The 72,089-nt window shown below is 34.2% G+C and overlaps 1 non-coding gene across 1 annotated transcript; it reads right to left on the reverse strand.

The window, feature by feature from the left end:
- Positions 1–40,254: 40,254 nt before the first annotated feature.
- On the reverse strand, positions 40,255–40,358 carry LOC111546299. Its single transcript, XR_002732721.1, has one exon. It is a non-coding gene; the product is annotated as a U6 spliceosomal RNA (small nuclear RNA).
- Positions 40,359–72,089: the final 31,731 nt, after the last annotated feature.

Raw genomic sequence — 72,089 nt, forward strand, 5'->3', positions numbered from 1 at the left:
CAACCATTAAGTCTTATTGCTTTTGCAACATCAATATCTATCTAATTCTTCTTTGTACTTTACCACTAACTACATTTATTTACTTATCTTCTTTTGCTTATAATTGAAAAATTGATTTAGTCACCCTACTCTTTCCTCTACCTCATTTGTTACACTATTTTAGTTATAAACTGCATACTTGTAACAAATAAATCTCCCTAAAATATAACTTTGATCATGTTATCTCATGGTTCAGAACATTTATATGTTTTATATATATATTTTTTCTTTTTGCTAAGTCTAAATTTCTAAAATAGCTATGATTTCTGGGGTATCAGCTTGTTCCTTGATTGAATTACATCCTCCCGATACCCCTCAGAGAGTATAGTTATTGCTATTTTAGTGATAAATACACTGAAGCTTGGTAATATTAATTTGTCAAAGGTCACAGCTCACAATTTAAGAAACTCTAATTTATATCTGTTCTGTCAAACTCCAAGGTTTTCCATTGTTTTTGTTATCACCCTCACTCTAACTCTGAAACATTCCCCTTCTAATTCATCCTTATAAGGAGTTCAGTGAATTACTTGTTATGGTTTGCATTCTGCAGGTGAAATATAGGACTCAGAAAATCTTAACCAGGTTATTACAACATAATACAAATATCAGTGATAAAACTTGCATTTAAAGCCAACTCTTTCTTCCTCAAAAAGCTGTGCATCTTTCTGTATACTACATACCCTGATATCTACATGAATTCGATCATTTAAAAATTTACAGCTATGAATACTTTCTCTCCTTAATATAGCCAGGACTTCTACAAAATCAAATATTTTGTTTATATCTAGATACCACCACCCTTTTTCTGCCTGTTTATCAGGTTCTGTCATCATATTCCAGATGCCCACATTCTATCTATTCTTTAAAATCCACTCTACATACCACATAGTTCAAAAAATCATCACTAATTCTGAAATTAAAGAAAAACTTATCTTTTTTTCTAAACATTCATAACATCTCTGTTTTTTAAAGTCCTTAAGTCTCACTTTTGTTTTTCTCCATGTTCTGCCACCTGTAGAGAATTATAAGTTCTGTGAAGACAGGATCTACTTGCCTATGTATCCATATTATTATTCCGGCCTATAGTTGGTACCTAAAACTATTTGATGAGTGGATGTTTACTAGTTTTCAGAAATATGTGGTATAATATCACAAATAGAACTTATTAAAAATTACTGCATATAGTAGAATCGAACATCAAGTTGATTTCTGAGATTTTTACTTCAGTTCCTGGCTCCCACTAGCATTCCCGGACTCACCCATGGCCTGGGGGAACTTGCTACCCTGAAGGGAAGGACAGATCTGGCTAGGTTTGCCACTGGTTGTTTGTAGAGCTCTAGGGCCTTGACCGAACATTGGCAGTAACCAGGTAGTTATAGTGAGCCTTGGGCAAAACTCTGTGCCATTCTTGCTTCAGGGCTGATCCAGCATAATCCCAGTGGTAGTGAACACAGGGGTGCTTGTATCACCCCACTCCCAGCTCCAAGTGGCTAAGCACAGAGAGACACTCCATCTGTTTGGGAGAAAGTAAAGGAAGGGAACAAGAATCTCCACCTGGTAATCCAGAGAATCCTTCTGGATCTTATTCAAGACTACAAAAGTGATACTTCTGTAAGCCTCAGGAGCCACAGTGTTACTGAGCTTGGGGTGCCTCCTAATGCAGACATGGTTTAGATCACAAAACCCAGGTGCTTTTGTATACCTGAAAAGCCTTCCCAAGAAGGGTGGGTACAGGCAAGTCCAGACTTTAAAGAGCTACAATAAATACCTAACTATTCAATGCTCGCACACCAAGGAAAATCCACAAGCATCAAGGCCATCCAGGAAAACATGAAAACATGACCTCATCAAATGAACTAAATAAGATACAAGGGACAATCCTGGAGAAACAGATATGTGACCTTTCAGACAGACAATTCAAAATAGCTGCTTTGTGGAAACAAAAAAATTCAAGATAACACAGAGGAGGAATTCAGAATTCCATCAGATAAATGTAATGAAGAGATTAAAATAAATAAAAAGAATCAAGGAGAAATTTTGGGGTTGAAAAATGCAATTGACATACTGAAGGATGCATCAGAATCATTTAGTAGCAGAATTGACCAAGCAGAAGAAATAATTGGTGACCTTGAAGACAGGCTATTTGAAAATACACAGTCAGAAGAGATAAAAGAAAAATGAATAAAAAGCAGGGAAGCATGCCTACAAGATCTAGAAAATAGACTTGAAAGGGAAAATTCAATGATTATTGGCCTTAAAGATGAGGTAGAGAAAGAGATAGGTGTATAAGGTTTATTCAAAGGCTTGATAACAAAGAATTTCCCAAACCTAGAGAAAGATATCAATATTCAAGTACAAGAAAGTTATAGGACACTAAGCAGATTTAACCCAAAGAAGACTACTGGAAGGCATTAAACAATCAAATTCACAAAGGCCAACGATAAAGAAGGGATTCTAAAAGCAATAAGAAAAAAACAAACAATGTACAGTGGAGCTCCAATACATCTGGCAGTGGACTTTTCAGTGGAAACCTTACAGACTGAGAGAGTAGTATGACATATTTAAAGTGCTGAAGGAAAAAAAAACAAAAAACACCTTTTACTATTGAATAGTATATTCAGTGAAAGTAACCTTCAAACATTAGAGAGAAATAAGGACTTCCTCAGACAAACAAAAGCTAAGCGATTTCAATACCAGACCTGTCCTATAAGAAGTACTAAAGGAAGCACTTCAGTCAGAAAGAAAAGGACATTAATGAGCAATAATAAATTATCTGATGGTATAAAACTCACTGGTAATAGTAAGTACATAGGAAAACATAGAATGTTATAACACTTTAACCATGGTGTGTAAACTGCTCTTATCTTGAGTAGAAAGACTACATGATGAACCAATCAAAAATAATAACTACAACAACATTTCAAGACATAGTACAATATGATGAAAAGTGAAACAATAAGAAGTTAAAATGCAGGGATATGAAGTTAAAGCATAGAGATTTTGTTTGTTTTCTTTTTGCATGTTTGTTTGTGTATGCAATCAGTGTTAAGTTGTCATCTTTTAAAAATAATGAATTATAAGATAGTATTTTCAAGCCTCATAATAATCTCAAATTGAACAACCAACAACAGATACATAAAGAAATAAAAAGCAAAAAATTAAAGTATACGACCAGAGAAAATCCTTTTCACTAAAAGGGAGACAGGAAGGAAGGAAAGAAAAAAAGATAATGTTACAAAACAACCAGAAAACAAATAGCAAAATGGCAGGATTGAGTCCCTACTTATCAATAATAACATTGAATGTCAATGGACTAAAACTCTCGAATCAAGAGACATAGACTGGCTGAATAGATTATAAACAAGATTCAATGATCTGTTGTCTACAAGAAATGCATTACACCTATAAAGAAACACACAAACTGAAAACAAAGGGATGGAAAAAGACTTTCCATGCCAATGGAAACAAAAGAGCAGGAGTAACTATACTTATATTAGACAAAATATATTTCAAGATAAAAACTAAGAGGCAAAGAATGTCAATATATACTGATAAAGGGTTCAATCCAGCAAGAGGATATAACAATTGTAAATATATATGCATCCAACACTGGAGCACCCAGATATAGAAAGCAAATATTATTAGAGCCAAAAAGGGAGATATGCCCCAACACAACAATAGCTATGGACTTCAACACCCCACTTTCAGCATTGAAAAGATCTTTCAGACAGAAAACCAATGAAGAAACTTTGAACTTAACAACTCTAACAACTACAAAATACACATTCTTCTCCTCAGTATATAAATGACTGTCAAGGATAAGCCATATGTTAAGTCAAAGAGCAAGTCTTAAAACATTCCACGAATAAAACTAAAATAATATTAAACATCTTCTCTGACTACAATGAAAGATACTAGAAATCAATTCCAAGAGGAATTTTGGAGACTATATAAAAACATGGAAATTAAACAATATGCTCTGAATGATCAGTGGATCAATCAAGAAATCAAGGAAATTGAAAAATTTATTGAAACAAATGACAATGGAAACACAACATATCAAAATGTATGGGATACAGTGAAATGGCCTTAAGAAGGAAGTTTATAGCTGTTTCTATAAAAAAAAAAAAAAAAAAAGACAAATTTGTAATGAACAACCAAATGGGGAATCTTACAAAAACTAGTAAGTCAAAAGAGCACCATACTTGAAATTAGTGGAAGAAAAATATATAAACATGAAAACAGAAATAAATGAAACTGAAATTTAAAAAACAATACAAAAGATCAATGGAACAAAAAGTTGGTCTTTTGAAAAGATAAGTAAAATTGACAAACCTATAGCCAGACTAAGAAAAAAAAAAGAGAGAGAGAGAGAAAGGACCCAAATAAATAAAATCACAGATAAATTCCTAGACACCACCTGCAATGTACCTAAATTGAACCATGAAGTAATACAAACCCTGAACTAACTAATACAATGGAATTAGATCAAAGTGATAATTAAAAGTCTTCCAGTGAAGAAAAGCCCAGGACTTGATGGCTTCACTGCTGAATTCTACAAACATATAAAGAAAAACTAATACCAGTCATACTCAAACTATTTCAAAAAAATAGAAGAGGAGGGAATATTTCCAATCTCATTCTATAAAGCCAGTATTACCCTGATACCAAAACCAGACAAAGACTCATCTTAAAAAGAAAATTACAGGTCAAATCACTGATTAATAATGACACATAAACCTTCAACAAAATATTAGCAAACTGATATCAAGAACATATTAAAAAGATCATTCACCATGACCAAGTGGATTTTTTCCCAAGGATGCAAGGATGGTTCAACATACACAAATAAATCAATGTGATATATCAAATTAATAGAATCAAGGATCTAAACCATATTATTGTTTCAATTAATGCTGAAAAAAATCTGATAAAATTTAACATTTCTTCAAGATAAACACCCTAAAAAAACAGGGTATCAAAATAACTTTCCTCAACATAATAAAAACCACAAAAGACAAACCCATACCTAGTATTATACTGAATGGGATAAAGCTGAAGAGCTTACCACTAAGATTTGGAATGCAACAAAGATGACCACTTCCACTACTGTTATTGAACATAGTACTAGAAATCTTAGCTGGAGCAAATTGGACAGGAGAAAGAAATAGATGACATCCAAATTAGAAGGGAAAAAAAATTATCCTTGTTTGCAGACAATATGATCTTACATTTGAAAAAAACTGAAGACACCACAAGAAAACTATTAGAACTGATAAACAAATTAAGTAAAATTGCAGGATACAAAATTAACATACAAAAATGCCAGCAGTAAACAATTTGGCATTTCTGCCAAATATTTCCCATTTCTATATGCCAACAGTAAACAATCTGAACAAAAAATTGAGAAAGTAATTCTATTTATAGTACCTACAAATACAATAAAATACCTAGGAATTAACTAAAGTAAAATATCTCTACAATGAGAACTATAAAACATGGATGCAAGAAATTGAAGAGGACACTAATACACAAAAGGATAGATATTTCATGTTTATGGATTTTAAGAACCAAAATTGTTAAAATGTCCATACTACCCAAAGCAATCTACAGATTCAGTGCAATCCCTATCAAAATACCAATGACATATTTCACAGAAACAGAAAAAAACTTCCTTAAATTTACATGGAACCATGAAAGACCCAGAAGAGCCAAAGCTATCCTAAGCAAAAGGAGCAAAACTGGAAGATTCACATTACCAGACTTTAAATTGTACTACAGAGCTATAGCAACCAAAATGGCATTGCATTAACAGAAAATAGACATATGAACCAATGGAACAGAAAGAGAACCCAGAAATAAATTCATATAGCTCTACTGAACTCAGTTTTGAACAGGGTACCAAGAACACATATTGGGAAAAGGGCAGTCTCTTCAGTAAATTGTGCTGAGAAAACTGAGTATCCATATGCAGAAGAATGGAACTAGACCCACATCTCTCACAATATACAAAAATAAAATCAAAATAAATTAAAGAATTAAACCTAAAACTTCAAACTATGAAACTACTACAAGAAAAATTGGGGAAACTCTCCAGGACATTACCTTGGCCAAATATTTCTTGGGTAATACCCCATAAGCACAGGTAATCAAGGCAAAAATGAACAAATGGATCACATTTAGTTAAAAAGCATCTGTACAAAAAAGGAAACAACAAAATGAAGACACAACGTACTCTATGGGAGAAAATATTTGCAAACCAACCATCTGAAAAGGAATTAGTAACCAGAATATACAAGGAAAAGGAGCTCAAACAACTGTACAGAGAGAAATCTAATAATCTGATTTAAAATGGACAAAAGATCTGAAAAGAAATTAAGAAGACAGGCAAAGTGCAAACAGGTATATGAAAAGGTGCACAATATCATTAGCCATCAGATAAATGAAAATCAAAACCATAACAAGATATAATCTCACCCCAGTTAAAATGGCTGTTATCCAAAAGACAGGACATAACAAATGCTGGTGAGGATGAGGAGAAAGGGGAATCCTCCTACATTGTTAGTGGGAATGTAAATTAGTATAATCACTATGGAGAACAGTTTAGAGATTCCTCAGAAAACTAAAAGTAGAGCTACCATGTGATCCACCAATCCCGCTGCTAAGTGTACAGCCCCCAAACAGAAAATCACTATATGAAAGAGATCTGTACACCTTTGTTTATTGCAACACTATTCACAATAGCCAAGATTTGGAAGCAACAGAAGTGTCCATCAACAGATGTAAGGATAAAGAAAATGTGGTACGTATACAATGGAGTACTATTCAACCACCAAAAACAATCAGATTCTATCATTTGCAACAACATGGATGAAACTGCATGTCATTATGTTAAGTGAAATAAGCCAGGCACGGAAAGACAACTGTTACATGTTCTCACTTATTTGTTGATGTAAAAATTAAAGCAATTGAACTCATGGAGATAGACAGCAGAAGGATGGTTACTAGAGGCTGGAAAGGGTAGTAGAGGGAGTAGAAAGGAAATGGGTATGGTTAACATGTACAAAAAGTATTTAGAATGAATAGCATCTAGTATTTGATATCACACAGGGTGACAAGAGTGAATAATAAATTGTATGTTTTAAAATAATTAAAATTTGATTGTTTGTAACACAAGATAAATGCTTGAGGTGATGAGTATTCCATTTACCCTGATGTGACTATTACACATTGTATGCATGTATTGAAACATCTCATGCACCCCATAAATATATACCCACTACTATGTACCCAAACAAATTAAAAAAATAAAACAAATTTTTGGTAACAACAAAAAAGTCAGTTACCGTTCTACATACTGGCAATAAAAACTTAAATTTAGAATTTAAAAATACCATTTATATTGACACCAAAAATGAAATATTTAGGTATAAATAAGACAATATAAGAAAATTTTCTCTACGTGAAATATAATAAACCTCAATGAAAGATTTCAAAAATGTTTTAAATAATTGGAAAAATATTCCATATCATTCATTAGAATACTTAATAGTTTAAGATGTCAATTTGTCACAACTTGATCTATAGATTTAATGAAATTCAACTAAAACCATACAATCTATTTTGAAGATATAAAAATACTGATTTAAAACATTATATGGAAAGGCAAAAGACCTCAAATAACCAACACGATGAAAAAGAAACACATTTAGAGGATTCACACTGACATTTAGCCTTAGTATAAAGCTACAATACTTGAGAAAGTGTGCTTTTTCCAAAAGAATAGGAACACAGGTTAGTAAAACAAAATATAGTGCCCAGAAAGAGATCCATGAAAGAATATAGTCAAATGATCTTAGACAAAGTAGCAATGGCAATTCCAAGTAGAAAGAATAATCTTTTTAGAAGATAATAACAGGAAAATAGACATACACACAAAAAAATGAACATAGACACAGAGCCTTGCAATTTTCAGAAATCTTAGCTCAAAATACATATTACATGTAATGTAAAACACAAAACTAAAAAATTTCTAAAAGAAAAACAGAAGAAAATCTAAGTGACTTTTGCATTATAGTTGAGTTTTTAGTCACAACAGTAACTAAAAGCACTACCCATGAAAGAACAAAATTAATAAATTGGACTTTGTTAAAATTGAAAACCTCTGCTCTTTGAAAGACACTGCTAGGAAGACAAAAACACAAACCAAAATCTTGGAGAAAATATTTGGAAAACACATACATGGTAAACAGCTTGCATCTAAAATATACAAAGACCACTTAACACTTAATCATAAGAAAATAATCGAATTTGAAAACGTGCAAAAGAGGGCCAGGCACGGTGGCTCACACCTGTAATTCCAGCATTTTGGGAGGCCGAGGTGGGCGGATCACCTGAGGTCAGGATTTCGAGACCAGCCTGACCAACATGGGGAAACTCCACCTCTACTAAAAATACAAAAATTAGCCGGGCGTGGTAGCAAGTGCCTGTAATCTCAGGTACTCACGAGGCTGAGGCAGGAGAATGCCTTGAACCCAGGAAGTGGAGGTTGCAGTGAGCTGAGATTGCGCCACTGCACTCCAGCCTGGGTGACAGAGTGAGATTCTATACCCTCCCCCCCTAAAAATGCAAAAGATCTGGACAGACACTTCAACAAATAACATATACAAATGGAAAATAAGCAAAGGAAAAGATGCTCAACATTATTTGTTCTTAAGTTATTGTAAATTAAAACAAGTTGTCACTACATACCTATTAGGATGGCTAAAATTTCAAATATTTAAAATACCAGTTGATGACTGGGATGCAGAACCTCAGGAGCTCTCCATTGTTAGGGAGAATGGAAATGGCATAACCACTTCGGAAGACATTTTTGAAATTTCTTACAAAGCTAAACATAGTCTTAACACACAATCCAGAAATTGTATTCCTGATTTACCCAACAGATTTAAAAACATGTCCACACAAAAACCGATACACAAACTTTTATAATAACTATACATAATCACCAAAAAACCTGAAGTGACCAAGATATCACAGATAGTGGCATATCTATACAATGAAATATTATTTAACAATAAAAAGAAGGAAATTATCAAGCCACAAAAAGATATGGGTAAATCTTAAATATGTTTTCAACTGAAATATTACAACCGAAAATATTATGTATTGTATGGTTCCAATTACATGACCTATTTGAAAAAGCAATGCTTTAGAGGTAATAAAAAAAATCAGTGGCTCCTAGTGGTTTTGGAAATAGGGAAAAAACATTCAAATAGGTAAAGCAAATGGAATTTTTAGGAAAATGAAACTATTGTATATAATACTATAATTTTGCCTATGTTACATTATACATATGTCAAAATCCATTTAACTTTATAGCAAAAATAGTAACACTTAATGTATGACATTTTCAAAAAATTAGAAGGTCTTAGGAATCCCGAGTTGAAATGCAGAATATAACAAAACAATTTCATTGTATTGTAAATATATGAGACAACCTCACTAAAAGGGGTAGAGAAAAATGTGCTGAACTAAGTGACATTGGAAATGTGTGGAATCTATAAAACGAACGGCAAAAGAAACTAGTTTATAAAGCTGTTGCCCAATAGGGAATAGGTTAACAATGCTTGAACTGGTATACGTGTAGATTGGAATTGAACAATTAAGTAAATAGATATAACAAAACCAGATTTCTAAATATTGGAGTGGGTGTTTACAAATAAGTGAGGAAAGACAACTAGAATGATTCATGTGGTGATGTATTAGACCTAGTGACGTAAGTATGAGCTCATGTTTAACTTAATATAGGTACAAATGGTTACGCATAGAAATATTTGTAAGTATGTGTATATACAAACTCTGGTATACACACATGTTTTTCTTTTCTGTGTCAGTGGCAAGGGTCTAGAAGCAATGACATCCTAGTAGCAGAAAGCATACCCAGTACTTTGACGATGGTTTCTAATACTATTCTTCAGTGAAAGAAATCAGAGCTCTTTGGAGAAATGTCTAAATCTAAGATAGGACAGAGAATGTGTAAGACTGGAGTGTCATGAAGTATAAAAAAAAGATAGTTTTTAAAAAATAATAAAAATGTATGAATGGGGTTCTACTTAAGAGAGACACAAAAGATGATGGAAAAATTACCAGTGGTAAAAGCCAGACAATTTGAACAAGACAATACGTTAAGTATTGAGTTATAATCCACAGTATAAAATACGTATTTTTTTATTCTACACTGGTATAAATAAATACTTGATAAATAAACAAATAGAGAACTTTCTTATGCAGAATTTCAAATAATTTATGTAGAAACTTCACTCTCAAAGAGGTTAAACATAACTCTCCACTATTTAAATGTGGACTGCATATAGTGACTTCTTCCCAAATAGTATGGTATGGAATTATGAGGATAAAAGAGAATTTTAGGGTGGGTGTGGTGGCTCATGCCTGTAATCCCAACACTTTGGGAGTCAGAGGCAGGCAGATCACGAGGTCAGCAGATTGAGACCATCCTGGCTAACACGGTGAGACCCTGTCTCTACTAAACAAAATACAAAATATTAGCTGGGAGTGGTGGCAGGTACCTGTAGTCCCAGCTACTCAGGAGGCTGAGGCAGGAGAATGGCATGAACCTGGGAGGCAGAGCTTGCAGTGAGCCAAGATCGCACCACTGCACTCCAGCCTGGGCCAGAGCGAGACTCCGTCTCAAAAGAAAAAAAAAAAAAAAGAAAAAAAAGAAAAACAAAGATAATTTTACTTGGACAAACACTTCCTCAGCTAGGTAATCAAATCAATATCAACAGTCATAAGTCGTGCTGAAAGTATATAAGCTTGCTATAGTGCAATGGAAATGGCACTTTACCTCTGTTCATCCTCCGAAAACCCACAACTCTACTCTAATTATGAGAAAAACACCAGGCAAATTTCAATAAAGGAACATTGTTTAAAATTCCTGAGGAGTAGTCCACAAAACTGTCAAGGTCATCAAAAACAGGGAACATGTGAGAAACTATAACCTTAAGTGAAGCCTAAGGAAATACAATAATTATATGTGATAGTGTCCAGGATGGGATCTTGGAATGCAGAAAGAATCTTAGGTAAAAAATGAGAAAATCAGAAAAAATAATGGAATTTGATATGGGTTGGCTCTGTGTCCCCACCCAAATCTCATCTTGAAAGGTACTCCCATAATTCCCACGTGCCGTGTGAGAGACCCAGTGAGAGATAATTTGAATCATGGTGTCAGTTTCTCCCATGCTGTTCTCATGGTAGTGAGTAAGTCTCACAAGATCTAATGGTTTTGTCAGGTGTTTCCACTCTTGCATCTTCTCTCATTTTCTCTTGCCGCCATGTAAGAAGCACCTTTTGCCTCCCGCCATGATTCTGAAACCTCCCCAGCCATGTGAAACTGTAAATACAATTAAATCTCTTTTTCTTCACAGTCTCAGGTATGTCTTTATCAGCAGCATGAAAACAGACTAATACAGACTTTTAAGTAATAATTTTTTATCAATATTAGTTCATTAATTATAACAAATATACCATATAATAAAATATGTCAACAATAGAGAACACTAGGGTGAGGTATATGAGAATTTTTATTACTATCTGTAATTTTGTAAGTTTTGTAATTTTTCTGTAAATATAAAATGATTCTAAAACTTAATTTAATTTTACTTATATAGTAAATATATAATATGAGAGATACTATATATACATAGAAACTATATACATTATTTAAATTCTATATAGTCTATAAAACTCTGTATGTATATACATATACACAAATATTTGTAGTGTTATTGCATAGTTAATATTTGAAAAATAGTAACTTCTGTAGACAATTGATAAAGGCTGTGTGTTTAGAGACTACACTTGAGTACATGTTTGAGCAAAATAAACTACTTAATAATGAGGATCTCAAAGCCACACATGAGCATCCCAATATAGACTATATCTCATTTACTCATATCTATAGAATATAGTTGAAGCTAAACTTATTACACTGTTCTCATGAATCATGGTTCATGAATCCAAAATAACTGTATCAACTACCACTGTTTTTAACTTTGAGATTTAATACAGTGTACAGTAACCTAATTGCTAAGAGGAAATACTGCCCATAAATCATGTGAACACACATGGAACACTGAAAATTTGTAAAGTATCTGTTGGTAACAGAAAGTCATCGCAGTTAAGTTTCCCTAAATCCGTGTAATTGTTTCCTTTACTCTTTTTAAATTCCAAAATATTGAAGGCTCTACAAGCCAGGTTAATTTCCTAATACAAGAAGTTATTGTACTGATAAAATCCCTTCTATATTCAATTAAACAGAATACTAACCCACTCACCCAAATAGGATATCTTGTATCTTGAAATACTTTTCTGAAAATGTCACTGAGATTTCTAAAATATTTCTGAGATTTTTGTAAGTATTACTACTAAGATACTATTATTTAGGCTTCTGCTTCTTCACAATAGAAAGTGAAAATGTCTTTAAATTATTCTTCTTGAATGGAAGATGACTAAAATATGTCAATTAAAGTTACCAACTATGATTCTACTTCTAAAGACACTTCCCAATACTACAAGTGTTCATTCCACAGAACTCTTACATATGTAAGAATAAGAAAGAGAATTCTAGCAGACCATTTTCACATACTTAGACATTTCTTGATAGGGCTGCTACATATAAATAAGTATTATCCTGGGAAGACATCACTACTATAGCATTACCAATAACCAAATGGGATACTTACTTAAAGCTTTTGAAGTAGATAATTTAAGAAATAAGTTGAATGTTAGTATGTACTTTCACAATTAGTAAAGCATCAAACTATGTCGAGATGCAGAAGAGAGATACACCTACCTATACAAGAAGTTGTAGTTCTTATCAAATGTCATACTTAGTTTAATGTTAATCATAAAGAATGTAAAATATAGGGCTAATTGATGTGATAAAATAAAGATTTTTTTTTGTAAAGAATCTATTTTAAGAGGATGTATAACCTATGTCGGGCGCGGTGGCTCACACCTGTAATCCCAGCACTTTGGGAGGCTGAGGCAGGCGGATCACCTGAGGTCAGGAGTTGAAGACTAACCTGATCAACATGGAGAAACTCTACCTCTACTAAAAGTACAAAATTAGTCAGATGTAGTGGTGGGCACCTGTAATCCCAGCTACTTGTGAGGTTGGGAAAGGAGAATTGCTTGAACCTGGGAGGCAGAAGTTGCAATGAGCCAAGATTGGATTATTGCACCCCAGCCTAAACAAAACAGAAACAAAAACAAAAACAAAAAAAAATCCCATATAAAACCATCAGGTCTCCTAAAACTCATTCACTACAAGAGAACAGTATGGTGGAAACTGCCCCCAGGATTCCATTATCTCCCACTGGGTCCCTCCCACAACTGAGGGAATTGTGGGAGCTACAATTCAAGATGAGATTTGGGTGGGGACACAGCCAAACCATATCGTGCTGGAAGAAATAGCTCAGGAGCTCAGAGCTTTAAAACAGATCTACGCTTCCAGAGCCCAACTATTGTTGTTTTGCAGGAGGCAATTAAAGTATATCTGGTTGGCCTTTTTGAAGATACAAACCTGTGTGCTGTTTATCCATGCCACATGTGTAACAATTGCGCCAAAAGACAATCAGCTAGCACACCACACACGTGGAGAATGTGCTTAAGAACCTGCTATGAAGGGAAACATTCATTCTCAAAAAAAAAAAAAAAAAATTATCTTCTTCCTTTTTTTGGTAGTTATGAATGTTAGATATTTTTTCCCGTGGGGTCAAAAGGTGAGTGGAAAAATAGGGGACAGAAATCACATATTGGCAATTTTTCCATTTTCATTTGTGTGTGAATTTTTAATATAAATGCAGAGGCATAAAACATTAATGCAAGTCAAAACATTTTAGTGAACAAGTCTCAGTGTTTCAACTTTATAATAATTATAAATAAACCTGTTACATTTCTCTGAACAATTCCAGGATTTGAATTTTTTTTTTTAAGTAAATTTTTTATTGGCAGCAACAAAATGGGGTTTGTAGCATTTTTATCATACAATGAATTCCAACCATTCACTATTCTGACTGAGCTGTCCTAAATGCAAGTACGTGTTTTTAATGTTGTCTGTCTTCTGTGCTGTTCTTGTAAGTTTGCTATTAAAATACATCAAACTATAACAAAATGGAATTTTATTATTTTCCAAGAACTTCTTGAAAGAAAAAACAGCTTATGCCAACATTTTAAAAAATTTCAATAGCATTAGGGATACAATTGGCTTTTAGTAACATGGATGAATTGTATAGTGGTGAAGTTTGGGCTTTCAGTGTACCTGTCATGTTTTAACATCATTAATTAGATGCAGAGGGTTTATTTTATTTTTTCAACCATCCATCTTATTTATCTTTTTATTCTTTATTTGAAATTGTAGGAGTGATGGTAATTGTTTATTCTCATCAGATGCAGCAGTGATTTTAAAATTCAGGTTTTCTCAGATAACATCAATTAATTTTTCCAAACAATATGTGTGTATTTTAAATTATCTTTACAATTTCAGTAAAGTTGCGCTTGCAATACACATGAGTGAAATCCTATCAGACCCAACCTCCAGTAGATAACAACAAGAAACTGGACCGAATACAAAAACAAAACAAAACAAAATAGCTAAATGGAGGCACACAGTTTTTTTAGAGGCATCAATATTGTGGCTATCTTTTATAGCTTTTAGTTGAACATTTTTTATGGGTATCTAGCATGACAGCTTTAATGCCAACAGGACACCAGGTGGATTTCAGGCCCAAAGAACAACAGGACAGAGTTCAGGTTGTCAATTTGATTGATTATAATATATTTTACAGCAGAGTGAAATGAAACAGCTGCAATCATATTAGGTGATTCATGACTCTAAAAGACAAGTGAATTCAAAAACAAGTTATAAAGATACATGTAATAATTCTTATAACATTTCTTACTTTTTTTAGCTATGCTAATGTATAGTGGATTGCTAAGATAGAAAAAACAAAACAAAACTAGGGTTACTCTGACTGTGTCTAGTATTTGCAGGGCTTTGGGCCATGTTTTATACTAGATGTATGTGATGTTTGCAAGATCTCAGCAAGAGAGCAAATATTATTTTCAGATGGGAAAAGCCTGAGGAGGTTAATTAATCAGCTAGTAATTAGCAGAGCTAATATTTAAATCTAAGCCTATATGAATCTAAAGTATTTTCTGATCTGTGGTTTTAAGATATTTGCTCCAGAGGAATATTGACTTTTCTGGGTCAGTCTTGACAAGGTCAGACCAAAGATATTTTAGATATATAATTGCCACCTAAACTCTAGGCCTTAGCTCCAGAAACATATCAACATGTGTTTTCTGGGTCATGTCTGTGCCTTCAACATAGAATGTGTGTACTCTAGTTTATGGACAAAGTATTACTAAAAATTCTCTTTTAAATTGTAAGTGTTGTGATTAATATTATGTTAGAAGACCTGTGATAATGTTTGACAACATATCAAACACCTAATTTACAATACATCCAGCTAATTCTGTCAACTATAAAAATTGTTCACCAAAGGAAATAAAAGTTTAGCAAATGTATTTCTATAACATTGAATTTATTAAAATTAAAATTTTTAAAAGTTAATTTACTACCATGAACTAAGTTTTGACTACATACAGTGTACTTATCACCAAGTCCTTCTTAAACCAAATATGTATCCTCTTTTTTGGGTTGAGTATAATAGCATTATTACAGAAATAAAAAAGCCAAAAATCTGTTTCTTTTGTTTTTCAGTAGACTTTATTTTTAGAGGAGTTTTAGGTTAGCAGAAAATTAAGTGGAAGTTACACAGTTTCCTATACATTCCTGGCCTCCACAAATGCATAAACTCTCCATCATCAACATCCTTCACCAGAGCGTTATCTTTACTATTATTGACGAACCTACACTGATGAAGCATGATCACCCAAAATTCATACTTTACATTAGGATTCACTTTTGTTGTTATACATTGTATGGATTTAGACAAATTTATAATGACATGGATTCACCATTATGGTATATGGAGTAAGTTATCTGTCCTAAACATCCTCTGTGTTCTACTTGTTCATTGATTTACTTTTATGTCAGGGTTTAACAAGACTTCGTGCTCAGACAGGTTAATTAAGCTAATCTTCTGTATATGTATCACCTCCGTCTTGAATATGAACTTTACAAACTTCTGAGAAATAAAATTTAAATTTTAGCTAGTTCCATATGTCTTCACCAAAAGCATAATTTGCTGTTTAGATATGTTAAATAGGTACACATATAAGTCAAAAAACTTATTTTTCCCAAGAAAACTGTTAATTGGTTAATGAAATATCTTGGTGTTATGTGAGAAAAGATATATTTACTCAAGTTATCAATGTCAATATTCTCACTCTGGGATTTTTCTAAATTACTTTTCTGATACATCTATGTGCTTAGATTTTCATAAATGTAATAAAACAATTTGAACTCATATAATGAACAACTTTTAATACCAGAAACATATTCTACAGTGAAAGATGTAATTTAGCCTGGTAAATTTACATAGTATGATTTCCAATTAAAAATGGTTCTGTTCCTTATTTTGTGTCATAATGAGGCCCAGTTTGATGGTTAAGAGAAGACTTCAGTTGCATGATCTATTTTATCATTCTCTTTTTAATATTGTAAATAATAACCTTCAGAACAAGTACTTTACCATACTTGTAGAAAATATCTATTCTTGAATTCCAACCCACACCTACTAAACCAGCATGTAAAAAAATGAAACATCAGAAGCTGAATTTTAGAACAGTATCCTTGGGGACACTTACACACACTCAGTTTACTTCAATAAGCAGAACAAATGTCATCTCAGTCTCAAGTTCAGGCTATCATGCCGAAGATGAATAAGTCATGGGGAGATACTAGAATTAAGTGGCATTCTAACTGATGCAGCCAGCATATATGCATATATGTACATATATGTACCATTTCCTATGGGAATACATACACATATTGGGAGGTATGTAGCCCAACTTAAAATAGGGAAGGTCATGAGAATCTTCCTAGAGAAGTGGACACTGAACTGAGTTTTGGAGGATGAGTAGGAATTAGTTTTAAAAAGGTAAAAAAAAAAATAGGTATTTTAATTTAGAAAAACTGGTATAAAATAGCATAATGTATTTTGGAAACTACAACCTATAAAATGTTCAGGCAAAAGTGGCTGAAAATAAGGTGAAATATTGGAAAGTCTATAAACCACAGAATATAAATTTATCTGACAATTTTAATGCAGCATTGAGTATTTCAATAGGAAATCAGATAGACAACCTTAACAACAACATTTAGGGTGGATTTATGCAAATTCAGAGCAATAATGAAGAAAATATAAATTTGAGTCCTTTTAGTTGCAAGTTATACAAACCAAATTTGAATAGAAGCTAGTTCTGTTCCCTTATTTTCTATTATGAAAAACTATTTAAAATTCGAGATAGTTTAAGCAAATGATGGGAATATTTACACCCTTATAATCAAACTTTGAGAAAAGAAGAAATAAGGCAGGGCTGATGTGGGAGGGAGCTTAGACAACCAAATGCATTACTTCTGCTAGTCTCTACATGCAAGCTTCAGGTGGTCTTATTGCAGACCTTTTTTCCAAAGGCTGGAATCAATGTTGACAACAGAGTCTTGTCCAGTGTCTCCCTAACTTTGCCAGTTGGGAATAACTCAAGTCAGGTCAGAAAGTTAAAAAGAAAGAATCTTACGTTGTTCCATGACCACTCTTCAAGCTCCTGTGATGAGTAAGGATTTAGCACACTGTGATAGCTTCAGATTGGGTCCTTTTCTCATTTCTCATCCAATTACTGAGGCCAGGAAGACAAAGTTATGTAGGAAGACAGCAGCTCTCAAATGAACTTCAAAGTGTGAAGATAAGAGGAGAGAGAAAGAGAACATCTCCCAAAAGGGGAGTGGTTGCTGTACCCATAGTACTGATGGGGGAATAAGACTAGATCAAACACCACCACCAACAACAACAAATGCTATGGAAATCCATAAGCCTTCCCTAGCATCTGAGCAATGGCAGTAGTTGAAGTGGGGGAAAAAAAGCTTTAAAAGATAAAATCAATAAGACATGAAAGATAATATGATATGAGAGGTGTTTGGGAAATGCAGTTAAAATAATAACCTGTATTTCTGGCTTTGGGAAACAGGTTAATGTTAATGCCCTGTAGAGTACTGAAATAAGGGTACAAAACCATATCTAGGCAAGAATTGGAGCATTGCAGTTCTCTCTCTCTCTCTCTCTCTCTCTATATATATATATGAGTAATGCTTGCACATATAAAATAGAAGACATATATAAATATGTTTTTATTGTCTTCTATAAAGAGAAAAAAAAATTTTTCTAGGTGGGCCTCTATTATTTTTTTACTACTTTACCACATCAAAGTAGATTTTGTTTTCTGCTTATCTCATTCTAGCTTGAGGATAAAAAAGAATATATATAACATACCTATCATGGACTCTAACATAGAAGCAGTGCTCAAAAAGTGAACTATTGGATCATTAGTTATTTGTATAGTAGAAAACACCACAAAGGAGAAAGTACCATGCTTTGCTTTCTATTTCAGGAGGTTCGTTTATGTATTTGCTTTTCTTGAAGGATGAAAATATTTTAAATACAATGAAAAACTTGAACAAATGTCAGAAATGGTAAATAGCAGTGAAAATATAAGACTTAGGCTGGGAACCTTTTCTGTAAATGATCAAACAGTAAAAAGTTCAGGCTTTGAGCTCCATATCATTTCTATCACCACTATTCCACTCTGCTTTGTAGAGGGACAGCAGCTAGAAATGATACATACATGAAGGAATGTTTACTATGCTCCTGAAAACCTTTATTTGTAAGTATAGGAAGTGGAGAGCAGTATTTCCTCAGTGTGCAGTATTTTCTCCACATCTGATACAAGATAAGGATGGCATGTGATCTTATATTTCATGTAGATTTACAAAGACACTTGCAGTCAAGCAAATGGCCAGAGCTTTAGTACATGGTGTTATTTAAAAAATGTAGACGTCATGTAGCATCCTCATCTGATGTACAGAGAATATGATAAATATTTTTTAAGCCCTACAATATCACTGTTCAAATGTACAGGTGTTTGCATTATAGCATCTAGTTTAAAAATAGGAGAAGATAAGTATTTAAATGTTAATAATGGAAGGTAATATATAAGATCTCTTGTCAAAGATAAAGGCCAACATTCTGTCTACTTTTTCTATATTCATTCCGAAGAGAATGAAAACCATGAGGTGTCAACATTCATAAGCCATTAATCTGATAGTTACTCTAAACTTAGCTTTTTATTACTTAGGTTGTGCCATCTAAGGTTTATTTTAGTAAGAGTATCACACAAGACTCTTTTAACTGATGTATAATCTGAATTCCCATTATGCATCCCAGAATTGTCAAGAATTTTGGGTGGAAATCACCCTCAGTGATTTACTTCAGGGAAATACTAAATCGCATCTATAACACTAACATCATATACTGTGTTAAATGCTTTGCTTCACTGGTAATCTTTAAAGCATATATAGAAAAATTAGTTATTAGAAGTCATATTTATTTAAAGCCTATATGAAATACCTATACTTGCAAAGCTTCAGTAGGTAACCAGAAACAGAGGGAACCTATCCTGCTGAACTAAAATGAAAATTAACACTGCAACAGCAGTTTTCAGTTGTGCTATTGGCCTCAGAATCCTTTCACCAGCTGGAACATTGAATAATGTTCAGCATTTGGAACATTTGATAATATAATTAGCTCATTTTTTCTCTTTATCTCTTTCTTTGTTTCCCTATTTTCTTTCTTCCCTCGTTTCCTTTTTCTTTCCTTCTTTTTATTTCCTTTTCCTTTTCTTTTCTACATGCAGAGGCTGCACAATCCATCGGAGATTGACAGACATACACAGGGCCTTCTGTGCAAGTTTTTGATTTGGATTGCTAATTTGAAGACCTGAGTAAATCCCTTGGCAACATGTACTTCAGTTCCTCATCTCCATATAAGACTAGTAATTTGTGTCCAGTCTTCACTAAAGAATGCTTAGAGGAAACAATAAGAATAATATGAGGAAAATATTGTACACTGTAAAAAAGAAAAGTTTCAAAGACTATTACCATCAGTATTTCCAGGTTCCTTGTGACTTCTTCTGTAAGATAATCTCCTAGTGGAATGCTACTCTCTATTCCCTGCTATCTTTTCACAGTGTTCATTTGCATACAAAATCATTATATTAAAACAGATAAAAGCATAAACTATGAAGCAAGACATCATAACTGACTTCATCAGATGATATCATTAGCAGTGGAACACCAGTATCGCTTTGTTTGCTAGGGAGACTCTGTAACCGAGGAAATGTCTGTCTTCTGCTCTGGGAAGCTGTGTGTCTCTCATAAACCATGTTCTTTGCTTGTATTAAGGAAATTTACATTGTCTGTCTCTGTCTGTTGGTATCATTCCTAAATGTCTCATTACAATAGTTGATACAAATGTGGTGTTATAAATACCTCTCAGAAAGCCCATGCATTACACTATTATCAAGCATTAGCTTTCATACCGATTTTTGGATCATGTGCTTATCGTTCATTTTAGAAAAATAGAATATGGCTTTGTGATAATGGGAGAGTATGCAACCAAATTGTGATAGAAAATGAGAGAGTCATTACATTTAGACTGTAGGAAAATTTCTGGAGGTAACGAAATATGTTTGAGGACAGGTGTGGTGGCTCACACGTGTAATCCCAACACTTTGAGAGGCCAAAGCGGGATTGTTAAGACCAGGAGCTTGAGACCAGCCTAAGCAACATAGTGGTACTCCATCTCCACAAAACATTGAAAACTAGCCAGGCATGGTGGTATGTACTGTAGTTCTAGCTGCTTAGGAGGTTGACAAGAGGATCACTTGAGCTGAGGATGTCCAGGCTGCAGTGAGTCACCATGACCATGCCACTGCACTCTAGCCTGGGCAACAGAGCGAGACCCTAGCTCTCAAAAAAAAAAAAAAAAAAAAAAAAAAAAAGCAAAAACAAAAACAAAACAAAATAAACAAACAAAAAAAACCAAGTATTTCCACACTTACATTTTCACTCCAACAAGTAGAGTTTGAAGTCCCCACTTCCATTCTCACAGAAAGAGAATAAGTTAAATAAACCAAGAAACAAAATTACTTTTGGAATAATCATGAAATTGAAGTCATCGTGCAAACTGCTTCCCAGAAAACTGAAGAAAGAGGCAGAGATGCAGAGAATCATAGCTTACTGAGAGCAGAAGCAAATCCTGAAGCCAGGGTCAGTAGGAATACCAAACTGATGAATTTCCAGCAGTTCAGCCTTAGTTTGAGAGCTAAAATCTACAGGGGAGAGGCAAGTCTTAGTTTCCTCCCCAACCCCATGCTTTCAAGAGTTTTACCTCTAGGAGCCCCACCAGGTCTTTACTGTGAAAGTCTAAGGTAAATTTACTTATATTTCTAACAGTAAGAGGTGAAAAGCAACCCTTTTAAAATAAGCCCAGAGCTCTCTATGCTATGTTCTCCATTCCATTCTTCTGTTCTCTGTAAAGGTCAGCCCAGAAAAGGAACTGTTTAGCAAACCCTTATATGAGATGGGAAAGGGCAAATAGCCAGCTGTAGCCCCTCTACACTTAACACAAGGAGATAAAAACGAAAGGGCCAGGAACGCTTTTGAAGGTCACGGCTCAAAGACCCTGGTCCTCCAAAATAACAAGCAAGCAGGAAAACAAATAGAGCTTTAATCATAAGAGCATTTTCTGTACTTACCTTGCTACCACAAGATGTCTCCAGGATCACAAGCGTGTATTACAACTGAGAGTGCTGTGTAACACAGACTCCATTTAAGAAAAGATTCAGGGAACATCACACACTGGCGCCTATCATGGGGAGGGGGGAGGGGGTAGGGATTGCACTGGGGAGTTATACCTGATATAAATGATGAATTGATGGGTACTGACGAGTCGATGGGTGTAGCACACCAACATGGCACAGGTATACATATGTAACAAACCTGCACGTTATGCACATGTACCCTAGAACTTAAAGTATAATAAAAAAAAAAAAACTAAAATAAAATAAAAATAAATAAATAAAAAAAGAAAAAAAAAAAAAAAAAAAGAAAAGATTCCCAGGGAAACCCAGAGATGACAGTGGTGAAAAATATAAGGAACCAGGGAAACTGAAGTCTCTAACACCTACAGATACAGGAAATATTTAACAGAGCCTAACCCCTAGCTGCCAGTTATGGACTGAATTGTGTCACTCCCAATGTGACTGTGTTGGGTGAAAGGGCCTATGTAGGTTATTAATGTTAAATGAGGACACAAAGCTGGACCCCTATTCCAATATGACTGGTGCCCTTATATGAAGAGGAGGAGACTCCTGGGATGTGCACTCAGGGAGGAAGGACCACATAAGGACTCAGTGAGAAGGTAGCTATGTGCAAGACAAAAAGGGAGGTCTCTGAAGAAACCAAACTTGCCAACACCTTGATCTTGGATGTCTAGCCTCTACTGCTCCAAGAAAAATAGTTGTTTTCTGGTGCTGAAGCTACTCAGTCTACGGCATATTGTTATGGGGTCCCTAGCAGATTAATATACAAGATAAACATAAAAATTGCACACCGAATGCCTATTTATGTCAGTTTGTACTACCTGATACATCATGTTTAGCTTTGGACAAAACATAACTAGTCATGGTTAAAAAAAATAGGAATAAAGACATAATGTGAAGAGACAAAGAAAGCATTTTAAACATACTCAAATATGGTAGATAATTTTGGCATCATCATACAGGGTATTTAAGATAACAATAATTAACATGCTCAGGGCTCTTATGGGGAAAATGTGCATAAACACCAAGAACAGATGGGTAATCCATGAACAGACATTGAAACTAAGATAAAATAAAAAAGAATGGCTAAAAATGAAAAACACTTGTAACAGAAGTGAAGAATGCCTTTGATGGGCTCACTACTGAACTGGACTTAGTCTAGAAAAGGATAAGTGAGCTTAAAACTATGTTAATAAAAACCTTCCAAGACAAAATTCAAAGAGAAAAAAATATAAAAGAGCAAATAGTCAAAACCTGTGGGGTGATTACAAAAGGTGCATCATATACATAATGACAGTATCAGATGAAAAAAGAAAAAAAATGCAGAAAAAATACTGAAGTAATAATGACTGAGTGTTTTCTAAAATTAATGACAGCTAGACCAAGGATACTCAGAAAGAAACAAGCATGATAAATTTCAAAAATCAGCTCCTAGGCATATCATATCCCAACCACAAAAAAAGAAAAAGATAAAATATTACCTATAGAGAAAGAAGGTAAGAATCACATGGGATTTCTGCTTACAAACTGTGCAAATGAAAAGGAAGTGGAATGAAATATTTAAAGTATTAAAAAGAAAAAGTCAACCTAGAAGTCTGTATTCAGAAAATTTATCCTTCAGAATTGAAGAAACAATAAAGACTTTCTCAGACAGAAACTGAAGGAACATATTGTTAGTAGACTTGACTTGTAAGAAATGTTAAAATAAGTTTTTCAGAGAGAAGATGATATAGTTTGGATATTTGCCCCCACCCAAATTTCACATCAAATTAGAATCCTAAATGCTCAAGGTGGGGAATATAATGACTCAAACACCTCCCTAGTGTTTGAAGAGGAGAGATCTTGGTTGGAGGTGTTTGGGTGTTAGTGACAGATCCCTCAGGGTTTGGTGCTGTCTTCATGATAGTGAGTAAGTTTTTGTGAAATCTGGTCATTTACAAGGTGTGGCACCTCCACCTCCGCTCTCTCTCATTTTTGATTCTGTTCTTGCCATTGTGATATGCCTGCTACCCTTTTGCCTTCCACCATGACTGGAAGCTTCCTGAGGCCTCCCCAAAAGCAAATGACATTATGCTTCCTGTACATCCTGCAAAGCTATAAGCCAATTAAACCTATTTTCTTATACATTACCCAGTCTCAGGTATTTTTTATAACAATGCAAGAATAAACTAATATAGGAAGAAAATAATAGAGGTCAGAAACTTGGTTCTACATAAAGAAAGAAACACCATTTGAAAATAAATAAATAAAGGTGAAATAAAACCTTTTATTTTTCTTATTTTGTATTGAGTTAATAGATCACAGTCCAAAATAATAACAGTTGTAGTGTATTTAGTAAAATGAATACCAATATTATTATGAATAAGAGAGAAGAAATGAGGCTACCTTGGTATATGGTTCCTGCACTATTTGTGAAGTTGTATAGTATTTTTTGAAATTAGTTGTAGAAATATACTACAAATTCTAGAGCAAACACTTACAATTTTAAAAAGTGTAATTGATGCAAAAAGAGGAGATACAATGTAATGATATAAAGCCAGAGAAGATAGATAAAGAGGGGAAGATTCTTTTTTAAGAATAAAGGCAATAAAGTGAAAACAATAACAAATATGTTAGGTATCAATACATCTATATCAATAAATACTTTAAATGTCATTATCCATTTAAAGTGATTATTTATGTACACCAGAAAAATGCCAATCTAAATATACCAACAAAATACAGAGACCAACAGGATAATTACTTTTAAAAACACAACCATTGGATGTCTATAAGAAATCCACTGTAAACACAGACACAGATTCAAAATAAATGAATGGAAAAAATATTTGATATGCTATTACATATCAAAAGAAAGCTAGAGAAACTGTATTAATCTCAGACAAAGGTGACTTCAGAGCAAAAACATTTACAAGGGATTAGAAAAGCATTACATAATGATAAGTGGGTTCTCCAAAAATCCATTAAAATTCTTAATGTGTATGCACATAACAACAGAGCATCAAAATATATGAGGCAAAAGTGATCTAACTACTAAGAGAAAGACAGAAATCCATTATTACAGTTGGAGACTTCAACATAACTCTATCAATAATTGACAAGAATCAGTAAGGACATAGTTTAACTGAACAACATTATACATTGACTGGATCTAATTAACATCTACAGAATACTTCTTTGAACAGCAGCAAAATACACATTGTTCTCATATGGAATATTCACTAAGATAGTCCACATTCTGAGCTAACAAATTTAAAAGAAAAGAAATCATGCAAAGTATGTCCTCAGACCGTAATAAAATTAAACTGGAAATGGATAACAGACAGATTGCTGGAAAACTTCAAAATACTTAGTGTTTAAATATCACATTTCTAAATAATATGTGGATCAAGAATGAAGTCTCAAAACAAATTAAAAATATTTTAACTGAATGAACGAACACAAAATGCAACTTATAATAACTTATGAGATGCAGCAAATGCAATGCTAGTTAGAAATTTAAATAACTAACTACATATTTTGGAAAAGAAGAAAGATCTAAAATCAATGGCCTAAATGCTCCTTTTAGGAAACTAAGGAAATAAAATCAATGTAAAATTAGGCAGAATTAAATAAATAAAAATTAGAGCAGACATTAATGAAAATGAAAATAGAAAACTAATAGAGAAAATCAATAAAGCCAAGAGTTTGTTCTTTGAGATGATCAGTAAGATTAGTAAATTTCTAGCAAGGTTAACCAAGATAAAAAGAGAAAGAGAAAAGCTATAAATAACTAATATCAAGAATAGAGAAGGAACTTCATTACTGATCTCATAAACATTAAAAGAATAATAAAGAAACAAAGTACCCTATGTCCACAAATCATTTAACTTATGTAAAAATGACCAATTTTTACAAGAACAATGTCTTAAAATTTAAACAAGGAGAAATAGACTCTGTTAATATTACAATATCTATTTTTTTAAAAATAATCAAATAATAATCTTCCAAAGCAGAAAGCATCAGAGCCAGATGGCTTCACCTGCAAATTCTGACAAACATTTAAGAAAGAAATTACACAAATTCTACACACTCAGTTCCAGAAAATAGAAACAAAGAGAATACTTCCTAACTCATTTTATGACACCAGCATTAAATTAATACACAAATTATAAAAAGTACAAGAAAGAAACACTACAAGTAAATATCTCTTATGAACATACATGCATAAATCTTTGACAAAATTAATATTTTGTCATTAATTCAATTACAAGTATAGTCAAGTGTGATTTGTCCCAGAAATTTTCAAAAAAACCTGGTTCAATGTTTGAAAATCAGTAAATGTAATATATCATGTCAACAGGATGAAGAATCAATCTTACAATATCAATACATGCAGAAAAGAATCATTTGACAAATCCAACATCCATTTATAATCAAAGCTCCCAGCAACTTTGAGAGGCCAAGGCCGGCGGATCACGAGGTCAGGAGATCGAGACCCTCCTGGTCGACATGGTGAAACCCCGTCTCTACTGAAAATGCAAAAATTAGCTGAGTGTGGTGGTGCATGCCTGCAGTCCCAGCTACCCAAAAGGATGAGGCAGGAGAATCGCTTGAATTTGGGAGGTGGAGGCTACAGCAGTGAGCTGAGATCATGCCAGTGCACTCCAGTCAGGGTGACAGAGTGATACACTGTCTCAAAAAAAAAAAAAAAAAAAAAAAGAAAAAAAAGAAAAAAAATAGAACTTGTTTAAATTGATAAAGATCATCTACAAAAAAAATCCTACAACTAGCATTATAACTAATGGTGAGGAAAAAATGATGCTTTCCCTCTAACACTGAGGAAAAGACAAAGGCAATTTCTCTCATGCTCTTATTGAATATTGCACTGGAGGTCCTACTTAAAGCAATAAGGCATAAAAATGAATGAAAATACGCAGATTGGAAAAGAAGAACTAAAACTATTTTTTATTCACAAGTGACATGATTGTTTATACAAAAATTCCCAAATAATTGACCATAAAATTCCTATAACTAGTCAATTGTTATAACAAAGTGCCAGGATACAAGATGAATATACATGGATGCTTATTGCCTTCTTATATACTACCAAATAAACAATTGATATTTGAGGTTAAAAACACGATGCAGTTAATACTAACACACAAAACAATTTGTGTGTTATCACTCAAATTGTTAGTAGATATCAAATTAATAAAGATGTATAAGATCTATATAAGAAAAAATACAAAAGTCTGTTGAAAGAAATCAAAGAGTCTACATAAATGGAGAGATAGTCCATGTTCATGGACAGGAACACTCATTTTTATTTCCTCCAACTTGACCTATAGAGTCAATACTATCCCAGTAAAAATTTAAGCAGGTAATTTTGCGGATATGGAAAAATGTATTCTAAAGCTTATGTTAAAAAAACAAAAGACCCAGAATAGCCAACACAATCCTGAAGAACAAAGCTCAATGTCTAATTGGTCTAGAAATGTCATTTAATGAATTATAATTATTACTCCTAAAAGTCACAGGAGAAGAGCAGCAGGGTATGGAATGGAAAGGACATTACTGAATGCCCTATGCTGCATGATATGCCTCCTCAAATAAATCTCTAGTCCTTTCGTTAAATAAAATAAAATAAATAGTGATGAGTGAATAAATAGACAAAGAAAAATACAAAAATGTAAAATATAATACAAAATCTAAGTGATCATGAAACTGGCAATGAGTTTCAGGCATATAACACCAAAAGCATGATCTGTGAGAGAAAATAATAAGTTGGATTTTATTAGAATTTAAAACATTTGATCTTAAAAGACTCCATTAAGAAAATGAAAAGACAAGGCTCAAGCTGGGGGAAAATATTTGCAAAACGAATATCTAATAGAGGACTCACATCCAAATATGCAAATAATTCATAAGACTTAATAAGAAAACAAACAACCCAATTTTAAAATGGTCGAAAGATCTGAACAGAAATCTCACCAGAGAAGATACAGAGACATAAAATAATCACATGAAAACGTGCTCAATATTAGAGAAATGGAAAATTCAAACAACAATGTGATACCACTAGGCACATTTTGAAATGAAAAACCCCGTTGCAACTCTTAACTTATTCCTGGTGGAAATAAAATTGCTACAGTAACCTTGTGAGGCATTTTGGCTAGTTTTTACAAGGTTAAAATCTAGTTTTGCCAAATGATCCAACAATCTTGTTTTGGGGATTCACCCAAATGAGTTGAAAACTTACATCCACTCAAAACCTTGCACATTAGTATTTATAGAAACTTTATTTATAATGTCCCAAAATTGGAATCTACCAAGATGTCTTTAAATAGTCAAATAGAAAAACAAACTCTGATACATCCATATAATAAAATGTTATTCAGTGCTAAAAAGAAATAAGCTACCAATCCACAAAAAGACATGGACAAAATTTAAGTGTATTTATTAGTGAAGGAAGTCAGTAATGAGTGTACACTCTATTACTCCAACTAGATGATGTTCTGGGAAAAAAAATCTATAGAGAAAATAAAAAGATGAGGAGTTTCCAGGGTTCAAGGGTAGTAAAGAAATGGGTGAACAGGTCAAACTATTCTGTCTGATACCATATGGTAGATAAATGACATTATGCATTGGTCAAAATTCATAGAACTGTACAACACTAAGAGAAAACCTTGATGTATACTATGGACTCTAGCTAATAATAAGTCATCAATATTGGTTCATCAATTGCAACACATATGCTACACTAATGGAAAGTGTTGATAATAGGGGAAACCGTCAGGGAGTGAGGAGACAGTGAAAAGTGGGAAAGTATACACAAATTTTCTGTACTATCTGTCCTGTAAATCTAAAATTGCACTAACTGTAAATCTAAAATTGCACTAACTAAATTTATTAAATTTAAAATAAAGAAAGCATTGAAGGCAGGAGGGCTAAAAGGACCTAGTGCATCCAAAGTTTAGAGTGAAGAAACGGGTTCCCAGAAGAGCAGGACAAAAGATAGGGTAGAGGTAAGTAAGAATTCAGAGATCCTCAAAGACAAGTATACCTTCCTCAAGAAAAGAGTGATTACAAATAAACACAACATCTACATTTCATATATATCGGCTCATTTAATTCTCCCAACAATCCTCTGACAGTATATTTCTGATTTCTTAGTTGATTAATCTAAGGTTAATATCAGTTCACTTAATCAACTGAAAAATAGTAGTGAAGAAAGAACTTATAGCTATGTCCTGGGACCTAGCAACTGTATACAAATGAAGATAATAGTCTAAGTAGATGAAAATGGGTTATTTTCTACTAAGAAGTACATGCATATGTTTATGTATGTGTATGTATATGTGCATGTATATGTACACGTGTATGTGAATCTGCATGTGTGGATATATTGCACATCATTTTTTTTTTTTTCTACAGAAGGACAAGCAATAATCCTGGCTCTTTCTGGAAGCAGATTCCTTGATTGACTCTTATTTATGTATGTATTTATTTATTTATTTACTTTTTTATTTCTGAAGAGAATGATGTCCCTGAGTGGGCCTGGAGGTTTCTAAATAAAAAGAGTTTGGATAAAGTTAAAATAGTTTGTGTGAAAAAGTGTCAGGAATGATGTATTTTAAGCCAGGAATCCTGAGGGTAAATGCAGAGCAGAATTGAGTAAGGCAGGTATGTGTGAATGAAAGATTCTGGATGTGGTCCAGAGTGCAGCAAACTGACAGTGAGTAGAAGATCAGGATCAAGAATTCAGCAGTTTCAGAGATCTTTATCAAGTGTGACTCCTTCCCCTACAACACACACTAGAATGCCAGTAGAATTTAGAGACAGAGTAGGGACACGGAGCAAACTGCAGAACATGGTGTAGAAGCTGAGGATACTTTATTCTGACATTAAAGTAATGGTTATTCACCAAAGATAAAGGAACTAAGAATCATCCATGTGGCATATGCCTGACTTCCAAATTTACTGAAAGTATTTTAGTTTTATCTGCTTTAAGAGATCAACAGAAATATTTCCTTCAGTGATCTCTAAATAAACTCAATGGTTTCATTCACCTTTTACAAACAGCATTTAATAAACATCCCTGAGAAAACTCATGCACAGAGAATGAGTTTAAAGGGTTCAGGAATGTCCATATATAATCATGACAATATGTTTATCTGTCTTTTCTGTACCTTGCATAATACATTGAGAATGTAAACCTAATAGGGAAATCAATTGCTGTTTTGTTCACTCTTTTATTCATAATATCTAAAGAGTATGTGTTACAGAGATGATGTAAAATAAATATCCATTAAATGATGCTATGTTTTATGTTGCTTCTCTACTCTTGAGTACATATTCCAAACAAACACAATCTATTAGCAAGGTTGCTTTTTCCCTCATTGAAGTCCTAATTTCTCATGCAAGGACTAGAAATCCAAACCATATCTTTTTAGCTCTTATAAATTGAAAAAGTCCAAATCAAAATGGAGTTGACATATTTGCTAACAAATCACAAGGCAGGGTGGAATTAATCACAATCCCTCCAAAGCTGTATCATTTTACACTTTAGCACAAATTCAAACATACTTTTGCTGAAAAGAGTCAAAAGAGAAATTACTTAAAAAATCAGAGATCAGGATTTTATAACCTAAAACACAATGAAACACATGTGCTGGCTAAAAGTTTCCATTTTGTCTCCTCACTTTGACTGCTATGATCACATTGAAAATGATAGAGTAAATTAGATACATCAGTATTTTGCTTGATAATTAACTAATGGTGTCTCTAATTTTGATAATATCACTTTGAGAAGAAAATGTTTGCAAACACAAAGTGTCAAGTGTGAAAAGTCATGTTCTTTTGCCTATTTTTGAAATTGTTAAGTCATAATTCAGTTGAAGATTGGCAAGGTAATACCAGATGGTAGAGAAGCCAGAGGAGCTTCATAGTGATAATAGACTTCACCAACAATTATTTCCTAAGTAATAAAAATACTTTACACATGTGCCATGCTTTCTAGTTTCCAATGTCCTTTAGCATTTGATCGTTATAACTCAGTAAGTGCAGCAGAGCACATTTTATCAACCAATATTACAAATGCAGAAATGTAGACTCAATGAAATTAACTGATGGGCCCAGTCAGAGTCAGAACCCACCTCTTTGACTTCAATGAATAAGAATATTTATAGCTGAATTTCATTTATCTGGAATTCTATATTATTGTCATTTTATGTAAAATATTCTTATTTAATATATATACCCTGATTACAATCTCAAGCAGGAGGCACTGAAATAGCCATGAACACTTGGAATGATAATAAAACTAACAAAAAAACAAGATTAACATTTATTAATGCTAGGCACAATACTAGACATTTTATGTGATTCTCTTATGTAATTTTCTCAACTTTATCATCAGTCAGATGCTATTTGATAGATAAAGACACTTAGGTTCAAAGACCTTAAGTTCTTTAAGGAATGTCATAAAGTTTCTTTCAAGGTCAACCTTGGACTTGAATTTAGACCAGAGCCTAGGTCTTAGCCACCAAGTAGTTCTATCTCCTGAATCTGAATTTTCACTACATCACTCTTCTTTGTGATAATTTCATATCTATGAGTATGATTATAAGCCCTACTGGCTGAGAAGAACATTAAGTTTTGAATAAGAAAATGAATATAAAATTTATTTACAAACTGCAAATATAGAAAAGTCAGTGATTATTAGTTAAAATTCATTTCTTGTGGTCTTTTCCATTAATGCTTTTTTTTTCTTTTCTCTTTTTCTTCCTCCTTTTTAGTCTCTAGTTGGTTTCTTTATCATACTAGTAACTGTAAGTGATGTAATTGGGTTTCATGAATTCCCATGCATTTTTCTCTTCCATGACCACAGTTCCCATCAGGCATCTTGTGTGTGGCTGATCACTGAAGAATAAGTGAGTTGTGAATTTATGAACGTAAATCCATCATCGCCAATTGAAAGAAATTTAGTGGTGTATGCTGTATTGGCAGTGGGCTGTTAACATTATATTTATGTATGAAGGATAGATATTATTCAATGTTTTATATTTTTCTATCAAGTTTTTCTTTAATAACTCTGAAACTTTAGTACTTGAGCATTGTACTCCATGAAATGTGAAAATCTCCATCAGTGTTTTTTTCCCACAAATTTGTTAGAATAACCTACACATTCAAGTTAAATATGGTTAGCTGTCATCAGCTTCTAATTGTGGAACTGTAGTCTTCAGTAAAATTGGACAGTGGAACAAATCACATAAGGCATTTTACTCTTTTTTATTCTATTTTGGCTCTGAATCTATGTTGACAGGGTAACTTACGTTAGTTTTATGCTCTCAGAAGAATGTAGCCCTATTTGCATTTGTTGCTATTTTCTTTTTTTCTTGCTAAAATGCAGAGGTTTACCTAGAAATAAAATGAAGACATCATAAAATGGCTCTTTTTCATAAAAATGTTAACAACTATCATTGAGGGCTAAAACAAGTGACCTGGTAAAACCCAATCTACATATAACTAAACATCTTATCTTTTTGTCATCATGCATAAATTTATTTCCTTTTCTCCTTTTTTCCTGCAAGTTTAGTATTTGCTACCTTGTGGCAACACATATGCTGGTTATCAGCTAATTTACCCCTCATGTTGCATATAGAATTTAGTGGCTGCCAATAATTATTATGGTAGCCAAACTAGAGATTTTTCACTTCTCTTCTAAAAACTGATCATGTGTTCTTTAAAGCAATCTGGTTTTGTTTTACGAATTTTCTTCAAGAAAAATAAAAAAGAAACTCAGAACTGTGATTTTTGCCATTATTCATGAAAAATTATATGATGGAAAGAAAGTAAGATTTTTAAAAATTTGGCTTTCGCATTAGAAAATGTGCACAGAGAAGAGGATGGTAGAGTCCCAGGATCTCATCTTTACATCACATTTTAAATAGGCAATGGTTCAATACTTGGCCGATGGGAATCTTATAGACTGAAACTGCTCTGGATTTCTTATTCAGACTGTTTACTTATAGGTGAAATTAATAATTTCAAGTTGATTTAAAATTTGAAAACCTATGAAGAGCTCATGGAAGCTTGTCAGTTTACTTGAACACATCACTATTTCCAACATACAGTAAAAAATAAAACAGTATTCAGATATTCAATAACATAAAAAGACAATTTGAAAGTAATGGACATTTATTTCTGAAAATCAGTTTGACTTATGCCTGCTTTCATGCACATTCAGCATAGGTTTCTTCAATAGCTATAAATTTGCTCATTTGTTGAGGTACAGTGGGTTTTTTTCCCCTCTGGATTACACGGGAGTAATTTTCTGCTTATATTGGGGAAAAGATGATATAGGATCTTAGGTGTATATGAAATTTTTTTTTGTTAAAATAAGTTTTATTTGAACTATTTCTGGTCACTTAACAATTTTATATTATCTTCTCTTATTGCTGAAGTTTCAAAATTATATATCCTTTAGCTCTTTGTTTTTTGTTTTTTTGTGTGTGTTTTTCTAATTAGACTCTATTTCCTCCATATTTTCATTTTTTCTTTCCTTTTCATTTCTGACCTTCTTTTAAGGCAACTTATATTTGCAATGTAGACAAAGCTTTAGCATTATGCAAACAGGGAGTTCAGCAACTTTCAAGATATTTGTATTATTTTATACCATGTACACTAAATATTTGTAAAGTTTTTATTTACTCATTTATTTATTTTTATTTTGAGACAGAGTCTTTCTCTGTTGCACAGGCTAGAGTGCAGTGGCATGATCCTGTCTCATTACAACCTCCGCCTCCAGGGTTCAAGTGATTCTCCTGCCTCAGTCTCTAGAGTAGCTGGGATTATAGGCGTGCACCACCACACTCAACTAATTTTTGTATTTTTTAATAGAACCAGGGTTTTGCTATGTTGGCCAGGTTGGTCTTGAACTCCTGGCCTCAAGAGATCCACCTGCCTCAGGTTCCCAGAGTGATGGGATTACAGGTGTGAGCCACAACGCCTGGCCAATATTTGTAAAGATTTTTGTCCACTATTAATAACATTTGAATACTCTGTTAGGTTGAACATAAGTTAAGCTGCTGTAACAAGGAGATTCCAGAATACTGTGCTCACATATGACAGAAAGATATTTCACTCTAATATAATAGTCTAAATTGAGGAAGCCTGTCTGAGGGAAAAATTGTGCCATCTTCACTACCAGATTTCCAGTGTTGCTTTGGGCCTTGCCATTCTTCAAGCAGTGGGAAGGGAAAAGAGCAATCCAGTGAGAACAGCTTTGTTTTTAAACTGGTAACACATTGAAGTTGCTCACAACATTTTTTCCTGACATTATCAGCCTAAACATACGCACAAAGGCCACATCTGCCTACAAGTCAGATTAGAAAATATAACCCCTCATTGGATCAACATATGCCCAGCAAAAATTTAAGAGTTTCACTACAAAGAGGAAAATGAAGAGAATGAGTACAAAGAAACAGTTAGCAGTCTTCACCCACTGAAGACTGTTGGGTTTCTTCAGAGTTTAATAAAATGACCACTTATTTGCTTATAACATTCCAATACTCAAAGTGCTACCATTTAATGTGTATAAAGAATATTTGTAAATTAAAGACATGATTCTTTACAATTGTTTCCACAGTGAGAAAGAGGAATGAAAGCTCATTTTTGTTTCTTTCTTTCTCTGTCTTTTATTTCTGTTATGCTTTACATTCTTAAAATATAAGCAGTCTGGTATTCTCAAAAGTGCTAATGGTATTGCCGCATAAATTTTAATCTATTTCCCAGTGAACCAGCATTAAATTCACAGGCAGCCTGGAAAGAATTAAGGCCTACTAGTTTTGAATTTATTTCTGAACATAGATCTACTAGAGAAGCTATAAGAACTGTTATCAAAATATCATTTGGAGAAATGTAGTATTTTATACATTTTTATTAATATTATAAAATTACATTACATTATTTATAATTATATTGGAGCAGAGATAAATGACAAATTTAAAACTGATCTATAGGCAAAACAAAAATTGTCAAAGACAAACTATAACTATTGGCTAACTTTTCAACAAAAGAAGATAAAATTCATATTTACAAAACCATAAAAAACTTCACTTCTTTTTAGAGTATAAGCACCTCTTCAATGTTTGTTCATAATTATATTCCAATTACATGCTATAAGTTTTCCAAATAAATGTACTCATGTTTCAAATGTGAATATTTGTAATATTTTATTATATATATCCACTACTATACTCACTTGCCATTTTTGTTCACCTCATTTATTTTATTATTATTATTTTTATTTATTTTGGGGGTGGGGGACAGAATTTTGCTCTTGTTGCCCAGGCTGAAGTGCAATGGCGTAGTCTCGGCTCACTGTAACCTCCACATTCTGAGTTCAAGCAATTCTCCTGTCTCAGCCTCCCAAGTATCTGGGATTACAGGCACCCGCCTCCATGCCTGGCTAATTTTTGTATTTTTAGTAAAGATGGGATTTCACCATGTTGGTCAGACTGGTTTCCAACACCTGACCTCAGGTGATCCACCCACCTCAGCCTAGCAAAGTGCTGGGATTACAGGCATGAGCCACCATGCCCAGCCCACCTCATTGTTTTTTAAACTATAACTCATGCTAGAATTCACCAAAGAAAGCAGCTGCATAAAGTTGTCAATGATATTTATACTCATTCACTCAAAACAGTGTTTAGCAGATGCAAATTCATACTTTTTTCTATTATTGATGACTAGCGAAGTAAGACACTTCATTAATACTTTTTCCAAACAACTGTGTCTGAAATTCTGATGTATAAGGTATGTCTCAGATTTACATGCAATTATCAAGAAAAAGAAATAGAATCTTGAGATTTTCTGTGACTATCTTCGATAAAAAATGAGAGTTATCTTTCATGTGTAAATTACTTAAGATAATAAATTAATAAATCACCTATGTTATTACTCAAAATAATAAACCCTTCAACAGGGACAATTTTATTCACACCTGCACCCACAAAGCACAATTATTGTCATGTAGTAGGCAATTAATGACTGTTTGTTAAATCAATATTACTCAAAATAATAAGATAATATTATTCAAAATAATAGACCCCTATATAATTAATAGAGGGGTTTATAATTTTTTAAAAATTATAATTATAGGGGTTTACAATTAATAACAATTATATCTAAATGTTGATTATTATTATTACTATTTTTTTTTAGATGGAGTCTTGCTCTGTCACCCAGGCTGGAGTGCAGTGGTGCGATCTCAGCTCACCGCAACCTCTGCCTCCTGGGTTCAAGTGATCCTCCTGCCTCAGCCTCCCAAGGTGCTGGAATTATAAGCAAACACCACCATGCCTGGCTAACTTTTGTATTTTTAGTAGAGACAGGGTTTCACCATGTTGGTCAGAATGGTCTTGATCTCCTGACCTCATGGATCTGCCTGCCTCGGTCCCCCAAAGTGCTGGGATTACAGGCGTGAGCTACCACACCTGGCCGAAATGTTGATTTTTTATAAGGAAAACATTTGAAAATAAATATTAAAATATGTGATGTTTCTTATTGAACTAACGACAATAGCAGAGTAAAAAATAAAGCATTTTTTTCCAATTATTATTTTTTTGGAAACGAAAAATGAAAAGGAAATATAGATAGTCTTGCCATTGGAAGTATTGAAAGGTTTTTTGTTGTTGTTTTTGTTTTTATACAAACATGGCATCTCTTGCAGAGAACAGAGAAGGAATTCCCCATAATTTCTCAAGATTATCACCGTGCCTCCATTGAGTCTGATGCTCCAGTGACATCAAACATCTTGCAGGTACTAGTGCATGCTTCAGCCCTACTGACATGTACTAAGGCATCCTGAATTTAACAGGTCAAGAGAAACCTAATTTCTCAGTCGCAATCCTATCATCTGAGTAAATGGAAATACCATATTTCCATTGCTCAGGACCTAAAATTTGGAATCAGTTTTGAATTCTGTCTTTCTTTCTTTCTCTAGGTTAATTACCCAATTCTGTAGATACTACCTTCAAAACACGTTCAGAATCTGATGGACTCTCACTTTTAAATGCTACTACCCCGGTTCTATGCATCAACATCTGTCATGTAGATCACTGTGAAAACTTCACGTCTTTTTTCCGTTTCCATTCCTGCCTTCTACAATCATATCATACATCATCTAGATTTCTTTAAAACTTAAAAGTTTATCTTTATTCAAAATCCTCTAGTCAACATAAAATCTGAAGTTCTTACCATGCCCTGAAAGGCCATATGTTGTTTTTTCCACCTCCCTTCATTCTGATTTCGGGCCTTAACTGTCTCCCTCTAAACCACCGCGTATCAACCATACTGGCCTTTTTACTGTTTCTCAAACGAATTAGTTCCTGCCTCAGAGTCTTTCCCCTTGCTATTTCTTCTACTTGAAAAGTTATTCCACCCTACTTGGTTTCTCACTTCTCCCAGGTCTTTACTCAAATGTTATTAATGGACTGGCTTTCTAAAAAGGTTCCGCTTCTCCAGCCCCTCTCTATCCTTATACTCCGCTTTGTTGTTTTAAACAGAATTAATCACTACCTGAGATATTATACTTATTAGTTTATTTATTTTCTTTTTCTAACATACAAATTTTACGAAAACGGATATGTTTTCTGTTTTGTTCAGTACAACATCTGCAAGTTCTGGCATTCAGAAACCATTTGCTGAATGAACGAAGAAATAAAGGAATGCATCATGCCCAGAGGCTGTTTCAGATCTTTGTGTCCCTCTGCAGCTTTTCCTGCTGCCTGGAAATCTTATAGTCTCCTGGGTCCTGGCTATCTAGTGAACAAACTTTCAGTTACCTTACTGGAGAGTTTAGAATATTGTCCTCTTTCCTAGAGCTTTTCTGTCACACTCTTCAGATCAAACTACCCACCCTTTCCTCTGCTCATCTACTGTAACCTCTGCATTCTTCTTTCATATCTCCTGGGACACTTAGGTGTCTACAGTACTTTCTATGTCCAAAAGTATACTATGGACAGGGGACGATTTTATTCACACAATTCTTGGCACACACTAGGCACTTATTGACTATTTTTTTAAATCAATGCATAAATAGAAATAAGCAACATATGACTAATATTCTCCTCTTGATATATGAGTGAAAACCTAAAGCTAAAGATTTCTACTAGTTAATTTCATTTTTATGACTCTAATAACTTATTTAAGAATAATAATAATGCCAATGACCTGTTGCACATTTACTTTTTGCTGGCATTATTATAATTTAATAAGTAGTAGTAACTCATTTATTCAATCTTCTGAGTTTATGAACTATTATCATTTGAATTTTAGACAGGAGTGACCAAGGCACTAACATGTTGATCAGCTTGTCTCACTCACTAATAAGAACAGACTCAGGTCATCTGCTTCCAGAGCCTCTGCTCTGTGTCGTTAGTTCATTATATAGTCTTCCCCACTATAAGATCAATTTCTTTTTCTCCCCCTACGTATATTAGGAGAAAAGTTTTTGACAGGGGTCAGTGTTGATTGATTACCAAAGTAAATCTCAGACAAACTTCCGTGAGCATCATATGATATAAATTTATTTCTGAGGCTACAGTTTGTCATCAAAATTATTGTCCTTTATTGGTTTCAGTATGTGTTTGTATCTTATCAAGGCACATTCTGTATAGGTGATTTTCTAACTAATTTTAAACACATTATTTTGTGTAATTATATATATATAAATTATTCACATTTAGGTAATTTCATAGTTAATTTTTGCTTACATCCTAAAACAAGAGTTAACAGATGTGATTGACAGTGCCTCTCACAGGTAAGACTTAGGTTTTATTTCCCATGAAATGTTTAAGAAGCACGTGTACTAACCTAAAGGAAAACTCCTCAACATATTCATGAGTGAGCATAACCTGGCTTATTGTATTAACTTGCACTAAATTGGATAAAACTGGGGAGTGGCTATCAAAATAATTTTCTTAAATTTAGAAATAGGAACCCTATTATATTAAATCTCTTATTAATCTCTTATTATTACCATCTTAAGCAAGTATTTAATGATAATCTTAATGACTAGCACCACTATTTTAGAGGACAGTTGCAAACAGAGATCACGACAGGTTTTATTAAGGGAAAACCTAAAATGAATTTATAGACAAATTATTAGATTTAGAGGGTAAGTTTAGTAAGCTGGTTATATATACACACACACATATATATAAACCTATATACATATATAAATACATATAATCTGAAAATGATTAATTATGCTTTTATACTGAGCAATAAATAGTAAATATAATTTCTGGGACTGCTATCTTTTCAATTGCTTTATATGGAAAATTTTAAATATATACAAATATAGAAACTATGATAATAAAAAAACCCATGTACCATCTGTCCTTATCAACTCATGACTAATTTGCCTACAGCTCTTGCTAATTCCTGCTGCTTCTGGTTTGTTTTGAAAATTACATTATTTTACTTTTAATATTTCAGTGTGTCTCTCTAAATAATTAGTGTTCATCTTGAAACATAACCATATTTCTATGATAAAATGTAACTTAAGAATAACGCTTAATATTATGATGTAATCAATTAGTGTTCAAATTCCCTGAGGGCCTCAAATATTTTTATAGAATGTTTATTAGAATCAAGATACAAATAAGATCCATATGTTACAGTGGGTTAAAATGAAAATTTTCCTGTAATTTCTAAACCTCCCTCCTCTCAACTTTTCTTTTCTTAATGTTTATTTGCTGAGGAACCAGGCCATTTGTCCTATATAATTTCCCAGAATATGAAATTTTCTAATTGTATCCCTTTGGTAACATTTAACTTGTATTCTGCTTTCTATATTTCTTATAAATTGGTAGTTAGATCTGGAGGCTTGATCTCATTCTGGTTTGGAATTTGGCAATAATGATTTATAGGTGGAATTACATACTTCCATTCTATACATAATATGGTGAGTTTCAGAAAGTAGAATGACTCCTCTACCTATATTTTCTTGCTTTCTTGATTATTCTGAGATTGCATTGAATCCATTTATTGTTGCCTTAGTTCAAATACAAAATTTGTATTTTGTTTTCTTAAAAATTTATTGACATATAGCCTATTATATTTCATTTTTTAATATTTTTTATTATACTGTAAGTTCTTAGGAACGTGTGCACAACGTGTAGGTTTGTTACATATATATACATGTGCCATGCTGGTGTGCTGCACCCATTAACTAGGCATTTTAATGAGGTATATCTACTAATGCTATCCCTCCCCTCTCTCCCTACCCCACAACAAAAAAATAAGGAATGCTTCACGAATCTGCGTGTCATCCTTGCGCAGGGGTCGTGCTAATCTCTGTATCATTCTAATTTTAGTATATATGCTGCCCAAGCGAGCACTATATTTCATTTTTAATTGATTTTTTCTTATTTCATTAGTCATCAACAAATCTTTACAACAACAGAGACATATTAAAAGTGGCTTTGATTCTTGATTTAATGACTTCACTTACCACAAGAAACCCGTTGACACACCTGGGACCTAGAGAATACACTGACTGTGATTGTTTACCGTTTAGTTTTCTTTACAGTTTCTGTTCAAAGTAATCATGAATATTGAGATGAATGTGTCTTGAGTTTTCAACATGTTCAGGACATAGCTCATCTCTATTCCTGAACTTGAATTTACTCTGCTTTCACATTAATCATGAAAGGCTTAATTTATTATGAAATTCAAAGAAAAATACTTTATATACTCTTGTCAATAATTCTACTCTGATAAATCCAAAATCATATGTGATCACCAAACTCTATTAAAGAATTATGTATCATCATTTTAGAGTTTTTCATAAGTGCTATTAATTGCCACTTCCAAATGGACTTTGTTACTTAGGGTTTTGAAGGGCACCACCTGCACAACCACAGAAGAGTGTCTTGCTGCCTACTTGACTCTTATCTTTACTTGAATGATGAAAGTAATGGGTCTAGAGTGTAGAGAGTTATAAAAGTCTCAGGGTTTGTTGTTTGTTATTTGTTTGCTTTATTAGCACATCAGCTAATAAAGTTTTTCTACATAGGTTCCTCTCTTTTTTTTTTTTTTTTTCTGAGACAGAGTCTTGCTCTGTCACCCAGGCTGGAGTGCAGTGGTGCAATCTCCGCTCACTGCAACCTTTGCCTTCAGGTTCAAGCAATTCTCCTACCTCAGCCTCCCAAGTATCTGGGACTACAGGTGCACACAATCACACCCAGCTAATTATTTTGTATTTTTAGTAGAGACAGGGTTTCACCACGTTGGCCAGGCTAGTCTCGACCTCCTGACCTCAGGTGATCCGCCCACCTCGGGCTCCCCTCAAAGTGCTGGGATTATAGACATGAGCCACTGTGCCTGGCCCATAGGCTTCTTTTCTGAGTAACCTGATTTCAGATATAAGAAAGAAAATGCAGGTCAGTTAGGTAGAACTTAAAGATTGGTTTTGCTAGTGTAGACTCAGCTTTCAAACATTATGAGGCAACATTTCCAGCATTTAGGAAATTTAGTGATTTAGTAGTAAAGGAGGGACCTGGAATGGGAACCATAGTATTCTGTGCAGTATAAAAATTGACCAAGAGACAGGGAATAAATATAGTGAAGACAATCAAAAAAGGGAGCACATCTCAAATGTGTGGTCATGGGCTTCAGATTCTTATTTACACTGGTGCTGGAAAGAGAGGGACAGAGACAGAGAGAGAGGTATGACTAGATGTCAATGTGGGTTGAATGCATGAATCTCAGAAAAGGGAGTGATCAGCATAAAGTGAAGATGTTAGATAACTGCAGATAGTTTTCCAAATATATGAACATCACTTGTATCTGTGGATCAGAATGAGCAGCTAAAATTAGGAAAGTATGCCAAAATGAGATTATTTAGTGACCTTTTTGGGATATCTCTGATGATAAGGTATGCAATGCCATTAAAGAAAAAAAATTAGAATTTAGGAATAGAAGTGGAAAGAAATTCCTTAGGCCTCGATCTACTCCAGGATGTACAGTTAAGTGGACAACACAATTTAATGATGAGAGTAGACCACTCTCTGAGTGGTCTCAGACAGGCGGGCTGGGATGAGCTGCACCACTGACTACTCCTCAGCCCATAGTACTTGGTAGAGTCAGTAGCCAGGCTCGAGGCAGTGGTATTATCATCCATCTCCAAAGAGAGCAGCTGAGTTCCTCATCTTCCCTCTAAGCAATTTCTCCGGAGATAATTCTACCCAAACAAGCCTCAACGAAGATGATAGCATCTGATGTTAGTATGACCAATGATACCGTGCAGACCAACCGAAAGAGCAGTAAGAGATCCTGACTTCCAAAGAAAGCATTCCTTAGTTTTTATTTCCTAGAGATGAAAGCACAATGGTGTAACCTCTTGGGTTGAGTAACTTCTAGCAATATTTAGAGTTTTCCCAGGAGGCAAAATTGCCAGGTAAAAAATAAAGACAGATATTTACATTACGTGAACAATATGAATGAAGTAACCTCATTAAGGATTAAAAAGAATATGACTTCATTCTTTACCTCATGCTAATAAATGAGTTTTATATGAAGATTTTCGCTCTCATGTATCTCTGCTTGGATGAACTTTTTATTTTTTATTTTTTAATTTCACTGCAGGGAGCTGAAACAACAGAGAGGAGGAACAATGGAGAGGGAGAAAGAAGACTGATTGAGGATATAATGTAAGTTATTGGCTAAGGGCTGGACTACATGTGTATGAAAATAAACTATATAGTGATTATCTTGAGAGAAGCTGCTGTGAGGTTAAGAACAGATATAAGACACCAGAGTTAGAACTACACTGGGAGACTTTTCAGTCTACACACTTCTAAATACCATAAGCATCCATCTACACTCCAGAAAAGTCATGTCTTTGGATTTAGGACTCTACCATAGAGTAAAATCCACTCAAAGTGCAGCCTTCTAAAGCCTAAAACCAAGCCTCAATGACACCGTTAGATGAAAGTCAGGATTTGGAGGTTGAATTCCAACAAATAAAGGAGTCTTGGAAAACAATATTTCTACAGAGGCATGTTTACAAAGTGAAAACAAAAACTTTAAGGTTATCAGTTAGGAATTGTACTCCCTACTAGAATGAGAAGAAAAACTCTTCAGAAGTATGTACCAAAATTAGGAGTGTATATAACATAACATCCACAAAGTTCAGTGTTAAATCTAAATTTACTAGACATTTTTTAAAAAGAAAATATGACCCACAGTTAAGAAAAAAACGCAATGAGTAGAAACTGACCTCAAGATGGCCCAGATACTGGATTTAGCAGATCAAGACTTTTTAGTGCTAATATAAATATTTTCATGGATTTGAAGGAAAATGAGGTTTATCTAAAGATATAGAGAAGCTTGGTAGAGAAATGAAAACTGTGGGGAAAAAAGAAGCAGAACCATATGGAAATTCTGAAACTAAAAATTACAATGTCTAAAATGAAAAAAAAAATTCTGATGGGATTAATAGCAGATTGAGGATGAAAGGAAAAAGAGATCAGCAAACTAAATAATAGAAATTACTCAATATAAACAAAGAGAAAAAATGTAAGAAAAATTATCAGAGGCTCAGAGAACTAAGAGTCACTATCAAACAATCTTATGTGTGTAATTAGAATCTCAGAAAAAGAAGACAATGAGAATATGACCAGTAAACATTTGAAGACATAATGGCAATAATTTTTCTAGATTTAATAATAAATATTCACTATCCACTGATAGATTCAAGAAAGCTCAGCTTCAGGCTAAAAATCAAAATCAAGAGAAAGTGAAGACATTAGCTCAAGGAAAAAAAAAATAGATGTAGTACTTACACAGAAAACATAATATAGATCATGGCTAATTTCTCATCTGAAGCCATGGAGGCCTAGAGCTATAGAAAGATTTATTTAAAATGCTTAAGAACCAATCTTCCAGCCAGGAGCGGTGGCTCATGTCTGTAATCCCAACACTTTGGGAGGCCAAGCTGGTGGATCACGAGGTCAGGAGATCGAGACCATCCTTGCTAACATGGTGAAACATTGTCTTTACTAAAAATACAAAAAAAAAAAAAAAAAAAAAGATAGTCGGTAGTCAGGTGTGGTGGCAGGCGCCTGTAGTCCCAGCTACTCGGGAGGTTGAGGCAGGAGAATGGCGTGAACCTGGGAGGTGAAGCTTGCAGTGAGCCGACATCACACCAGGGCACTCCAGCACGGGCTACAGAGCGAGATTCCGTCTACAAAAAACAAAAACAAAACAAAAAAAGAATCCCAATCTTCTATTTCCAGTGAAAATATTTTTTAGAAACAAGAATGAAATGAAAACATTTTCAGATAAGTAATAACTGAAAATATCACAAGTAGACTTGTGCTAAAAGAAATGCTAAAGAATGTTCATTACACTGATAGTAAATGACATCAGATGGAAACTTGGCTCTATTATTAGGAATGAAGATAGTAGAAATGGTTAAAAACAAGGGCCAGAAGAGGGAACAGTAAACTTTTATATAAAAGGGTTTTTTTAAGTGTCCCAATTTCCTTAAAAAAAATAAAACAGACTGTTTAAAACAAATAAGAAAAATAAAACAAATACAAATTGTTAAATGTAGTTATATAGTTATAATAAAACTTAAAATATTACAACAGTAGCACAAAAGATGAAAAATAGTGTTTCAGTTAGCTCAAGCTGCCATAACAAAACACCATAGATTGGTATAACAGAAATTCATTTTCTCTTAGTTCTGGAGGCTGAGAAGTTTAAGTTAAGGCACCAAATGCTGGCCATTTTGGTTCTGATGCAGGTTCTCGTCCTGGCTTTTAGACAAATGTCTTCCCTCTGTGTCCTCACATGGCAGACAGAGAGAATAAAAAGAGATAGCAAGAGTAAGGGTGAGAGAGCCCACCTTCTCTGTTCTTTCTTCTTATAAGGACACTAATCCTATGGGATCAGGGCCCTATCTTTATTACCTTATTTAATCTTAACTACCTTTGTGTAGTCCCAATCTTTAAACAGTCACATTTAGGCTTCAGCATATGAATATTTGGGTGGATGCAATTTAGTCCGTAGTAGATGGTGAGGGTATCGGTGAAATTGTATTGTTGTAAGGCTATTACAATTGTGAAGTGTAAAGTGTCAGATACCAAGTTGCAAGTTTACAGTGGAAAATGGTATAATATTGACTCTACATAATAAAGGAAGAAAATATTTTTTAAGAATTGATAATACAAATATGGTACTTTGTCACAATATTAAGGACCACACAAAATCTCTTCATTACACTGATAATCAAAATAGTATGAACAACCAAGAGAAAAGAAATTCATTATGGACCAATGAATATATTGGTACCCTAATCATTTTTTCTCTTTCTAATATTAATGAATTCCTGAATATTGCAGTTGTTACTTTATGTTCTGCAAGATTACCTTTTTATATATACACAATTTAAAACTAAAATAGAATGGACTTAAATTATCTTTTTCCAGCTAAAATCAGTATTTAATGAAATTTTAACTAGAGCAATAAAGCAGCGTAGGCATTATTCAAATCTATATGGACTCGCCCTTACAAAACAGCCTCCAGTTTAACCCTAAGCATTCTTTAAAAAGCCTATTTGTTGGTAGACAGAAGGAAGGCTAAAATTCATGTATGACAGGATTGTAAATATTTCTACTCAGAAAATGAAATCAAGACTCAATTCTATTTGAGGAAAACATGCCAACTTTAAGAGAAGTTGAAATTTTGCACGGCCTACTTATTGCTGGTTTCCTAAATGACCTAGAGTAAATAGAAACAGCCTTTTCATGTGGCTGCTGATTAAAGCAAGGTCTGTAAGTTGGCAGTATATCATCTGAAATTTCAAAGTGTAAGTGGAAGCGGGGTTTCTTTTCCTTTCAAAAAATCCCCCTACTCTTTATAAGTGGTCTGAGTAACTGGCATACAGATATAAAATCGCTGGGCAGTAATCAGGAGTGTACTGGTCCTTATGGCAGGCAGCAAGTGGGTTACTGCCAGGTCTTTGAACTAAAAAAATAAATAGAGAATAGAAGTGCATTGTATTGGCCAAGCCTGAGGCTCAGTCATCTGTCTTGGAGCATGCTCTGGTGAGAGTGTTTAACTTGGATTCTTTCCATCACATGTGGTAGCTGCGAGAGTGAAAAGAGAGAGGAAAAGAACAATGTTAGGTGGTATATTTAATAGTGTGTTGGCTTAACAATTCTCAGGAAACTGTTACTTATATTTTTCTCTTAGCAGCCAGAGTTTATCCTCTTTGTTGAGGTTCTGAATGAATGCATGTGTATTGCAGAAAATGTGATTCTACCATCTCCACTACTTTCCATTGTTTTACAAAAGGCTTAAATAGCAAGCATGGAGATTCCCCCCAAACGCTATCTATTAAAGGAAACTAAGTATGGCAGCTCAAAGGACAGTATATTTTTGTATTTAATTTCACCAGCAGTTTGATATCCCTGAGTTAACTGGTCTCCTTTACCCTGAACCTGAGAAGCTGGAATTTGTGGTAACTGGATGTTTGTTGTTTTTGGCTAAATTATCCTCTTTTCTTTCTTTTCAAGGACAATATAACATAAACTAAAACAATTTTAGGCTCCATCTGCCTTTTCATTTTTCCAATTTTTCTTCTATAAGAAAGGAGAACCTTTACTCAACCACATTGTACCCATAATAGAAACTTGATTTTAAGAAATACCTGTGACTAGAGAAGGAATGGATTCTTTGTAAAAACAGTGATGCACTCAGCTGTTGTATATTAGAAAACATGTTGCTTGTTTTCACAGCTGAATTATTTTCCTTTCTATATTATCAGGAAGAGTACTAACAAATCACATGAGATTTTTAAGAGATTTTAAAGAAAAAGGCAAAACTTTTCACAGTTAAGTTTTTAGTTGCTAGCATGATTTTTTTCTAGATCATGTAACACACATTTTGTAGCTCTGTGAAACATCAGTAATAATAAACTAATGAAAATCTGAATTATTTATGAAAATACAACTAAAGAAAATTAAGTTATAAAATTTTGTTATATTGCTTTGGACTACACATTTTTCATGATTTCTACAATTTTTAAATTTAAGATCTTGTTCAGAAACTAAATATGTCAACATAATAGTCCATTTAAAAATTCTTGAAGTACATACCTAGTAATATGAGCTTTATTCCAACCAGCTTTATTCAATCTAATTCTTCATAGGAACAATATAATATATGAGGAGCTACATTTCTGTAAAATCTAAATGGCTTCTTCTACTGTTAAATAATGAAAAGATTAAAATAAATCTTGATGTTAATAAATATTCCTCATGAAAATTATTCAATAGCTTATGAGGCTGATATTTTAAAACTAAGCTCAACATCGATCATATTTTTTCTTGGGTAACAGCCTTTTTAGGACAGCAAATTTAACTTTTTAAAATATAAAGTCAAAGACTGCAGAAAAAAGGTATTTCGGTACAATTTAACATTAAGAGGTTATCAAACAAAGGAAAAACAATATATAGCTATAGTTCTTATGCTTTTTGAAACATTTTCATATACTATTTTCAAATCATATGATATTATAGCAGACTGTATCATATGCTATCATATTGCATGATTTTAGTAATATTTTAATAATGAATTAATTTCTATCACATATTACTTCAAAAATTTAAGATTTTCTTCTATTATCTACATTTGAAACCCATTTTTTTATTTCCCCCAATGAGGTTTGCAGACATTCTTTTCCCTTATTGTCACATAAGTAGTTACAGAAACAGAGAATGAAAATTAGTGTAATAATGGCAACAATGCCTCTATATGTCTTATAAAAACAAGGAAATTATTAGATGCTCCTGAGTCAAAACCCTAATGTAAAAACATTTCCAAAAGCATTGCTTTTGAGGGCTTAACAGACTTATTAAATTCTTCAGGGACACTTGAGATCAACTGACTCAGAAATCGCATATTATCTGCTTTTTCAATGTGTTTAAACAGCCAGATATAATGCTTCCATGTACCCACTGAAAATGTGTGAGTACTTTAAATGTTCTTGACCTCAAACAGGCATTTAAACAAACTGTAGGTTGAAACTATTCTAGATAGTAGAAACTTCAGAAGTTGTTGTTCTTCAAGTAAATAAAGCTTCCCACTCAGACATTTTTTTTTTTATTTTCTCTGCCATAGAAGTTGAGCAACTGGCTGATGGACTTACTTTTAAAAATATGATAAGACTAACTCAGGTCAAATAGATTCTGCAAGTGAGTGATGTAGAAAGTAGAGAAGAGAAATATTTGAGAGTGTCTTAATAATCAAGGCATACTGGTGTGAATAAAAGATGTCTCAAACTTCAAACTAGGCCAAAGAGGTGAGTTACTAGGTCATTTTCCAGGGCAGCCATGGGCTTGCCCCTTTGATTAACATTTGATTGACTGGGCTATTCTACAGATCTGTAGGGGCAGAGGCCAACATCTTCTTCTTCTGGTAGGTTTGCAATAGTTTCTGTCCTGTGGAAAAGATAATCTCAAATGTCATGGTTCATGGCCCTGTTGGACATTAACTGATTTTGTATTTAACCCAGCAATCTTGCCTAGAAACTCCTTTATGTTGCTTAAAAATGCTTGCACTAGTATTCTTCTTTGAACTAGTTTTATCATCTCACTGATTTACTTATCAATTAATGAGTTAAGTAAAGATCATTGAAAGATATTCACTTTATGTTTACCTAAGTCATGACTTAACCTTTTGGAAAAGTATAATAAAGCATTGGTAAGAGGATAAAAAATGATTCAGATGTTACAAACTTTAAAGGGCTCAGTGAGGAAAACAATACTTTTCATCTATTGTGTTAGTAGTGAATTCTCCCAAGGATTTATGACAATAAAAATTAATTTCATTGTTAAAATATGCAAAGTATTAAATTTAAAACTCTAATTTATTTACCTAATAAAAATGATCCAACTATCAAATATGTATTGAACATTTTCTTTCTTGTGATGTTCCTCCTTTAATAACCTGTGCATTGTGGAGACAACATGCTATCATATGAGAGTGCACTATTCTCTAGACCAAACCTTTGATGTTTTTGTTTTTGTATTCTTGGTTTTCTGTAATGCTTGACTTAGTAGGTATCTAGCAAATGATACATTTTAGATTTTTAATGTTTATGAGGCATGTCTTTCAGTCTTTGTTAAATAAAATCAAGTCTCTCAAAAGTATTCCATGTATGAGATGTCCCTGGGACCCAAATATGCCAATTATTTTTTCAAGTTCGGTGTATTTAAAATATAAACATTTTATTCAGTGTACCTATATACATCTTATTTGTAATCATTTATGTTTATTTTTTTAACAATTAAAAAAACAAAACGGCATTAGACTACATTAGGAACTAGAGGTGTTATTTGCATGCTGTGTGAACAGTTCACTTCTCTTTGTCTCAGTTTATTAAACTCTAAAATGAGACATAGGAGAGAAAGTATCCTAAAATATCTTCACTGCCTAAGAGTCTATTATCATATGTCAACATCTGTAGCAATTTGATCCTACCAGTTGACAACCACTGTGGCTATCAACTTTACAATATTACAGATAAAGTTTAGGAAGAACTTTAAGAAATTACATTGGCCAAGTCAAAGATCTGCTGAGTGTATGTGATTAAGAGGATGCCTTTTGAAATAAAAAGATACTTCAAAAAATCATTTTACTTGCAGCATGCTTTATATAATTGAGAAATTGATGTGGAGGGTAGATGGAGCACAGTTTCATAATCTTTTAGCCTTCAGATACTAAAGACCACCTTTGGTGTTCTTGGAGAAAGCACAGGGAAATAGAGCAAGGCAGGCGCCTTGTTTTTTGTTTTGCTTTATTTTATGGCTGTATCTGAGTACGTGTGTGTGCATATGTGTGAACATGCTCCCCTGCCAATGATTTTATGAGGCTTCATTCAACATGAAAAGTTTGTGACATGAAGGAAAAATTGTCAAACCTAATATGAAACCTGAGTTGTAGGTCACCTAAATCATAACCAGTGCTAAATCGTAAATAGGCCAATCAAAAATATTTCACAGACTGATCAAGTGTAAATATAAGCCTTTGGTTGCTGGCATATATGAGCTGTGTAGCTGTAAGTCCTACAAAACAACTATTCTATGGAGAGGTTAGGATTCAGTATAGCAATATTCTAAGACTTATTTAGCTCTTAATATGTAAGTTATGCTGCCAGAAGTTTTTTTCTAGCTTTATAATGCTGAAAAATAAATATATATTATTTTATACAGTAACAGTAATATGTAGTAATATAAGATGTGTTATTTACTTATGTTTTCCTTTTTAACTTTTTTTCTCCCCTCTTATGAAGCTTATTTTTACTGAGTTCCTTGGAAATTCTTCTGATTTAATTTTCAACATTTTTTAACATTACCTTTTAAAATTAATTCTATTTAATTATTTCACAAAGAATGGGGGCTCATTTAACTCTTTTTATTTTCCTTTCAAACTTAATGCCAGTAGTCCTATAAGAAACACCATAATCACTCTTTCCTGTCAGAGGTTTATTCCTCTAGGTAAAGATTATCTGCCTTTTGTTGTTCTTAAACCATTAAACATAACCAATTTGCCTAAAGGGACCATATACCTCTCTTCTTCTGTACAGAGAATAAGAGAATTGTTTATGTAACTGATATACAAATGGACAAATCTTACATACACTTCATACCCTAAAGCTATCTAAAATTCAGAAATTTGGATTCAACAAATCCATAAACTGAAGGGGAACATCTAACCAGGCTCAAAACAACTAGGCTTTCATTGTTTTCGCTCCAATATATACATGGAATTTTTTTTCCCCAAATGTGACCCAAGTTTTCTATAAACTTGCTGAAGAAATTCTTGTTGAACCAGTATATACAGAGCTATGTGAGCTCCTTAACCCCCAATATGTAATTTGATTCTCATTTATATATCTCTAGGTATGTATTATGTAGGGAACAGTAAGGGATGAGCCTTTTCATATCACCCCTCCCATAAATATCCCCTTTAATCATTTTTATACCTCATGCACATTTCTCCTGCATAATAAATTTTAATTGATTTTCAAAGTCTTAGAACACACTTATATTTTGCATCTAGAGAACAATAAAAAGATAAATTATCATCAATATCCATGGAGTTGTTCAGATAATTATTTTAAACTTGAGACCACATTGCTGTTATTCTCAGACACCTGGGAAAAATGCATTTCCACTAGCCAATTTGCTTAATCCAGAACAAGATAAAACACTGCTTTGAAGCTAATTTTAATAACTTTCTTTTAAAAATGAACTTAGTTATGGAATTTGTAGAATATTTATAGTATAGTTTGGTCATTTTTCTTAAATGAGCCTTGATATCTGTGATAGTTAATATTAGATGTGAACGTGACTGGAATTGAGGAATGCCTAAATGGCTGGTGAGCTAATTTTTCTGGGCGTGGTTGTGAGGTTGTTGCTAGAGGAGTCTAGACTGGGACCACACCCTCAATGTGGGTGGGCTCCATCCAGTGGTTGCCAGTGGGGCTAGAACAAAGCAGGCAAAAGAAGGGAGATAAACAGTTGGTTCAGTTTTCTGATTTTCTCCTTCTTCCTGTGGCAGATGCTTGCTTCCTCTGCTCCTGCCCTTGGACATCAGATTCTAGGTTCTTTGGGCTTTGGACTCCAGGACTTGTACCAGCAACCACCTGGAGGCTCCCAGGCCTTTGGGTTCGGACTGAGGGCTGCACTGTTGGCTTCCCTGGTTTTGAGGCTTTTGAACTTGGACTGAACTACACTACAGGCTATCCCCAGTTTGCCGACAGACTATCAGGAGATTTCACATTGTAATCATGTGAGCAAATTCTCCCTAATAAAAACCTTTGTATATATGCATATATCCTATTGGTTCTGCCCCTCTGGAGAACCCTAATACAGGTTTTGGTATCAGGAGTGATTTTAAAGGAACGGAATTTTAAGAATGAATTTCTTTAGTTGGTTTCGGGGTTTCTGAAGTTGCCCCTCTAATCCGATTAGTCCTAAAAATGCCAAGAACTCTACTTCTAATAGTAAGTAGAGCACCGATAGTAAAAATAAATAAATGCATTTGATACTGCTGATTCACTGCTCCGGAGAGACAAGGAGTTTAATGATTCTATACAGGATACCTTTGAACATTTGTGGAGAACCAAAGAATATAATGAAGTTGGTTGATGGCTCCTATGTATGCTGGACAAAGTGGTGAATTTAGGGATTCTAGCTCCTGGCTCCAGAAGCACATACATAACCTAAAAGTTTCCAAGTGGGCCCTGGGTAAGAATCTTCTCTTCAGTAGACAAAGGGCTGAAATTGCTGAAAATGAAACACAGGTGCTTATTATGCCAGTGGCTAACCTACAAGAAAAGGTGCACTCTCAGCCTCACGAGGTGTCTACTGTTAAAGTGAGGGCATTGATTAGGAAAGAGTAAAACCCTGTAACTTAGAAACAGAACATGTGGGAGGACTCTGATGAAGTGGGGGACACTGAGTTCCTAATTCTGATGAGACTGTTTTGCCAGGGGAAGTGGTCTCCCCACCTCCTCTCCTTCCTAGCAACATTTCCTCCCCTACCCACAGTAATATGAGCCTTTCAGCCTTTGTCTGAGGAAATAAACCCTGCATTGCCTGAGGAAACAGTGATGGCCTCCCTAAGGCAGTTGCCAGGCAAAACAACACTGATTCTTCTCAGGACCCATCCCCAGCACCCCACTGTACTTCTAGACCTGTAATTAGATTCAAGTCCTGGTATGCCCCTGAGGTGAGGTACAGAGTGTGACCCACTAGAAGGTGTAACTACACTCCCAAAGAACTACTTAAGTTTTCTAATGTATATTAGCAGAAATCCAGGAGACAGGTATGCGAAAGGATAGTAAGGGTGTGGGATAACGGAGGTAGGAACATAAAGTTGGATCAGGCTGAATTTATGGGTAAAGGACCACTAAGAAGAGATTCTGCATTTAGTGTTAATGTTGCAACATGAGGAATTGAAAAAGAACTAATAATTCATTTACTTGGTTAATTGAAGCACGGATCAAAATATAGCCCACTGTGAGCAAGCTGGAAAGGACTGATCTCCCTCGGTTTAACGTAGAGGAAGGGCTCCAAAACCTTAGAGAGATTGGAATGCTAGAGTGGATATGTCACTTAAAAGGCATACTCACCTCAACTGGGAGGATTCAGAATACATACCCTTCATCAATACTTTTTGAAATACATTTGTGAGGGGAGCACCAGTACCCTTGAAGAGCTGTGTGATTGCTCTCCCGTATGCCTGATTTTAGAGTGGGAACTGCAGTCCCTCAATTGGAAAACCTAAATGCAATGAGAATAATTGGATCCTAAGGTGGCAGAGGCCAAGTGGAGGCACTCAAACATCAAAGGCAAGGTGGGCACAGTTGCTGTAATGGACAGCCGAGGCAAAGCAACAATCAGAGTACTGTTGTAAAAAGTAAAGTAGAGGTTCCTCTTCAAAGACTTTCCTCCCCATTTAATTAGGAATAAGTAGTAACTTCTCTTAGAAGCAAAACTTATTCAAAGACCTGTGCTAACATTTTAAAATATCTGCTAGTTGTGATAAAGAAATCAATGTACTTTTGTTCTTAGCTCCCTCGATTTAGCCTAAATATTTGCCCTGACATGCTTATACTGGTCCAAGCAAGCATTAGGCTATAGCCTGTTCCTCTTCCTTATTTAAAGGTGTTTTTACTTTTCTCAGCATTCCACCAGTTACTTCCTCCTTCCTTTTTTCTCCTCTGCCTTTGCCTCTTTTAAAAAGTTCTAAGTTGCTAGCCAATCGGGACAAATACAGAATGTGAGGTCCCATTCCAGCCAATGGAAACCAGACACAGCAGTAGGGTGGACACATCAGGTTATAAATGACCCTGTCTCCTTTGTTTCGTGTACTCTAATGGCAAAATTGCTGGTGAGTACACCCTTTCTGCAGGAAGTAAAAATGGCCTTGGTGAGTAAATTAAATTTATGTTCAAGTGCTATTTCTTTACGGCACTGGGAAACAAGCATTTCAAACATTCTGACTCATGTAGAGCTCTGGCATTGGCTAATTCGTCGTGGTGTTCCTAGAAGTGAAATAGACAGGAGTACTACATTCTAATTTGATCCCTATAAGCAGAAAACTTCCAGTAGGAAGTTTAACAGAAGTCTAACTGGAATTACAAAAACAGAGAATCATGACCCCTCAATCAATTTCCAGATTTGAGATAGTTTACAGACCCAGAACCCCTTGAATGAAGGGGAGGTTGAGTCCCCTCGAGGAAGGGCCTCAGTATACCACCAAAAGTTTTTGCTGTTAATCTTTCTTCAATCCCTCTCAAGGGCACTCCAGCCTTTTACTAGTGTAACTGTGCATTGGTGAAAGGGAAATAATTAGACCTTTCAGGGACTACAGAACACTGGCTCTGAAATGACGTTGATTCCACGGGACCCAAAATGTCATTGTGGTGGTTAGAGTAGAGGCTTATGGAGGTCAGGTAATTAATGGAGTTTTAGCTCAGGTCTGACTTGCAGTGGGTCCATTAGGTTTCTGAATCCATCCACCATTTCTCCTGTGCCAGAATGCATAATTGGAATAGACATACTTAGCAGCTGGGAGAATCCCCACATTGGTTCCCTGACCTATGGGATGAGGGCTATTATAATGGGATGAGCCAAATTGAAGCTGTTATACCTTCCTCTACCTAGGAAAATAGTAAATAAAAAACAATATGATGGCATTATGCTGATTGGACCTAATGAGAGAGAAGTAGCAACCACTCTTGACTTACTGGTGCAAGATTTGAATGTCAGGGGTGGGAAATAAATTGGAACTAAATTCAGAGGCCTTCTACCTCAGTGAAATTTCTTGGTCTCCAGTGGTACGGGGCCTGTCTAGATATTTCTTCTACGATGAAGTATAAGTTGTCTACACCAGACCATTTATCCAGTGACCCATAAAGCTGCTAGTTTTGAATGGGCCCCAAAACAAGAGAAGGCTCTGCAACAGGTCCAGTCTACTGTGTAAGCTGCCCCGTCACTTGGTTCATATGATCCAGCAGATCCAATAATGTTTAAGGTGTCAGTGCCAGATGGGAATGTTGATTGGAGCCTTTGCTAGGGCCCCATAGGTTAATCACAGTGAATGTCTTTAGGCTTTTCAATCAAGGCTTGACAATCTTCTGCAGGTAGCTACTCTTCTTTTGAGAGATAGCCCTTGGCCTGCTACTGGGCCTTGGTGAAAACTGAATATTTGGCTATGGGTCACCAAGTTACCATGTGACCTGAGCTGCCTATCAAAACTGGGTGTTTTCTGATCCATCTAGCCATAAAGTTGGGCATGCACAGCAACATTTCATCATCAGATAAAAGTGGTATATACCTTATCAGTCTTGAGCATGTCATAAAGGCATGAATAAGTTACATGAGGAAATGGCCAAAATGCCCATAGTCCCAACTCCTTCTGCCCTGCCTTCTCTCTTCTAAACTGTACCTTTGGCCTCTTGGGGAGTTCCTTATCATCATTTGACAGGAAAAGAGAAAACTAGGGCCTGGTTTACAGATGATTCTGCATGATAGGCAGGCACCCCGCCCCCCCCAAAGGGGACAACTGCAGCACTACAGACCATTTCTGGGACATCCCTGAAGGACAGTAGTAGAGGGAAATCTTTCCAGTGTGCAGAACTGCAAGCGGTGTACCTGGTTGTGCACTTTGGTTGGAAGGAGATATAGCCAGATGTGCAATTAATTATATACTGACTTATGGGTGGTAGTCAATGGTTTGGTTGTATGGTCAGGGACTTGGAAAGAGCATGATTAGAAAATTGGTGACAAATTTAGGGAAGAGGCATGTGGATGAACCTAAGTGTTTAAAAAATGTAAATATATTTGTGTCCCTTGTGAATGTTCACCAAAGGTGACCTCAGTAGTGGAGATTTTTAATAATCAAGTGGATAGGATAACCCATTCTGTGGACACCACTCAGCCTCTTTCCCCAATCACCCATGTCATCACTCAATGGACTCATGAAAAAAGTGGCCATGGTGTCAGGGATGGAGCTTATGCATGGGGCTCAGTAAAACTGACTTCCACTCACCAAAGCTGACTTGGCTACAGCCATTGCTGAGTTTCCAATCTGTCAACAGCAAACAACACTGAGCCTCAATATGGCACCATTCCTTATGGTGATCAGCTAACCACCTGGTGGCAGATTTATTACTTTGGGCTTCTTCCATCATGGAAAGGGCAGTGGTTTGTACTTACTGGAGTAGACATTTACTCCAGATATGAATTTGCCTTTCCTACACACAATACATCTTCCATGACTGCCATCTGTGGACTCACAGAATGCCTTATCTACTGTCATGGTATGGTATCCCACACAGTATTGCTTCTGACCAAAGAACTCACTTCACAACCAAGGAAGTGTGGCAGTGGGCTCATGCCCATGGCATTCACTTGTCTTACCATATTCCCTGTCAATCTGAAGCATCTGGTTTCATAAAACAATTGAATGGCCTTTTGAAGTCATAATTACAACACCAACTAGGTGATAACAGTTTTCAGGTCTGGGGCCAAGTTCTCCAGATGACTGTATGTGCTCCAAATCAGCACCCAAAATATGGTACTGTTTTCTCTCATTGCCAGGATTCACAGAACTGGGAATCAAGGGGTGGAAGTGGAAGTGGTATCACTTATCACTCACCATTACCTCTAGTGACCCAGTAGCAAAATTTTTTCTTCCTATTCCCACAACATTATGTTCTGCTGGCCTAGAGGTCTGAGTTCCAGAAGGAAGAATGCAGCCTCCAGGAGACACAACAGTGATTCCATTGAACTGGAAGTTAAGATTACCATCTGGCCACTTTGGACTCCTGTCTCTAAGTCAACAGGGTAAGAATGGAGTTACAATGTTGGCTGGACTGATTGACCTGATTTCAAAATGAAATCAGACTACTGCTCCACAATGGAGGTAAGGAATTATTTGTTTGGAATACAAGAGATAGCTTAGGGCTTCCCTTAGTATTACCTGGCCCTGTAATTAAAGTCAATGGGAAACTACAACAACCCAGTTCAGGCTCAGAATACAAATGGCTCAGACCCTTCAGAAATTGAGGGTTGGGTCACTCCATCAGGTAAAACAAAGCAAAACAAAAACAAAAATAACAAAATGATCAGCTAAGATGCTTGCTGAAGGCAAATAAGTAGTAGAAGAAGGTAGTTATCAATACCAGCTGTGACCACGTGACCACTGACATGAGGACTGTACTTGTCATTAGTATTTCCTCCTTATTTTGTTAAGAATACATTTGCCCATATATACCACTGTATTAAGCAAAGTCTTTGTTTTATTTTATTTCTTATTTCTTTATCACGTAGCCTAAGATTTATTGACTTTATATCAGCACTTAAGTGTTCTTAATTTTATATAATAGCATTTAGGTTAAGGATTGCTGCATTTTCAGTTGTACAAATGATAGTTGTATTATGTTAGATGGAATTATGACTTTGTTATTGTCTTTACTTGGAGATTAAGTATGATTTGAGGGCATGTGTATGGATGCCCAGTAGACAAGAGGTCAACTTATCATGGTTAATATTAGGTGTTAACTGGACTGGATTAAAGGATGCCTACATAACTGGGGAAATACTGTTTCTGGGTGTGTCTGTAAGGGTGTTGCCAGAGGAGATTGAGCTCATCCCATAAACATTCAGGGCTGGGCATTACAACAGCTCTGGTGCTCTTGCAGTAATGGGCTGAACATAAAATCCTGGGCTCTTTCCAGTTCCACCGCAGTAGGCTGCTGCACTCTGCTACAGCAGCCCTAACTGGAGTCTTCCTTCTCCCCGTCACAAAAATGTGGGCAATCTTGCATCTAGAATTATGTTGTGTTGTTGTTGTTGTTGTTGTTGTTTTATTAAATCAGGTTCAGAACTAGCTCAGTTTGCCAAGGCCTTACATGTCTTGGTTGCTAATCTTAATCTACCACTAGCCCTGAAGGTTCAGTCAGTGACTCTTCAATTTTAGGGTATGTAAAATCTGCTGGACTAATAATGCAGATCCTATACTCATCAACAGGATCAGAGGTAAGGCCCAAGAATATGTGTTTTATCTAAATCTCAGGTGATTCTGATACAGATGGGCTTTTAGAAGGCCACACTTTGAAAAAAAACTTTCATAAATGCTATCCATCCCATTTCACAGATTAGAGAGCTACAGAACAAATATATATATATATTTTTTCTAGACCAGTAAAGAACACAGATTACCTGGCTTTGAAGTTTATACCTTAAAAAATATGTAAAAGACATTCCTAAATTTCTGGACTTTTTTCCCCCATGCTTTGCTCTTCTATTTTCAAATATGCTTCATTCATAAGGGACCAGCAATCTTATTATTCACACAAAACTACTGTAATCAAATAAATTTGCTTAGGCTTTTGGCTGAATAAAAAAATTCATTGACTGAATTGGTCAATTATTGAATATAAAAGTTTGTTGACATAGTGTGAAGCTGGCAATAGGGAAGGTGTGACTGAGGTTTTTGATTGAACTCAATACTATAATTTTAATCCATTTGATTTAAATAGAACACATATATACAAACATACATGCACAAGCACACACAGAGGCAAGCAAAGCATAATGTTGCCACAGGTAAAGCAATGTCAAAGAACAATAACAATGCAGGTCAGGAAAGTTTAACAAACTCCATTTTTTCTATCCCCCAAGTTTTACTTAACAGTGGACATTTTTACCGCTCTGGGATTATGAAATTCAGAGCTTATGCTCTGAGAATATCATTTCAAACAATTTCTATCCCTCTAGATCTTTGAGAGGATAATATCAAGAGTACTTTAGCCACAAACCAAAAAAGGGGAATAATTTTGGTAAAAGCTTGTCTTAGAATATAATAGCAATCATGATCTTATAAATAAAAAAATGCATTTATTCAGGTCCAGGCTTACCTTCATGCTCTAGGTTTCTTGGGTAAACATATTGACTGAATCAGACTTCCATGCCTGGTTATGGATTGCAGTGCCTGAGCTTCATGAAGCTCCTAAGTATTTGATAATCTCTCCTAAGCTAAAATAAATTTCTTTTTTTGGTTATAGTCAGTTACATATAGTATACCATTGTATTTTTTAAATATCTGAACTAAAGATAAATTCCATTTTATAATAGAATTCTATTTGAACAAAAGAAGTTATAGAAATGTTAAAATGCTACTCCTTACACCTTAAAACACACATACACACCCCTAAACATGCAAAAATGAATCAGTGTTCTACTTTACAAAGCAATTTGTTTGGCAGTTTGGGTTTAATTATTATTTTTGGACTAATAAACTAAGCACCTTTAAAAATCTATTTCCATTTTATTAATAAAATTTTCCTTGGGAAACACAATAGTTCATTTTTGAAAATAATTTTATTTGTAATCACCCATGTTGACTATTAACACTCGTAATATTTACTTCTATCAATTTGACACAAATTTAGTCTGAGTCTAACTTGATTCTTGTTCCTTTTAAACTTGGGCTGTACATGATCTAGATCATGAGTTGGGTTTAACAAGAATGTTTTGGAGAAATTTTAAACGCATACTCCTTTTCCCTTACTTGCTTGTGCTGCCAAAATATGTAGATGTTTCACTCACAGTCTGCAAGACAGATGTACTCATTTGTGATGTCATTCTTTAGGCCACTGTAATACACTTCTTATCTGATGCTTTCTGCAGGAAAGTTCCAAGATGAATATATGAATTTATCTATCATTTAGTACTCTGACTTTTAATAAATTGAACAGTACTTAATTTCAAGTTATAACTTTCTTAAAACATTATATTAAATTTGTCTTGATAATTTTTAGGTTTATTCTGTTTATTCTTTGTGTTCATTCTTTTAGATTTTGGTTTCTTGGGCAAGTTTTCCTTTTTTTTTTTTCTTCTGAATCTCTTCCATTTTAATCTAAAACATTTGGTCATTGGCCCTGGTCTCAGAGTGTGTACATTGCCTTTCAGATGATAATCTGGTTAAAAGTTAAAGTGGTTTTATGTACGGTGTGATTGTACCAGTGTTTATAATCATACATTTTATTGTACTGTAAATGTTCTTTTAGCATTTTGTAATTTTCTTTAACATTAGACATTTTCTGCATAAAATTGGATTAGATTTAAGTGTAAACTGTATTCTATCAGATCAAAGAAAAGAATGGAATACATGATAAGTATTCCATCTGGTGAGCATTGAGAAAGAATTACAAGTAATTTGCAAGCAGTCTCAGTGGAATTAAGCAACAAACAAGACTGAAGACATGCACTTGTATAGGTCATATAGAAACTACCACTCAGCGATTTCCAGTTACTTTTGCTGTCAGTATGGTTGTTCTCTACATGTTTTACCCATGAGAGAATATTGTTTCTTCTCTTAGACAGTATTATACTTTATTCTCTCATTTCATACAATCTCTTTTTTAAATGATTTTTTTTGTCAAAATTATATTGAATTTTCTCAAACTCGTATGTCACTTAAAGTGTCAAGAGTTTCTTTAGGAAAAGTGTTAGTCTCTTAGCCCCTCTTCAAAAATAGGTTTATCATTCACTGCTTCCCAGAGGCAATTACTTTTAATTATGCAAGTTGTTGCATTTGTTATTTATCTCTATATCTTAGGAATTTAACTTCCTTTCTCACCACATCCGAAAAATACACTTCCTTTCTATCCATTACTAAATGTACTTCCAGTTCTGGTTAGGTCAATAGTCTGTATCTACATTATCATGACAAGATATTATTCACATCTGAGCCTTGTAGAATATTGTTATTTTTTTCTTGAACAACTTCTTATTTCCCTTGGAGTTACTAATTGTCTTTATTCTTTGCTTAGTTTTTATTTAAATATATTAATCACCAGTTTTTCTCTAAGTTTTTCTCCAGCAACAAAATATTTCTCTAAATATTGGTATATTCATATGCATAAAATGTCCAACAAATGTCATCTTGTTAGGGAAATATCTCCCAGTGATTTCTCACTTGTTGTGATCTGGATTGTTTGCTTTCTAGATCTTAGGAGGTCTGAAACTCCTCTAACTTTAATTAGTTAATTACATAATTTTCTTTTAAGCCTATCCACAGTATCTTTTTGAGAATGACTGCATAAAGATAAATAGTTTTTCAACACTTTGCATGTCAAAGCATCTATAATCACACTTAGTTGATAGTTCTTTTAGGAATAGAATACTACGCTCAAACAGATTTTCTTGATATTTTAAGGCTCCATTATCTTCTAGTTACAAATGTTATTTGTGATTCTTTGCTTAGAGAAAAATTCTTTTATTTTTTTCTCCCTGAAAATCATGCTGTTCTTGATAACAATATGTAGAAATTTTAGTAAAATATGTACATGTAAATCTATCTTCACCAACTTTTCTAGGCATTTGGTGAATCTATTCACTGAAGAAACTAATTTCCTTATTCCAGGAATAATTTACTGATTTTTAAAAAATTTTTCTCACCCCTTTTTCCTCTGTTCTGTCTTGCAGGAACTCCTTTTATTCAGATGTTGAAACTCCAGACCTGATCCTCTGATTTTCTGAACTTTCCTCCCATGTTTCCATAAATTTGTATTTTCTTGATTTGGGGGAAAAATTATTTAAATTTCTAATTAATATATCAAATTTTCATTTCTGCTATATAGTTTAGTTTACATTTCAAGTTATTTTTCATTTCCTGAATTTCTCTTTCTCATTACGTTGGTCTTCTAACAGAGAGATAACTTCTTTCTTTCATCTCTCTGAGAATATTAATGATAGTTATTATTTCTTCCTGTCTAGTGTCTTTTCTTCAAGTTCCTTTCTTTTTTTCTTGCTTATTTGTTATGATCCTTTTATTTGGTATTGGAGGCCTCCCGAAGTATGTCTTTATTATGGCTGTCTTCTTATCTTTAAAATTAGGACATGTAAATCTGATTTGAAACTTTGTCTATATAAGAAATGTGAACTGTGGCCCTCTCAGGTTGATAAGTTTTGGTTAAATTTTTACAGTACTCTGGCTTGACTGGCTTGATTGCTATCATGTCAGCTTCTGTAAGCCTCTTCAATTGGCTGGCTGAACGTTCCATAGATTTTTTTCAGTCTCCTGATGACAGAGTATAATATTGGATACCTTCATTTTGGGAACTGGTATGAAAGAGGTTGTGGGGAGGGGGGTGGTTTCAGTATCAACAGGGTAAACTTTCACTTAATCCCACATTTTCTGTATGCATTCTCAATTTGCCTGTTGTACTCAAGTCCAGAGACACCTTGTTCTGTTCTTTCCCTGGAGTAATTCTCCAACTTCTGCTGAGAGACAAGAGGATCAGTCCCAGCTTTAAGGGGTAGGAAAAAAACATGAGTAGATCTAAATGTTTCTAAATTTAAATTTCAAATTTTTCTCTTTTTAGCCACATAGTCACCATGACCTTAGAACTCTGTGGGTCAACTCTGAACTAAAGTAGTAGGTAGTTCCATTTCTGTATGTTTCTTCCCTATTAGATGTATATACTGTAAAACCAATATATGCACAAGTTTTCATGTTTAAAATAGTTAATGTATATTGTCAACATTACATTTTTAAGAGTTACTCATATTGAAACATGCTCCTCTGTTTTATTTTATTAAAATTTAAAATTTTTATTTTGGAATTATTTAATGTATAGAATACTGAAAAGATTTAGGTTTAGTATTCAGTAATTCAATAGTACAGCTATTGAACCTATACTGACTTAAATTAAAAGCAATTTTTTAAAGCATGGGTTAAATGATTATACAAGGGAATGAATAGTATTCTTTTTTTTTGTTTTGAGACGGAGTCTCACTCTGTCCCCCTGGCTGGAGGGCAGTGGCGCGATCTCGGCTCACTGCAAGCTCCGCCTCCCGGGTTCCCGCCATTCTCCTGCCTCAGCCTCCCGAGTAGCTGGGACTACAGGCGCCCGCAACCGCGCCCGGCTAATTTTTTGTATTTTTAGTAGAGACCGGGTTTCACCGTGGTCTCGATCTCCTGACCTTGTGATCCGCCCACCTCGGCCTCCCAAAGTGCTGGGATTACAGGCGTGAGCCACCGCGCCTGGCCAAGTAGTATTCTTTACATATAAAGCTTTTCCCTTAGTGGGTAGTATACATTATGTTAAGTTTTTATGCCTGTCTTTTCTCGAGTAGCTTATATTTTATATAAAATAAGAAAATCTAAAAAAAAGATTAACAAATTTTAAGTTGCTTTAATAAGAATTAATAAGGCACAAAAGAAGGACTGGTGAAGTCTTCACAGAAAGGGATCAAAGCTTCTTTATACATGAAGAATTTGGTCTGAATCTCGAAAAATAACTATTAAGTATTCGAAAAAGCAATTTTTCCAAATACTAGTTGTTAAACAGTGTACAGTATTAGGAGTTTTCAAGACCCCATTGAATAAATTTCTACAGAGTTGTACACGACTAATAAGACTTTTACACCAACTACAAATATTATATTTCTACCTATTCACCAAAGCTCTTTGATAAAAACATTTAATATATATATTGTATTGTATTAGAGAATTATTCAAACTACAATTCAAACATACTTGCTGTAATACAAATAAAAGTGAAAAATGTTATTACTGATCTGGATAATGCAATGAAACACACATCTAGAAAGTTTTTCATTTCTTTTTGATATTTTCACTTGTGAGGCTGGTTGCTTTGATCAAAATATAGAACATGTATATGTAATAGATATGTATTTTTAGCAATTTATTGCATCACTTTACCTTATTCTACAAATGTAAACTATATTCACAGACTTTGCTGAATACTTCATAAATATTTATTAATTATCAAAATGAGACTAGACCAAGAATTTGTGATGTGTTACTGTTATCCTTTACCATTCTATGTAGCCTACATTTTTTTTGGTTTTAATTACTTTTTTAGAATGTCATTTGGATACCTTCCAAACTAAACCACCAAAAAATGGGTTTTGGCTACATTAACGATCTATTATAACCAAAGATGTTATTCAAAATATTGAACAACAAATATGACCTGGGTACAGATAATGCAGAGTGAAAAGTCATCCAATTAGGAATGAAACCATTTCTACAACCACTGTGGCCTTTCCAGTATGAACTTGCTGACGATCTGGCCTGATTTTAATAGCCTCATAAGATTATATGTTATAAAGAGACATAGAAAGGGATGTTACATTGAGAAGAAAACAGAAAAAACTAACAATCTTTTGTTTTATTTTTAGATACAAGATTTTAGAAATAAAGTGGCTAAGAAACAACTAACTCAATTTTTATGGTTAATAGATACCCTATTTTCTATTGGAATTCCTGTTTTAATTATATATTTATTTACTTTTTACAAAGTGGATCATTATCATAAAAATACCATCTACTAGAATGCAATTAAAAGTACATTTAAAGCTTCATTAAAATCTTTCTGATATGAATTAAGCAGTTAACAATAGGCAACCTACAGAAACAAGAGCTATTAATGCGGTCATGAAAACAAAGTTCCAACAACTAACTATCCACTAGAGAGCATGAGCCCGGACTGTAGATTGTTTATTGTCAAAGACTTGACTGGCTAATAAATGCTGGCAATGTCTTGAGTGTGCTGGAATGCAGTGCAGCTGCTGCATTAGTCAGACTTTCCCTTTTCTGAATGCTATAATCCCTCCAATACTGCATTAAATATGTTTTCAATATTTATCTGGATAAAAATGTGCTGAATGTTGCAACAGTTTAATTCCGATGTTGCACAGGAAATCTGGAAAAAAGAGAAGGTAACTTTATCTTTATTGTTAAAACCTAATGCTATTTATTCTCTTATAATACATGAGAGTGCTCAAAAAGACTCGTGATCACTCTAAGGCAGACAAACACCAGCAGCATTGCAAGCATATATGAGGACTTAGTACTTGGCTGTAGGGAATTAACTGACCTCTTGCCATCCATGAAGATTTAAGTTCAGGTAGGCCTCCATGACTGAATGTCATGTAGTAGGTAATAAACGGCTTTAAGACTTGTTATACTCATACAATCCAAATCTTGACAAGCCAGTAATAGAAATAATGTATTACCATGTCACATATTTTTATTAGATTTCTTGAATGATTGTCTAAACTATTGTTAGCCAATCTATTGGGTGGTAACTAAATAAATTAAATTTCCTCAGTAGACTCTGAGCCACTTGAGGTCTATGATTATCCTTTTTAAAAAAATGTAACATCTCTATTGAGATATGATTCACATATTCATGTACCACACATTTCACACATTTAAAGTGTAAAATTCAATGCTTGTGTTACATCCTCAGAGTTGTGCAACCATCACTGCAATCAATTTTACAATTTAGTCATTTTCCCACTAGAAATCCTCATAGCCATTAACATTCATTCTTATTTCTCTCCCAACACTCCCAGTGTTACACAAACACTAATCTACTCTCTATCTTTTTAGATTTGCCTATTCTGGTCATTTTAAATAAATGGAATCATACAGTATATGACCTCTTGTGAGTGACTTCTTTCAGCACAATTTTTTCAAGGTTCATTCGTGTTGTAGTATGTAGCAATACCTCATTTCTTTCTATTGTCAAAATAAATTCCATTTCATGGATATATGGATATACTACATTTTATTTTTCTATTTATCACTTGATGGACATTTTGGCCATTTCCACTTTTGGACTATTATATGTAATGCTGCTGTGAACTTTTTTTGTACAAGGCTTTTTGTAGATATGTGGTTTTAATTCTTTTTATTCTATACACAGGAGTGGAGTTATTGGGTCATAAGATAACTATAAATTTAAACCTTTGAGGAATGGCTAGACCATGTCTAAAGTGCCTATACCAAATTACATTCCCGACAGTCATGTGTAAGGGCTCCAAACTTTCCACATCTTCCCAACAAGTCTGTCATTTTAATAACAATCATACTGGTGGGTGTAAGTGGTATTGCATTATGGTTCGGATTTAGATTTCTCTGATGGCTAACAACATTGAGCATTTTTATGTGCTTAATGACTATTTGTATACCTTCTTTTAAGAAATGCCTGTTCAATTACAAGAAAAAAACAAACAACCCCATCAAAAAGTGGGCAAAGGATATGAACAGACACTTCTCAAAAGAAGACATTCATACAGCCAACAGACACATGAAAAAAATGCTCATTATCACTTGCCATCAGAGAAATGCAAATCAAAACCACAATGAGATACCATCTCACACCAGTTAGAATGGCAATCATTAAAAAATCAGGAAACAACAGGTGTTGGAGAGGATATGGAGAAACAGGAACACTTTTACACTGTTGGTGGGACTGTAAACTAGTTCAACCATTGTAGAAAACAGTGTGGCGATTCCTCAAGGTTCTAGAACTAGAAATACCATTTGACCCAGCCATGCTATTACTGGGTATATACCCAAAGGATTATAAATCAGGCTGCTATAAAGACACATGCACATGTATGTTTATTGCAGTACTATTCTCAATAGCAAAGACTTGGAATCAACCCAAATGTCCATCAGTGACAGACTGGATTAAGAAAATGTGGCACATATACACAATGGAATACTATGCAGCCATAAAAAGGATGAGTTTGTGTCCTTTGTAGGGACATGGATGCAGCTGGAAACCATCATTCTCAGCAAACTATCACAAGAACAGAAAACCAAACACCGCATGTTCTCACTCATAGGTGGGAATTGAACAATCAGATCACTTGGATACAGGAAGGGGAACATCACACACTGAGGCCTATTGTGGGGACAAGGGGAGGGATAGCATTAGGAGATATACCTAATGTAAATGATGAGTTAATGGGTGCAGCACACCAACATGGCACATGTATACATATGTAACAAACCTGCACATTGTGCACATGTACCCTGGGACTTAAAGTATAATAATAATAAAAATAAATAAATAGATAAATAAATAAATAATAAAAATAAAAAATTAAAATAAAGAAATTCCTGGTCAAGATTTTGCCTATTATTGAGTTATATTTTTGAGTTTTAAAAATTTTCGTATATTCTAGAGAGAAGTCCCATATCAAGATATATAATTTACAAATCTTTTCTCCCATTCTGTGAGTTTTCTTTTCAGTGTCTTGGTGGTAACCTTCGCAGCACAAAAGCTTTTAAGTTTGAAGTTCAAATTATCCTTTCTTTTTTATTGATTTATTTGTTTGCTTTATTTTGTCTCTTGTGTTGCTAGTGTCACATCTAAGAAGTCTTTGTCTAACCCAAAGCAATAAAATTTGTTCCTATATTTTCTTCTCAGAGTTTTATAGCTTTAGCTCTCACATTTAGGTGATTTGATTTATTTTGAGTTCATTTTTGTATAATGAATAAGAAAGGAGTTCATTTTTACTCTTTTGCCTGTGTTTACGCAGTTGTCCAAGCTATTGTAATCAATACAGTGGGGTACTGGCCTAGAGACAGACATACAGATCAATGGAATAAAATTAAAGCTACAAAAAAACAGCCCTCTCATTACAGTCCATTGGTTTTCAACAGGGGTGCTAAGGTAATTCAATGGGGGAAAGATTGAACAGTGTTTTCACTAACTGGGGCTGGGATGACTGGATGGCCACATTTAAACCTTTGGTTTTGCTAACATTATCTCTCATCTATTCCCCATTTTCTTAATTTTTCTGTATACAGTTATCCTTTTTTCCTTTCTGCTTGTTAATAGTTATCCGTTTTTCCTTTCTGCTTGTTTCATGTTTAATTTGCTCTTTTTTCTAATGTCTTAAGTGGAAAGTTATATTATTATTTAAGATATATATATATTTAATATAGGCAGTAACAACCATGAATTCCTCCATGAACTGCTTTAACAGCATCCATAAGCTTGAGCATATTGTGTGTTTATTTTCGGTAATCCAAAAATTTCTAATTTCTTGTGATTTCTTCTTCACTAATTGGTTATTAGTAGGTTATTTAATTTAAACCCATCTGGAAATTCTCTAAATTTGTTTCTGTTATTTTCATTTCAATGAGGTCAGAGAAAATACTTTGTACTATTTCAATCCATTTAAATGTATTGAAATTTGTTTTATGGTCTAGCATAAAATCTATCCTGGAGAATGCTCCGTGTACTAATTTACATTCCCACCAACAGTGTTTGAGAGTTCCCCTTCCTTCACAACCTCATCAGCATTTATTGTTGCCTGTTTTTAAATAAAAGACATTTAAACTGGAGTGAGGTCATATCTTGTAGTTTGGGTTTGCATTTCTCTGATGATTAGTGATGTTGAGAATATTTTACAAACTTGTTGAGCGTTTGTATGTCTTCTTTTGAGCAACGTATATTCAGATCTTTTGCCCATTTTTAACCAGATTATTTGTTTTTTGTTTTTTCTATTCTGTTGTTTAAGCTTTTTATATAGTCAGGTTATTAATCCCTTGTCAGAGTGATAGTTTTACTCTCATTCTGTGTATTGTCTCTTCACTTGGTTGATTGATGTGCAGAAGAAGTTTTACCTTTATGTAATCCCATTTGTCCATTTTTGCTTTGATTGAGCTTTTGAGGCCTTACTCAAAAAAATCTTTGTCGAAATCAATGTCCTGGAATGTTTCCTCAATGTTTTCTTTTAGTAATTTAGTAGTTTCAGGTCTTATATGTAAGTTTTCAAAGTATTTTGATTTATTTTTTATTTTTATTTTTGTATATGGTGAGAGATAGGGGCCTAGTTTAATTCATCTGCATATGGACATATAGTTTTCCCAGTCAACTCATTCTCAACAAAGTTGCCAAGAATGTATACTGGGAAAGGACAGTCTCTTCAATAAATGACCTTCATTATTTTTGATGCAATATCAGTTACTTTTATTGTCATTTTCTTTTCTGTTATGAGTAACTTTCTTTTGGTACTTTAAATATTTTCTCATTGTTCTTTCTTTCACTGTTTTTAACGTGATGTGTCTGGGTTTGAATCTTTCTAGCCTGAATACTAGTTGGAGTTCCTTGAGTTTCTTGGATGTGTAGGTTAGTGTTTTTCATTAAATATGGTATGTTTTCAGGCGTTATTTCTTCAAATGTGTTTCTATCCTTTTCTCACTCTCCCCTCCATTTCTGGTACTCTAAAGTAAATGTTGATGTTCCACATTTATCTGAAGCTTTGTTTATTTTCCCTAATGATTTTTCTCTTTTGAGTTATGTTGCACAATTGCTATGAACTTACTTTCAAGTTTACTAGCTTCTGCCTGTTCAAGTCTACTGCTGTGCTCCTGTAGTGAAAGTTTTATTTCAGTTATTTTATCTTTCAATTTCAGAATTTCTTTCTAGTTCTTTTATTAAATTACATTTATTTATTTATTTATTTATTTATTTATTTATTATTTCAAAATAGTTTTTGGGAACAGGTGGCATTTGGTTACATGGATAAGTTATTTAGTGGTGATTTCTGAGACTTTGGTGTACCCATCACCCAAGCAGTGTACACTATGCCCAGTGTGTACTCTTTTATCCCTCACCCACCTCCCACCCAATTCCCAAGTCCCCAGAGTCCATTATATCATTTTTATGAATTTGCATCCTACTAGCTTAGCTCTCACATATAAGTGAGAACATATGATGTTTGGTTTTCCATTCCTGAGTTACTTCATTTAGAAAAATGCTCTCCAACTCCATCCAGGTTGCTGCAAATACCATTATTCCATTCCTTTCATATATGTGTGTGTGTGTGTGTGTGTGTGTGTGTGTGTGTGTATATTTTTTCTTTATCCACTTGTTGGTTGATGGATATTTAGGCTGGTTCCATATTGCAATTTTGCTTCTATAAACGTGTGTGCAAGTGTCTTATTCATATAATGACTTTATTCTACATGGTGCTGGTATAAAAACAGGCACATAGACCAGTGGAACAGAATAGAGAATCCAGAAATAAAGCCAAATGATTTTCAGCCAACTGATTTTCAACAAAGCAAACAAAAACATAAAGTGGGGCAAGGACACCCTATTCAACAAATGGTGCTGGGATAATTGGCTAACCACATGTAGGAGACTGAAACTGGAACTTCATCTCTCACCTTAAACAAAAATCAACTCAAGATAGATTAAAGACTTAAATCTAATACCTGAAACCATACAAATTCTAGAATATAACATCGGAAAAAATATTCTAGATATTGCCTTAAGCAAGCGTTCATGACCAAGAACCCAAATACAAATGCAACCAAAACAAAGATAAATAGATGGGATTTCATTAAACTAAAAATCTTCCGAATTGTGAAAGAAATAATCAGCAGAGTAAACAAACAACCCACGGAATAGGAGAAAATATTCACAAACTACTCATCTAACAAAGGACTAATACCCAGAATCTACAAGGAATTCAAACAAATCAGAAAGATAAAAACAAATAATCCCACCAAAAAGTGGGAAAGACATGAATACACAAATCTCAAAAGAAGACACATGAATAGCCAACAAACACGAAAAATGGTCAACACTATCTAGTTCTTCTTTGTCATTTCTATTCATTTATAGATATGATTTATTTTGTGAGGCATTGTTATGATATCGCTCTTTACTTCTTTCAGCATGGTCTCCTTTATTTTTTTGAACATATTTATAAAGGTTGTTTTAAGTTTTTGTCTGTTAATTGTAACATCTGAGCCCTCTAATAGGAAGTTTCTGTTGACTGATTTTTTTTTTTTTTCTGCGTATGGGTCACACCTTCCTGTTTCTTTTCATGCATTATAAACTTTTGTTGAAAACTGGACTTTCGATAATATGTTTTAGCAAGTTTAGAAATTAATTAAGTTTAGATATTAATTAAGCTTCTCCAGGGGTTGTTACTGTCATGTTATTTTGTTTGTTTGCTTGCATGCTTATTTGTTTGGAGACTCTGTTGGACTGTGTTAACAATCTTTATCCTATATTGTGAGACCTCTGATGTCAGCCCTCAGAGGGCATATCCAGGCTTGGGCATGTTTACAGGTATCCTGAGATGGCAGTGATGTTAGCAGGGCTGCCTTTAACTGTCTCACTTAAATTAACTCTGCGTTAGGTTCTCTGCCTATGTTTGTATCACACAGAGCACTTAAGTTCCACTAGTTGCCAGTTGATTGTGCTGTTATTTTTTACTGCACTATGGGATGTAAATGGATTCCTTGTCTGATGCAACTAAATCTTAGGCCTTTTGCAGGGGTAGTTTTTTAGGTCAGTCTTCAAGACTTGCTCTGACCACAGGAAGACTCTTCTCTTCTTAGTTGTCTTTTGCCCTAGTTCTCTCTGATAGACTAGCTGGGCAGTGATTTAGTTTCTTGCTATTTTGGTTCTATGTGCCTCTATTTAATTGCTTACCATGCAAATCTCCATTGATTTTCCAGATTCACTTTAGGCTTTAGTTCTTCTACAAGCTGTTCTAAATATAGTCATTTTCTTTGGGGGAGCTTTGGAGCTTTTTGTTCTTATAATCTGTCTTTATGCTCCAAAGGGAGATTCCTCTAGGAGGAATCTCTGAGTCACTGTTCCTGAGCTGGGACAGCAGCCCACTTCTCATGGAGACAACCCTGCTTTGTGAGCAAGGTGCTTTGTGAGCCAGTTGCCTCTGGTCTTCTCAATTTGCCTTTCTCTGCAGAAAATCTCTGCCCAACAAATCATCTTGGCATGGTACTGTGTTTTTTTCTCCTTGAATAAGACCACTGCTGGTGGAACTGGTACTTTTATCCTTTCTATCTCTATTTCTGAAGCCAGAACTCAGATGCATGCCCCACCTAAATATAAGGTGAGCTGGAAAATGTATTTACAGGTAGACTACATTTAGTTAACTAAATGTGTGTGTATATATATTTGTGTATGTGTGTATGTATATGTGTGTCTGTATATGCACATACTATGTTTCCATTTTATATATATATATATGCTCACTCTCTCCGGAGAGAAAAAGATATTTATTTAAATTAAAAGAAACTTTGATATTCTTATGTTTTGATTTTTCCCCATACTTAGTTATTCCCAATTTTTAGAATAATTTTTGAGTGAGATATTCTCCCAATGCCTACTATGCTACCACAACCTCATTTATTTAAAAATCCATACCTTCCACTGT

This window comes from Piliocolobus tephrosceles, chromosome 3 (genome assembly GCF_002776525.5).
Source record: "Piliocolobus tephrosceles isolate RC106 chromosome 3, ASM277652v3, whole genome shotgun sequence".
NCBI lineage: Eukaryota > Metazoa > Chordata > Mammalia > Primates > Cercopithecidae > Piliocolobus > Piliocolobus tephrosceles.